We start from the raw sequence: 54,495 nt of genomic DNA, 5'->3' as shown, positions 1-54,495 counted from the left end.
AGAAAAAAAATGCCTTCAGCCCCATTGTTTCCACTTTGCTCCAAAGTATCAAACCGCCTCATAGCACTAAACTGCCCTCTTTTTTTTAAATTACGAGGTATGTATGCAGACGTGCAGTGTATACATCGCTGCAGTAAAACGCTTGTCTTTCATAGTTCGAGAGGCGACCTTGTCCAATGCGATCGCAAAGCAAACGTTTCTGCTTGACAATGCCTGTAATATGAACTGGCTAGCGTGATAGTGATTGACCAAGTAAACTTTCATTTCATCGGTGTATAAAACAGATATGGAATGCCTCCATTTAGGGCATTGTTGTTATCATTGTCTGACCTCAAGTCAATGCGACCCTCGGAACTATAGCATTATGAAGAGGGGCATTGTATAGAGTATAGATTTTTCATAGGGTTTTTCCTTTAGAGGAACGACCTGTAGACGATAAATATTCTTGAGTTAATAACATTGGTAAGGAATGGAATCAATGGTGTGAAGCATTGTTACACTAGTTATAAATCCTTGATGCCATCTTGAAATTATGTTCTTATTGTTTAAATCATTTCACCGTAATAACCAACCTGAAAAAGCAAACACATAATAGATTACACTTACACTTATACTTTCAGGAACAAAACCGAAAGAAAAGATGTGATATGAACAGTCAATTCCCATATCTTTAAACGTGAGAAATTGAAGAATATTTTGTTAAGATGCTTGCGTATGTACACTTTTTTTTTCTTCAATTCTTTATTCGAATTTCGTTCAATACCACAAAATTAACATTCACATTTACAAAAACAAAACATTATGCAAAGACAAAATCCATTGTACACAAACACTGTACAAATAATTTCAATCTTACATTATGACTTTTTTTTAACCAAAGAAACGAAATCCGGTTGTTGTTTTTTTCTTTTTTAACACACGTATATTCTTGCAAAATGCTCGCAAAACGGGGACATGGTAGTTTGCTCAAGGCATTTGGGCACGTTCCATTACTTGTTTCTCGGGGAAAAAAAAGAAAGAATATATGAATATACATTTTTCCTTCTCTGTAGATAAGCCGCCCGATTAAAGCTACAAAAAAAAAAGCATTAAAAAAATAGAGTCAGAATCTAAATTCAGTCTGAAATACTATTTACCCACATGCAGATCACAAGTTTGCCCACATATTTATGCGTCGAAAGCGCCCCCTAATTTTGACTCAAACACTCTGAGCAAACGGGCATGGCCGGCAAACGGGTACACGACACGCAAAGACACACACACACACACACACACACACACACACACACACACACACACACACACACACATACACACACACACACAAACACGTATACGCTTAACGTATATGAACAGTGTGTCTGTGCATGTGTTTGTACCTGGATGCACGTATATACAAAGATAGCTGTTTACATGTATTTTTACTATCTAACACTAACGATTCTTCAATTCTGACTTAAGTGTGTGGAAACGAACGTTTAATGTCTTTTGGTATAATAGGGCATTCTAAGGTTCGAAATTCCGTGATTGAAATAAAGGTCGCTGCTTCGAAGGCTCGTTAATCCGACAATGAAAAAAAAAATCATTATTCAAGATTCGTTGATATGAAAACGAAATAAGTTTCTGAAAGGAATTCAACGTTTATTTGATGGAAATTGGGTTTGAAATGGCTGAGATATCCAAAAACAAAGGGGTCCAAATAAAAGGTGGGACCCATCTTTTATTATAGGACAATTACTTAAACTTTGTTTTTGGATATCTCAGCCGTTTCAAAACCGATTTTCAGCAAATAAACTTTGAATTCCTCTTAGAATTGTAAGTTCTTTAACATTTCATAAGGGGTTTCGAATTATCTCACAAAAAGTTAAATCTGAATCCCCATCTCAACCAAAAGTATAACACCATCCCTTTAACGATAGGTTCAGTTCAGTTCAGTTCAAATTTATTTCATAGTTTTACGATAAAATAATATATAAACATAAATCCCACTTTTTCAGTGACCAAAATGATGCATGTAAATATATACACTGTACATAGAAAACAATAGTTAGAAACTTAGGTAAGGACACATTACAATGGTTGCTAAAGTAACGAAAGTGAAATAATTGTCAATAATCATTGTGTGAAAAAAAGTGTACGAAATATATTCGTTTCGGAATAACAAATCGAATTCCTATAACGAATATTGCTTTACAATTTTAGGTATGCAATATGTAAACTGTACATTGGTGAGCCCATGCATCTCGTTCCTCGAGTGCGTGGATAAGTTTTGACCCTTCAGCTCCTTTTCATTCGCCCTTTTCCCTTGTCAACTTCAGTCTCTTCCTGTCATATCTTGCACGCTTATCCTTTTTTACTTATTTTTTCCTTACATTATTTTGTTAGTTCAGAAAATAGTTATGGCATAGGGAGAGACTGCTAACTACAAGCCCTGCTTTCTAGCAGTCCCCTCCATTTTCAACATTTTGATTCATAAAAATGACATCATTTATTATGTTTCAGTTCACAGTTTTTTCCTTGATAACATGGTTATACTGATTTTGTGTCATTTTTCATATTTAGTATATTTTATTGCAATTGCAATTCCGTTGGAAATGGAAAGAATAAAATTCATGAATGAAAGATTCTTCTCGCTTTGAAACAAACATTCATTCATCAATATAATTAACACAGGTGTTTGTTACTTTGACTTGTAATGCCGTAAGCATCGGTAATAAAAATGAATGTAACGTACACCCACCACCGCAGTTGCCAAGTTGACACATAGTTATAAATTCTTGTATAATCATTCGACCCTTTTAACACCTATATAATGAGTCTGTTGTTGTTTAAAGGGTCCGGGGTAATTGCCCTAGACCCATTTTAACACCATCTTTCGTTGGTCAGAACATAGCTTTAATTCTGCCGTTCTCACACTGGCCAGAACATTTCCCAACACGTATTCATTATACCAACCGATCGCGAGTCCTGAAATCAGGACCACAGTGGTGTGTGATTTGTGTGCTTGTCATTCCACTTTTCGTTTCCATGCTTTTATGTCAGTCTCGGGTACATGTGCCAGACATGGTTATATTCAGGATTTTTTTTTTATTAGGTGATACGCTATCAGCGTATCACCTATTGTGATTGTCAAAATCTCTCTTTATTTCTTTTTATTAGGTGATACGCTATCAGCGTATCACCTATTGTGATTGTCAAAATCTCTCTTTATTTCTTTTTATTCTTCTTTCTTTCTGGACAATTTTGTGTCATCAATATCTCAAGAATGACATTACGGAATAACATGACATTTTCAGGGAACATGTCTCATGACAAAATCTAGCCACAATAAGGTTTTCATGACAGTAACATATCTATGACGTCATCTAGGCGCCATTTTGTGATTTTCGGACCATGTTACATGATCGATCATAACTTCATATCTAAAGGTCATGTCTGTATCATTTTCGGCGGACATTAAGTTCAGGTCACGCTCTATCATACATTTTAATGCTAATTACCTAAGACATTATTACGCGCGCGTACGCGCGCGTCAAACTTTTAAAAGGCTCAAAACAACTTACCAATGGGAAATCTCGAAGTTTCAGACAATTTTAAGCGTTTCGCGCGTTCGCGTCCGTCCGCACATTTTCGCGCGTAGTGCGCGTAAGCAAACTGAAAATGCACATTTTTTGACAGATTTGGATTCCTGATACATTAAGTAACAATATCCATTGATTTCCGATCAATTTTGACCTATAACAAAGGAATGCGCTGGCGTCAAAGTTGAAATTTCGTGTGCGCGTCTATGTGGAAATATAGCGAAAAACATGTCTTTGTTTATTTCGCCATAGCTCTTTAAAACGTCAGGTGACCCTATGTTTTTATTGCATATTACAAAAGCATATGAATTGAAAATAACGTTTCAAGTATCAATATTTCCCTAAATACATTATGACGTCATCATATCATCATCTGAAATCAAAAAAGTGGAATTAATTTTTTTGAGGTACTGTTTCTGACATTCATTTGCTCGTATCTCTGTTGTTTAAGCTCAATATTATCCCAAATTCAGATATGTTGTACTTTGAACATTTGCCTTTTAAGTCCATGTCATGGTTTTGAAATTTGATGACGTCATCATACCTTAAATTGTGATTAAAGGTAAAGATGCAAAATCGGACAAGTTTACGTGTTATGTCTATGGGAGGTGATTTTTTAAAAAACCATGCATTGACTTGACAACGTTTAAGCACCTTTATCTCAGCTGATTTTGCTTCATTTCCTCTGAAACTTAAGTATGTTGTAGCTGAAACAATAAGCTTTAGTAATCATGCATTTTATTTTTTGAAATCTCATCATCAGGTTGACAATTTTGCAGTTTAAAACTGAAAATGAGAATGGAATGTGGACAAAACGATTCCCGATTCAGCTTTCACATACATAAGTTTACGTTCCTCATATTTTCTCGCCGAGACGTATGGCCGATTGGTTAAAGGCGACGTCTCAGAGATGTGAGGTTGCGGGTTCGAACCCCACAAGATCACGAAACAAAATACTTAGCTATTTTACTTTTTTTCTTCAATTTTGTATTACATATTCGTCCATGTAGAAATCACGTTCGTATATAAACGCACCTATACACACACACAGACACACAGACACACACCATATCCCTCTTTTTTGTGTTGGAGACCACATTGCTTCGACTGCTGCAAAATTTTGCAGGCTGACTTTGTCAAACCGATCATAGTATGTAATGACGACGACGAAGGTGTTGTACTTTGAACAATTGTCTTTCAAGACTATGTCATTGTTTTGTACTTTGATGACGTCATCACACTGAAAATTGTGATTAAAGGCAAGGTATCAAAACCAGCCGATTATAGGCTTTATGTCTACGGCGCGTATTTTTCCCAAGTTGCCAGAAATGGCATAGCGACATCAGTCGTTACAAGGCCACATTTCCGTCTAGCAATGCAATACATATTCACGCGGCCATGATTGTTGAGTGGGCATTGACTTTTTCCCCCTGTAATATCTATACATTTCTTTTTTGCCTTACCATTTCCGGGGATGTCCCGTGGCCGAGTGGTTAGAGAAACGGTTTTGCATGCACGCTAAATATAACTTCAAGGTGCCTATATCACATTCTTTTCTTTGTCGATCACAGATGACCGACACCTGATGACCCCAAGCGTATCACCTAACTCGTCAGCGTGACGAGTTTCATATCTCGTTCTTCTTTCTTTCTGGACAATTTTGTGTCATCAATATCTCAAGAATGACATTACGGAATAACATGACATTTTCAGGGAACATGTCTCATGACAATATCTAGCCACAATAAGGTTTTCATGACAGTAACATATCTATGACGTCGTCTAGGCGCCATTTTGTGATTTTTGGACCATGTTACATGATCGATCATAACTTCATAACTAAAGGTCATTTCTGTATCATTTTTTGTGGACATAAAGTTCAGGTCACGTTCTATCTTACTTCTTTTGATGCTAATTACCTAGGACATCATTAAGTGCGCGTAAGCGCGCGTCAAAATTTTAAAAGGCTCAAAACAACTTTCCAATGGGAAATCTCGAAGTTTCAGACAATTTTATGCGTTTCAAACAATTTTGCGCGTGCGCGTCCGTCCGCGCATTTTCGCGCGCACAGCGCGTCAGCAACATGAAAATACACTTTTTTTGACAGATTTGGATTCCTGATACTTTGAGCAACAATATCCATTGATTTCTAATCGATTCCTACAAATAACAAAGCAATGCACTTGCGTCAAAGTTCAAATTTCGCGTGCGCGTCTATGTGCAAATATAGTGAAAAAACATGTCTTTGTTTATTTCGCCATAGCTCTTTAAAACGTCAGGTGACCCTATGTTTTTATTGCATATTACAAAAGCATATAAATTGGACATGACGTTTCAAGTATCATTATTTCCATAATTACATTATGACGTCATCATATCGTCATCTGAAATCAAAAAAGTGGAATTAATTTTTTTGAGGTACTGTTTCTGACATTCATTTGCTCGTATCTCTGTTGTTTAAGCTCAATATTATCCCAAATTCAGATATGTTGTACTTTGAACATTTGCCTTTCAAGTCCATGTCATGGTTTTGAAATTTGATGACGTCATCATGCTTTAAATTGTGTTTAAAGGTAAAGACGCAAAATCGGACAAGTTTACGTGTTATGTCTATGGGAGGTGATTTTTTTAGAAACCATGCATTGACTTGACAACGTTTAAGCACCTTTATCTCAGCTGATTTTGCTTCATTTCCTCTGAAACTTATTTATGTTGTAGCTGTGACAATAAGCTGCAGTAATCATGCATTTTATTCTTTGAAATCTCCTCATGAGGTTGACAATTTTGCAATTTAAAACTGAAAATGAGAATGGAATGCGGACCAAACGATTCCTGATTCATCTTTCACGTACATAAGCTTACGTTCCTCTAATTTTCTCGTCGAGACGTATGGTCGAGTGGTTAGAGGCGTCGTCTTAGAAACGTGAGGTTGCACACGTACGGGTTCGATCCTCACAAGAGCACGAAAGAAAATAATATATTTTTTTTACTTTTTTTCTGCAATAGAGTACTACACCTTCGTCCATGTAGAAATCACGTTTGCATGTAAACACACCTATACGCACACACTCACACAGTATACCTTTGTTTTGCGTTGGAGACTGCATTACTTCGACTGCTGCAAAATTATAGTTTTGCAGGTTGGGCTTTTCAAACTGATATAGTATACTGTCACAACATGAAATTTGTTCATATTAATTCAGTAACACAATGTAGTCGTGGTTACTTTGTGCTGATTTATACATGTAACAAGCTATACATTGTAAAAAAGGTATTCAGTCTTCTGTATTGATGATTATTTGTCAATTAGTGGTTTTTGTGGAGTTTCAGATAGTGATAAAAAGTATGGATGATAAGTGCAGCGATAATTCCTATAGTTAGTTCAAAGCTGTGTTACAGATGTTTGATACATACATTTAGCATTGTGTGTGTGTATATACGTGTGTATACAGGTTGGCCATATGACACATGCTAGACAATTACTCTTAATTGATTAGCAAACGTGATCAGCTATGGAACTGAATATGGTACTAATGTATGATGTTAATGATTCTGATTAAACTGTGACGAGTTTAAAGGGATAGCGTAACTGTGTGTAAAAATAAGGCAATTATAAGGATATTTTAGGGCAATTTGATAACCATGCCTATAATAATTTCATACAGGTACTAATGCCTGCCTCATATTCAAATGATAGATCGTCATGTCAATAGCAAACTGACAACGTACGATGAATGTGTTATATATTGAACAACTGTCTTTCAAGTCCATAACGTTCCCCATATTTTCCCGTCGAGACGTGTCGCCGAGTGGTTAAAGGCGACGTCTCAGAGACGTGAGGTTGCGGGTTCGAACCCCACAAGATCACGAAACAAAATAATTAGCTACTTTACTGTTTTTTTTTTCTTCAATTTTGTATTACATATTCGTCCATGTAGAAATCACGTTCGTATATAAACGCACCTATACACACACACAGACACACACACACGCCATATCCCTCTTTTTTGTGTGTTGGAGACCACATTGCTTCGACTGCAGCAACATTTTGCAGGTTGACTTTGTCAAACCGATCATAGTATGTAATGACGACGACTGAGGTGTTGTACTTTGAACAATTTTCTTTCAAGACCATGTCATTGTTTTGTAATTTGATGACGTCATTACACTGAAAATTGTGATTAAAGGCAAGGTATCAAAACCAGCCGATTATAGGTTTTATGTCTGCGGGACGTATTTTTCCCAAGTTGCCAGAAATGGCATAGCGACCTCAGTCGTTACAAGGCCGCTTTTCCGTCTAGCAATGCAATAGATGTTCACACGGCCACGTTAGTTGAGTGGGCATTGACTTTCCCCCCGTTATATCTATACATTGTTGTTGTTTTTTTGTCTTACCATTTCCGTGGATGACCCGTGGTCGAGTGGTTACAGGTACGGTTTCGCATGCACGCTCAATATAACTTCAAGGTGCCTATATCACATTCTTTTCTTTGTCGATCACAGATGACTGTCATCTCATGACCACAAGCGTATCACCTAACTCGTCCTCAATGTGACGAGTTTTCATGTCTCGTTCATTCATTCTTTTTCAAGGAAAATTGGCGGAACACGCAAGCGAGGGAGCGCAGCGACCGAGCTTGGGATGGCGTGTGTGTGTGTGTGTGGGGGGGGGGGGGTCCCTCCCAAACGAGGTAGCTTTTGCTTTCTCGGAATTGAAATTTAACGATCTGGCGCACATTTTTGGTGACATACTTGTACGCGGAAAATATATCAGTCTATGAAGTAAAACGAAAAGAAGGTTAATTATTTCAGTTGAAAAAACAACAACAAAACACCGACCACCTGAATTCTGTAATTGCTGATTTCTTTTTTTACTGATCAAATTATTTGAAAATTTGATATCTGAGCAGAACAACCAAGGAGGGGGGGGGGTAGGGGAGGGTGTGGCTGGGGTATCCACTATACCCCTCGTGAGAACTATTTCATTTTTCGAATCAAACTTTTACGATCTGTTGCACACTCTTGTTGGAAATTGTTAATCAAGAAAGGAGGAAAAATGAAGATTCATAGAAATGTAAATGGCCAAACCGTGGTGTCTGTCTTGCTATATCTTGCTCCCAGTGTGTATCTTCAGTGTGTACTACTCTAGACTGTGGAGGTGCATGACGCTTACCATCAATTATTAGTACAAAACAAAGGGTAATAAATCAAACTGAATTCTGTATAATTTGTATGTAATTTCCTTCATTGATCACATTAACTGAAATGGTAACATCCAAATCTAAAGAAAAAGGGAGGTTAAAAATTCAGGGAGGGGACAACTATCAGATTTTCACCAGTTAAGTGGCGAATACTTTTAGAGACTTCAATGTTGATATAACTAATATCGCATGATGAGCGCATTTTATGGACAACATTGATAGAAAATATAATTATCAGAATATATATCAGAACCCCATCGATTACTCGAGGAATTTTACGTTCCATTAAAAAACGTAATAAACTCTATGAATTAGATATTGATTAATGTAAACGAAATCTTATTAGATACAAAAAGTATAATCCTGATAAAGTTGAAAGTGCAATAAGATCATTATGAAGTTCTAAAGAATGAGTCTTTAGTGCTGAAGGAAATCTAAATGCAACATGAAATATTTTAAACAAAATGATAAAGACAAGGAAAGAATATGATAATTCAGATAATCTTAAAGCTGATATGAAAAAAAAAAATTACTAACCCGACCGAAATCAGATGAGCTTTTTATTCTGTTGCTTTGTTTTGGTTTTTTGTTTTGTGTTTGTACTAATATTGGTCCTCTAAATTAACTTCCCAAATAACTTGCTAAAATAAACATTCTATACACAGTATTTATCCAAACCTAATCAGAATACAATGTGTTTTACTCCAACAGACGAAAATGAAATATCTGAAGTAGTCAAAACATTAAGATTTAAAACAAAGTTTGCAGGAAGTGATGTCATTACGAATCTTTTAGAGCGTATAATTTCTAGTACACTTTTACCATTAGAACACAATTTTAACTTATCATGCTCTATTGAATGGGTCTAGGAACAGTACCCCCTGGAAAACCACCCTCCGGATAACTACCACCCGGATAATTACCCCCCCCGGACAATTCCCCCCTAGGGCAACTACCCCCCGGACAACTACCCTCCAAGGGCAATTACCCTCCAGGGTAATTACCCCCTAGGACAACTACCCCCCGGACAACTACCCTCCTAGGGCAATCACCCCCCAGGGCAATCCCCCCTTAGGAAAACTACCCCCTGGATAACTACCCCTCGGATAACTACCCCTCGATAACTACCCCCGCGGATAACTACCCCCTGGATAATTACCCCCCGGAAAACTACCCCCTGGATAACTGCCCCCCCGGAGAACTACCCCCTGGGTAACTACCCCAAGGAGAACTACCCCCTGGGTAACTACCCCCAGGATAACTACCCCCCGGATAACTACCCCTCGGATAACTACCCCCCGGATAATTACCCCCCGGATAATTACCCCCCGGATAATTACCCTCCGGATAACTACCCCCCCCCCCCCGATAATTACCACCAGGATAATTGTCCCCAGGTTAATTACCCCCTCCTCCGATAACTAGACCCCAGATAACTTCCACCCAATAACTACCCCCTCCGATAACTCCCCATGGATGATTACTTCGGATAAGTAGGCCTACAACTCCCCCTCCCCTATAACTATCAAGAGGAAAATTACCCCTAGGACAGTGCACCACGTCAATTACCCCCTGGGTAACTACCTCCCGGGTCATTGCCCCCCACCACCCTCCCCCCCCCCCCGACTCTTACTGTTAATAAAAAGGATATCATTACTACAGGAAACGAAGTTCTTTGTATTATTTGACAGGAATCACGGAGATGCCATACTGATACATCATCTTATGAAAACAACATCTTAAGGATTTACGATTTGTATCGTTTGCATTTAGGACGATTTATGTACAAGCTTAATTTCTCCCTCTGTATTCTGACTCTATGTTCATAAAACACGAAGCTGTCCCTTCATATCCTACCCGGTAATCCAGTGAAATGTCAATGCCTTTAACCAAAACTATTTTCGCTAAATCTGTATTTTCTTTTACTGCTCCGAAATTTCGGATTTCTCTTGATAGTATAGTATAAAAGAAGTTTTAAGTTTGAATGCCTTTACCATTGCATTAAAGACATTTTGAAGAAATGTTACACTTCAGAATGAGTTATACTTTTTGCAATATTTTTTTTAACCACAATCGTCTGTCGTTTACCACAACTTCATGTAACACTTCTTCATTTTGAGGAGCTTATATCTCATGCCTAACGTGCCCTGGTTTTGACCCATCATCTTCCTCTTCCCTCTCGCTTTTCTCTGTCCACCGTGAAGGTAGTCTATTCCTGTCATTCATTACTCACCTTTCCTCTTTCTCTCGTTACAAGGGATTTATCTCGTGTGTGTTCATGTGCAATGCACTCCCGTTAAAACGAAATGCTCAGGACCGGCAGTTTTTTTTTTTCGTTTTAACGAAATTTCGTTATAACCGAACAAATATAATATGCAATGTATAACGAAAAGAAGGAAACCACGCATAAAAAATTATATTTGTTGAATCCTCATCATACGCTGGAAGGCTATGTGAGATGGGAGAATACCTTTTTAATTTCGTTTAAATATTACATTTTAAAAAAAGCATAAAGTTGTTTGTGTTGTCACACATGTGTAGAAAATGACGGTGTAGGATTTGGTTACAGTTCCCTATTCCAAAGGTTCTTTTCTTACTAAAGTACGTTACTCCGAAGGCTCCTTATTCCAAAGTTTCGCCATTCCCGGGATTCCGATGGTTTGTTTATTTGAAGGTTTGCATTTCTGAAGAATCATTATTCCGAAAGTTCATAATTTAGATCAAAATGATATATTGTTCATTTTCCGAAGGTTCGTTGATCTGAAAATGAAATGAGGTTCGTCATTTTGAAGGTTTATAAATCAAAAAGTGAGAAAGGTTCACTATTCAGAAAGCCCGTTGTTCCGAAGGCTTTTTCATCTGAAAATGAAATAAAGTTCGTTATTCCGAAGAAATTTTGTTAATGAAAAAAAAATGAGAAAGGTTAGTTATTTCGAAGATTTATTTATCTTAAGACGATTATAAGGATTGCAGTTCTTAAGTTTTGTTAGTGTACTCTCCTTTTTCCACCATGGATTAACGATACTTTTTGTAAATGTTCCGATTAACGAACGTTTTGAATTCCTATCATTTTCGGACTAACGAACCGTATAAGAATGAGAATAAGGACCATATTTTATTATCGGATTAACGAACCTTTGGAATAACGCCAAAATGTGCTCAATAACAAACCCTATTTCATTTCCGAACTAACGGACATTTAGTTGTATCAGAATCTGTGTGTTTTGTATTAAAGGACTTCGGAACAATGAAACAAACCTTATCTGAATTCAGATTATTGTATTACAATAACGCAAATTCCCCTCGGAAACTGTGCGTGATACACGGAGTGAACATTCAATGATGCGTTCGCTCATGCAGAGACGCTTTAAAAATGCTTGTTCCGCTACGCATTTTCGAATGCGATCCGCATTTCGTAATAACGGAGCACATTTCCTTTGTTTTTCTTTGTCAGTGGTGCTCAGAAAAGACTTCGTGATGACGAACATTTTGTCATAACCGTCTTCGTCATAAGCGAATTTTGTACCATAGACTTTAATGGCGATACTTTTGGGACCAGACGTTTTGCTTCGTTATAACGAAATTTCGTTATAACCGTGTTCGTTGTAACGGGAGTGCACTGTATCTTTATTTGTGTACTTTGTCTCTGTCTTAATTTGCTTTCTTTGCATTGTTTCATCAATTTTGTAACTATTTTACTGTTATACCGTTAACGCTCATTTCAGAATTGCCCTACTGCATCATTGGGCATTAACAACTAGTATATCAAGAATGTGGGAAGAGATTGTCACCTCCTTGGTATGATCACCGCAGAGCATTACCTCCCTTGACAATTACTCCTTATTAAAATTAGGCTCCAAACAGTCACCCCTCTTACAATAACTCTCCCCCAGAAAATTACGTCTCTCATTTTTATTTTCGAACAACGTTTGCTATGGAATTGAAAAAAAAAAATCATTTTTTTCATATCGTCTGATTTTGGTCGAGACCTAACTTCAGGTTTTAAACATCCTTTGGGTGAGAAAATTAGAAACCCCTTACGAAATATTAAAGAGCATGTTATTCCAAGAAGGATTCAAGTTTTTGTGAAAAAAAATACTCTTGAAATGGCCGGGATAAAACAGAGCAGCCCTATAATGTAAAAAGGATTCTGTCAACTACAACTCTCTATAGATCTATTAAAAAAGAGGGTGCAGGACAAAAGACTTCGTTAACAACTAGGGGTGTTTTGTAAAAAAAAAAAAAAAAAATACCGTTAAACTCGTAATATTTTACTCTTTCTAATCAGACTAACTTATATTTGAACTGGATTTCCCCATAAAGTGTCGAGAACATTTGATTTGAAAACTAGCACAATTCTACTTGTATGTAAAACAAGCTGTAATTTTACTCTTATGACAAATTAGGGCACCGTTTGATAAAAGTTGCCAGTTACGACATCTTGTTAGTCTCTAATAATTTCAATAAAACCATGGGTTCTGCTTGATTTATAAGCTCGAGTCACCGACTTGTTACCATGGACCTGCTTTGATCGACCTACAACGATTGGTAATTGTGTGGAACTGACAGCTTGTCAGGACTGACTTCATAAAACCGTGCCCGGATCCTATCAGAAATTATGGCTTTATATCGAAGGGTCCCTCGCTAATGTTAAGGGAATATGAATTGCAGTGAAATCAACTCTCCTTTTCTTATGTTTATCTTCTAATGGTGTTATAACGGTAGAAAATGACAAGCCAAAAGAGTAAATGATGACAGTGTAAGAGAAAGGTGCATCTTCTGATATGGTGTTATGATCTTCTGGAAAAATTACAAAGGGTGGGAACTTTCGGAGGGCGGGGAGGGAGGGTTGTCCAGTAGGTAAGTATCAGGAGGGGTGGGGGTGGGGGGGGGGGGGGGGTCGGGGTATGGTTATGGGGGGGGTAGTAATCCGGGTGGTAGTTATCCGGGTGGTAGTTATCCGGGGGGTAGTTATCCTGGGGGTAGTTATCCGGGGGGTAGTTACCCAGGGGGTAGTTCTCCGGGGGTAGTTATCCAGGGGGTAGTTATCCGGGGGGTAGTTATCCAGGGGGTAGTTATCCGGGTGGTAGTTATCTGGGGGGTAGTTATCCGGGGGGTAGTCATCCAGGGGGTAGTTAACCAGGGGGTAGTTATCCGGGGGGTAGATGTCCTAAGGGTAATTGCCCTTGGGGGTACTTGCCCTAGGAGGGTAGATGACCGGGTGGTAGTTGGCCTAGGGGGTAATGGCCCTGGAGGGTGATTGCCCTAGGAGGGTAGTTGTCCGGGGGGTAGTTGCCCTAAGGGGGAATAGACCTGGGGGGTAATTATCCGGGTGGTAGTTATCCGGAGGGTAGTTGCCCAGGGGGTAAGTGCCCGGATACGCTATTGAATGTTTGATTTATAAAAGTTAGCAAAAGTAATTCCAATCTAGGAAAAAGATGGTCCTACTCAAGTTACAAATTTCCTTTTTATTTCTGTTTTGTCGTGCATGTCAAAAAAATACTGAACTAAAATTGTTTGACTAAATTGGTTTGGATTATTTTGTCATTAAACGAGATTCTCACCCCATTTCAATTTGGCTTCAAAAATTTTCTGTACGATTTTTTGCAATAACTGAACTATTAGATAAAATCATAAATTCTTTATTAAAAAATCACATACTAATGTATTGCTTTATTCATGGAACTAAGTAGAGCTTTCGATACGATTGATCATAATCCTTGACTTCATTATAATGTACAATAAAGGGATACGGGTCATATTTTGGTCAAGGAATAATGGTTACCTCTTAAATCGGCAACAATATGATTTTATTGAAGATTCAATCTCCAATGTCCTATAATGATCGTGGTGTTCCATGAAGGTTATGTTCTTGGACCACTGCTGGTATACATAAATGATATTATATAATTAATGATTTTGTAAACTCTTCTATTCTGTCGTTCATTTCATTCGCCGATAACACGAGCATTATGCTTTCTCACAAAAATCTAAGAGAATCAGTCAATGTCATGAATTCAGAATTGAAAAATGTTTTCATTATGGTTCAAAATATATGTAATAAATTATCTTTAAACAGACGTAAAACTCTGTTATGTCTCTCCAAACTGCTCGTAGAAATGTGAAAATATTGCAAATGTTATCACTGATGTAAAAGAATATGTCAATTTCTTGGTATTATTACAATAGAAAGATTACATAGCGCCAACAAGCATGCAAACAATGTGTTCTCTTCTACGTAGCGAGAAAGGAATAGAAATATTGTTTAAGTTTAGTTATTCATTGTCAGAACATTCACCTTTTATGGCATTTACTGGCATTTAAATTCAAACCCAAAGAGCAATGTGGAGTGAGTGAAAGCAGTAACATTAGTAGAACACATCAGTGAAAGTTTGGGGAAAATCGGACAATCGATGCAAAGTTATGAATTTTTAAAGTTTTGGTGTTGGAACTGCTGGGTAAGGAGACTACTGGAGGTTATGACGTATGAGTGGACTGCAATATAAAGAAAATATAAAGGGAATTCAATGAAAATCCACTTTCCATGAAAATTATACATTCAATCAACTTGATAGTGACATATGTTAGGGGTAACACTTATTCCCCCTGCTTTCTGAAAGCGGTTACTCAAGTACTCTTTCATTGTGCTGGAAAAGTGAATTTCCTTTCCTTGTTGGCGCTATGTAATCTTTCTATTGTAATAATACCAAGAAATTGACATATTCTTTTACATCAGTGATAACATTTGCAATATTTTCACATTTCTACGAGTAGTTTGGAAAGACATAACAGAGTTTTACGTCTGTTTAAAGATAATTTATTACATATATTTTGAACCATAATGAAAACATTTTTCAATTCTGAATTCATAACATTGACTGATTGTCTTAGATTTTTACTGATAGGGAACTGTAGTAAAATCAAACCGGATCATACAATACAAAAGAAAACGGTTAGGATTTGTACAAAATGGTCATATCTCACACACGGATCAATACTATTCAATCGCTTAAAATTTTCAAGATATGCTGGAAATCCTCTACAAATACTTCTGTATAAACGTCATTGCAAAATGCTTCCCTCAGTACTCTCTAAATTTCTTTTCATACAATAGCAATTTGCATTCATACCCATAAAAGGTGTGTGTAACGTGCAACAATATTAATTTGAATAATACTTAGACATATTAAGCACATAAAGCTTCCAGACATCATGGACCTGATATGTGGAATTCAACTCCCTCAGAGAGATAACTTTAAATGAAGTGTAAACAAGGGTCAGAAATCTCCCGCCCTGTCCCCAGTCTCCCCCTCCCTGCACCTGCACCTCTTGTATTATGAGAGGTTAGGGATTTCTTTCAGGCTTGTGACGCTTTCAAACTCTGCTTTTTGTGTCAAATCCTGCAACCCCATCAAACATTCTGCACGAGAAAATACAAGTTACATTGCTCATTGATTTTGATAAGCCTGTGTTGCGTTACACCACGGCGTCAAAATTTTACCCTTAGTTTCATTATTATGTTGAATAAGTGTTTTCTTTGTAAAATTTTGTTAATGATAAAGTTGAAGAAACCGATAATGGAAAAGGAAAAAAAAGGAGAAAGAACATGTACACACGAACGTTGGTGTGATTCCTAAATCTTCACAGGGGTGCTAGGCACCCTCATCCACAACGTAATGGGTGCTGAAGCACCCCAGCATCCAGGCTCGGAGGGGCCTGAATTATGCCAGGTCACATAACCGGAAAGTTCGAAGATAAGATCGGAGCTCTATACAGAGCTGCGACAACATGAAAACTTGAAAATTTTCTATGAGTGAACGTTTCAAGCCACAAAATCTCGGGTTGGATTCGAATCCACGATCTCCTAAATGGTCGACAGGCGTCGTATCCAGCCCAGGTATGAATGGACATGTGTTTCTATTATGGCTACTAAAACAATGAATGATTGGTGCTTATTTACGTCGATGAAGGACAATTTGCCAATCATGCAGTTACGATAAAAACGATACGACCCAAGAATTGATTAATTTGCGTCAAATACCAGTAGCTAATGACTAAGGCATCTAAACAAATTGAACCTTTAATTGGTTATCACACATCAGACAAATCTAGTTTTAACCAATTAGTCTAAACCCATTTGCCGAGTAGATAAGCTCCCCTTTACCAAAATGGAAATTGTACTTTTTTAACAATAATTATAGGAAAATGATTATGACATATTATCAATGTATCTGTGCTCACACGCTGACTGGGTAACAGCTTATAAGTACCAATTTTCCTAACGACGTAAAAATGCAGCTTGATAGATGGTTCGTTTCTGTTGAAACCTATTCTGAAATTTTATTTAAAAAAAAAACTTAAATCAAAATTTTGAGGGAGATTTCTACAGTGTTAAGGAAAAAACAGTACAGAGTGCTACTATGTATTATGATCTTCTGTGCCCTGTATTTAACTTTGGTACCATTATATTTTGATAATTACTATATGATTATAATATAAAGCATTCATCTTATGCATAGAGCTAGCTTGCGAAATTTCCACTTGTTTTAATTTTATGCCTGTATATTATCCTTTCTGAGTATAGCGTTTAGTACTACTTATTATAACTTGTTGTTTTAGGCGTCAGATTCCAATCATCGTATTAATGTGTGTATTTGACATAGGTTTGCTCCAAATATTTTCAAACAGATGTAAAATATGCATACAATCATGCTCTCCGACGAGACTACAGCTAGCAAGCACTCCTCCAACACTCTTTTTTTTTTCAAAGCGAGTCTTGTTTGTCTGTGATGCAACCTAACGGCATCCCCTCTGCAGATTCATCATGAGCTTAACTTTTTATATTCATACCAATTTCTTTTCGAGTTCCTGAGCAAAATTATTCGCCAACCTATGCTATTCTAATTTACAATGGATCGAAAGTTATGCAGCGTCGTCTGCATACTCAGGAATTACTTCATATTTTTGCATATTTACCGTTTTTCGATGTGTTGATTATATAATCTGAAAATGAAGTGGGGTACATAATGTAGCCTGAGAACGAATTCTCTGATCAAGTACTCTTCTTTGACGATCAATGCGTTCTCTTTTCAATTGCTTAAAGTATGAGGCAACGGCCGTTTTTACACAATCCGGGACGCAACAAAATACCCTGCGTGTTGCATGAAAGATAGAATGGTCCGCAGTGTCAAGTGCACGCCGTAAGTCAATAATGCTATTCCCTTAAACTATACCCCAGTCTGTTTATACCTAGCCCATTCGTCTGTCATACATAATGGAGTTTTCAGCAAGAACTAAAAGTGGTTTGGGTAGATTTTTTCGTTGTCATTTGTACGTATGGACAGGCTCGCATGAATCGCTTGTATCGATTATCCCCGAAGCCATAGAAAGACTTGATATAGGTCAGCAATATCCAGGATAATATTAGTCTCATTACTGCAATTTTACACACATCCATATATTTTCCTGTATTGAATTAAAGAATGACTTGAGGTAATATACCTAGTGTTGGCAGCAGTTGGAGCTTTTCTTTTAATTTCAGCAGTTTCTGTTTGACGAGAGAAGTCATTCTGTTCAGGAGCTTTCTAGGAAGACATCTCATTTGTTGTGTTTATAAACATACGTCACTTGAAATGGTAGAAAGGGCGGCCAACTCTCCGCCCCAGCTCACCCCTCACAATAGCCTATAATATAATCCATGCGGAGGATGCAGCTAATATAGTTGTCTTTGCTCTTACGCTAAATTTCTGATACGGCGAGACTACTAGTATACACATTATTTCCTTTAAAAAAAATAGAAGGTCTAAGCAATACGTCTGATGCTTCGCCCGTATCCACTATTTGTAGTCTCGCCGCACAGACGTATCGCTCAGCAAAGACAATAGTCTCGCCGCATCAGACGTTTAGCGTGACAGTAAAGACCATAGCTGCATCCTCCGCCTAGATTATAGGCCACCCTCACAGCTGCAGTTATACATGTACAGTAAGTTTTAAGTATAGACCACAGAACTCTAGCGCAGTTCTGTGGTATAGACAGCCGACGCCAACCTGGTGGTCACAACGCCATCTACTGGCCAAAGCACTAAATTTGACTTCTCAACCCTATCATATCTTCTTGACAAAATTAGCCCCATGTCAATGGCACTTCCTTTACTACCACTCAGCAAAAAAAAAAAAGAAATGGCTCGGTCACAAATACCTACAAGAACTGGTACGAACGCCGTACGAACGATTTTTAGACAATTTCGTAAGATCTTCTTAAGAAGGCCGTACGAAACCAACGTTCTTAGACCCCGTTTACAAAAACAAAAACAGAAACAAAGTGGGACACTAAAGGCCTGGGGGAAAATGAGAGTTATCTGTGAACTCAAACTTTAAATGACATAGGGAGTAACATGCATTAACATGATTTACAGAACAAAATTGTCTTATTTCATTCTTTTTGATTTAGTGATTTAAGAATTCATAAGATAAATTCAAGAACCAAATATTATTTACAATTTCCTAATATGAAAAAAAACCTAAAATTTCTACCATTTTTGATAATAATTGCTTCTTCTCTCATTTCATTTGAATCTCGATTTGACCGAACATTCTTCATTTTCCTCCATCATTTTTAGCCTTCCTTGATCTTTTGAGCTTTAAAGATATCATAGAGATCATAGGTTCATTTTACAGCTTAATTCGTGTTTTGTTTTGTGTGAAATTTGTTGTTTGTTCTTATTGTTATATGGAAGAGCACCTATGCATGAATGACAACTTGCTCAGTTTTGCAATTTTTACTTTTGTGCCCTGGAAGAGAAAAACAAAGGTGTTCACTCATGTGTAAAGTTTTCCTTTTTGTTGACATACCAGGTTGATAGCCAATTGAATTATCTTTGATATGGTACATAATATATTATCTTTGATATGGTACATAATATATCAACTTTTAGCCAAATAATCTGTGAGAAATATAATCTTGAAAAAGTATTTACTTTCTTGCTTTCTTTCTTTTTTGCTGAGTGTTGTGAGTATAGATGGACACAGAACACCCCTTCTTCCAACACGGATCATACTTAACAACCTTAATCTATAGTGCACCTTTAACCCTTTCATAACTATCTCTATACATTACGAAACATAGAATTGGAGTAGTATCCCGGATGCACCAATGCCCGTTTACCTGGGTTTACGCCAAAACAAAGTGGCAATAGCCCGACTAATTCAGATATACGCTGCCTGGAATCAATATGGAACTTCAGAAGAGAACTCTTGGAACAATATTTCAATACATATTCCCTTGACCACTTTGAGCACTACGCACACAGTACACATTGTAGATAGTAATAACACTGGTATTGGCATTGTGATAGTGTCTTTTTCCTCCCTCCTTCCACAGTACTGTACCTTCCATTGCCCGTTGATTTCACATGTTATATCCATTATTTTCTTATTTACCTGTCAAATTATATCAAAGTCTAACATCCTAGTCAATGGCCGGCGCCACGTTTTTAAAAGTGGGGGACCCACTTTATACATTTGTTGCCACCTCCGGGTTTCATCAGCTAACTAACAAGGCCTTACCGCGCTCCCACACTAAGGTTTCATCTTTTTCTAGTGCCACTTCCGGGTAAAAATGTGGGGGGGGGGGGCAAAGTGGTGACACCCCATGCATTCCTATGCATGGTGCAAAAAAAAAAGGGGGAGGTGGGGGAGCCTCTACAGACAAAGCGGGTTTGGAAAACCCTTCCTCCAAGTATCCTACGGTCATGGTCGACTTTGGGTCCACATGCTCTCCACTCAAGATATCTCGCTCAGAGTGAAGCCTCTCAACCAGAACCGCCAACGAAACGGGAGTGGGAGGGGTTACGACCTGCCAAAGTTATTTGTATGGATTTAGATTTTTTTAACGTAAAATAAAACAAAGAACATAAACAAGCACACCTCTATTAGATTTGGGGCGTTTGGAGCTATAAGGAAGAAGTTTTCATTTTTTCCCCCAAGCGGACCTCCATTCCATACTCACCAGCCATGGGAGCGTTTGTTTAAACTAAATGTATAACCTAACCTCCTTACTTGCCTGCACTTGAAAACTCGACCCATACTCTGTCGAGCTGCGAGGATTCGGGTTGTCCCACCTGACAATGACAATGACAATGACAATGACAATGACAATGACAATGACAATGACAATGACAATGACAATGACAATGACATTGACAATGACAATGACAATGACAATGACAATGACAATGACAATGACAATGAATTCTATTTCTTAAAACGGCCCCTCCCGGGGCATGGAAGAAATACAATGAGTACAAAACACACAATAAAAAGATTAAATCTGTGGCAGTCACAACACATAAATACATGTAATATAATTTTGGCAGGATTTAACAACAAATAGAGCACACTGTGTCAACTGACACACTTCACAGTTTTGGCACTACTAAAAATGATTCTAATCAAACTTCGACATTATTATCTTACAAAATCTGGACAAATTCTTTTTAAATACAAAACGTTTTAATACTCCTACTACTAAATAATTGATGAAATTTAATAACTTTAGGACGGCATGAGAAATACCTCTTAATATAATGCCTACGCTGTTTTCACTGAAGCCAGGACAAACCAACAAGTAATGAAATTCATCCCCTTGAACCTGCAAATTACATAAAGTATCACATAATTCTGGTGCTTGATTAGGTAAATATCGACAATTAGCAATACGCAGCTTGTGGTTCCCACAACAAAATTTACACAAAGTTATTCTATCCACTACATCCAACTTTAATAAATAATTTTTTCAAGCCAACCTCCTGTTTAAAGATTTTAGAATTAAAACATAAACGGTTTCTATTAACTTCAGCAATCCAATTTTGCTTATCCATATCGTCCAACCTGAGATTCAAAGATGATTTCACCCATTTTAGATTCAATGGGTTATCCTCTAACCATAAATTTGACATACCACACTTATCTAAAACACCTCTAACTTTCTTGATCCACTCTGATTCAAACTCACCACAATCATGTAGCTGGCGTAACAATTTATGAATAATGTATGAAAGCTTAGACTTTTTCCTTGACTAATCCTCGCCCAAAAATTTACCAAACGTTTCTCTACTGTACTTGTTAAAGAGAACCTGCCCAATTCTCCATACACCATACAATTTGCAGTACCACGCTAAGGCCGAGTTGTCCAGGATCCTCTCGTGGTTTATGTACGAGATCTGTATCCCCGAGACGAGAACCAGTTCAGTGGGGTAATGATGGGAAGCACAACGCCAGTGTATAACGTTACGTTACGTTACAAGCACGTTTCCGATGCTTCTCCGGAGATGGCTTTGTAAGTGCTGCAGAATTGCAGGTTGCAGGAATTTGTTGTGCAGTTTGTCTTTGATCTTTCACCTGCATGCGTCCCTCGTGGCCAGACAGACTGCGAAATGTCGGACACGAACAGGTAACTTCCATTATTATTATCGTACAGTCTCGCAATGGTACATGTACATAAACTCAAATTTAATAAGCAACATATTGAAACTAACGACTAACGACCTACGACTCGTGTAACACTAAGGAACCTTTAACGTTAACATGTAACATTGTTAACGTTTTGGGCTTTGACTGGAGCCGCAACTGAACTTTGGCGTTTTGATATAGGAACCCTACATTCTGGTGTGCATGTTGTGTGTGTTTTCTCATTCGGCAGATTCGATGTCGATGTCGACTCCCGAGTCGCTACATTTGTGCACATCTGCATTGTGTCATGGCTTCAAATTTTCGTTCGGTCCCACATACTGTGATCTAAGCTGGCCCAGAGCTCCTATTCATTTCCTAGAACGGAGTAGAAGGAGGAATCTACAATTGTACATTTAACGCGCTGATGATCCATGCCCAACAAATGCACATTAATTAGGCTATACAGCATAGGGGATTTTTTTTTTCCTGAAGCCCTAAGGACAACAGGGCTAGACAAGTTTTGCATTGATCAATGTTGATCAAGCATGTTAGACAGTAACTGCACCACCAGCGACCCTAACTAGCGTCTACAGCAGACTACAGCTACGATTGTATACAGCTAACTACACAGCCCTGTTGCTGTACACAAGTGCAAGTCGTGACAGGGCTGTACCGACTGGAGGTAATGTAATCTTTAAATTCTGGGGCGCCGACACTATTCTGAATTTATTACACAATATTTGTTACTCAGATTATGTAAAATGAAAACTTTATCTAGAGTAAAACCCCTAATTTTCGGACGCTTAAGCATTTTTGCAATATTTTTTCAACTGAAATAATACATGTACTCTACAAAATTATATCTATAATAATGTATGTTAAATATATATCAACCTACTTTTTCCCAATATTGATTTTGTTAAATACATCATAAAATTTTACAGAATCCCCAAATATTATCACCTTGTCAATTCCCCAAAATTTGGACACGTGCGCAATATCAATACGCATACAAGGCCGCTGAAAAATGAGCGCGCGCCATGCTTTGTTGGCACAAGGTTGCATTGGCGACGTTGCGGCACCCATTCGTGTCCGAATTTTGGTGACTCTGCACTTACATTCAGTCCCTGTACATTTATTCACTGCATCGGCACATACGGAGATTTTGTTTTTCTTTTGTTTTTGAGGATACCATCACACTGAGCTTGCGATAAGCGAAAAATCTCGCAACAGAACGGTGTAATTTTTCGATTTTTAGCGCTTTTTTTGGCGACCCTGATTCTTTACACGGGACCTAATTGGCGTGCGCTTTGGAAAAGTTGTGGCGATTCTGCATTTTTTGACGGCAAAATTTTGGATTTGAGACAGGTTTTGAGAGGTGATTCAGGCACGTTCCTGTGGTGAACCAGTGTGCCAGTATGTGAAATGATGTGATATGGGTGTGTTGTGACAGTAGAATTTGCTGTCTTGTGACAGTAGAATTTGCTGTCTTGTGATAAGTGACAAGTGTCCGGATTTTGGAGGCTGGCCGAAAATTGGGGCTCTTACTCTATTTAGATTCCGTCTTTAGCTATCGATATTGACATACAGATCACAACTTACTGAAAAATGAAGCCTTTTTTAATTGTATACGCCGCAGAAATTGTAGAAATCGCAGAAATGATTCGAAATGTCGGCGCAGCACTGCAAAATGGTGGGCAAAGGGGGCACTGTCAACCGTGTGGGCGTACAAACTCTAGCAGCGCAATTTGCATCGTTCAAAGCTGGGAAAGATTTTTTTTTGAAGCGCCCAGCGATGATCACAGCATTCCGGGTTAAGATTGGACTTTTTGCTCAGTGTACAGTATGTTGTGTGAGGGCTCACTATGGACTGATATACCACGCTCATAGTCCAAGCATTTCAATTCATGTGAGTGATTCGCAAAATTTGTGATACAAATGTAGAAATTATCAGCAGTTTTGTTGTTGTGTGGCCGTGTTCGAGGGTCTTTAGTAGATTGGTGTATCACAGTCCGTCTGACGCCGTCTTCGCAGGGCGTCTGGTCAGAATGTAGAAGTTGGGAGTTGGGTCATTGGAGAGTGCTGAGACTTTGGCCTTTTCTGTGATTAGTCTGTAATTTTGTGTACAGGGAATGGGCAAATTCTGTACACAGGTCATACTTAAACCAGCAGTGTATTGCTGAGAATCTTTCTCAAATTATTTTTTCTCACCAACTCCTAGCCCCAAATATGACATGATTAAATGACAAGATTTCAGAGAATGTTAATGCATTTTGTGTTTGCTTGTTTTTACATTTGTACATGTATGTATTGTCATATTCCCCTATAAATCACCATGCATCTGAATAATATGAAGGATATTTCTTTACATCCATTTACTAAAATATGTTTCCTACATATTTGTATTGCATTATACCAGTGACAGTGAAAGCTCCAGCAATAGTGGGTCTTCCACACCATCTTCAACTTCTAGCAGTGGATCTAGCAGTGGATCCAGCTCACCCTCTCCCAAAAAAATGAGACGGGACAAGCCTCAACAACGTGGAAGAAGACAAGTGGAAGAAATAGATGATGGCAGCTCTAGCAATGAGAATAAATCTCCATCCCAGCCGAAGAGAAAGAGAAAGGACAGATTGCCCATGGGAAGTGAAGAGATTATTGAAAAGGGGATCAAGGAGGGGCGAAGAGACAAAGGAAAAGCACATCGTGATGAACAGGAAGTAGAAAAAATTGATGAGAGTGGCAGGGAGTCATCTCCACGTAGTAAAAAAAGACTTGAAGAGAGGGAAGACAGTGATAATAGGGAGTCATATAAAGAGGAAAGCATGCCAGAAAAAATGCATGCAAGGAGGAAAGTTATGGAAAAAAGTGACAAAACAGATCTTAACTATCACCACAAGTCAGAAGATGAGCTGTCTGTTGGTGCAGATGAAGATTCAGACTTTGAGACGTTCAAGGAAAGGTAAGTAGTCTCTAAAATTAACCATTTGGTTGATTCAAGGAGGTTTATTTAAAGAGAATGGAGTCACAACCATCTTATTTCCTTTGCTAGATATTCGATGCTGCCAGTCGAAAATATTTGAAGCATGTACCAAACTGGATCTGCTGTGCAGATAGACAATTGACTTGTGTCTCACTGCATAATCACCAGCCACTTTCTATAGAAGATATGTCTTTGTGATGGTAACTACCTTTTGCCATCCCTTCTTCTAAAAGATGGGTGATATATAATGGAAAAGGACACGGGGATGCGCGAATAGAAATTGGGCAAAAAATGGTGAAATAAAGATGAAAATTACTTGAAAAAGATGAAAATTACTAAATTTGATATATACAATTGATCAATGAGGAACTGACTTATAGATTATTCCATATCAGTTTTATTTGTTGAAATTAAATGGAAAAGTGATAAAACTGGATTTCCGGTGTGGGACAGTTTCCAATGCTTTCACATGATACAGCTCTGATTTACACTTTTGCACAAATTTCTGGACGGGATTGACTTTTGTTTTATATGCTTTATCATGAAGTGAAATATCATTTCGTTTGTTAAATAAACACGCAAATTATAGTCAGCATTATGTTTACGATAAAAATGAATCTTCAGATTGCTCAACAAGACGGCAGCATCGAACATCAATCATGAAAGGCACAAATGCACCTGTGGAATTCTTTTGTACATCAATAGAAAACTGACAACTGTTTGAATCATTACAGCCACTTGGAATTCCGGCTATGAAGCCTCCTTGGTTAATTCCATTTGGAGCATACATGTATATGATCATGTAGAATCAATTGTATCAATTTTGTATTATGATTGTTTGCCTTTGGGATATATGTGTAGGGAATGGAAGATTAACTAAGTGGATTTTGAGATATGATGAGGTTTCACAGTCAGATTCAATAGCCAAGATGTACCATTTCAAGCAACTGGTGTTTGCACACCTTTCCATTGCCAATACATTTGATTGGTATGAGGCATTCCCAAATTTTACTTAAAATCATCTTGTAATGTGGCAATGAAAAAGGAAAGTGGAACTGATCTTCCAGTAGTGTATTCTAGATAGTGTCAGGTGGTGTAGAAGGAAATACAAACATTACTGTTTATTTGAAACCTTACATGGCAATCAGTCCATGCTTTAAGCCTGTTTTTGTTCGATAGCCTTCAGTATACATGTACATTACGCAAAAGAAAATTGATGCATGTCAGATAATGCCATATCTGATACTTGTCTTTTGATTCTACCAAGCAGTACATCAGAGCCAAACAGCAAGCAGCAGCAAAAGAGAAGTCGCTTGCAGGAGGATGAGGGGGGCAGTGATGGCAGTGAAGATAGTGATGACTGGAGGCAGCACCGGGTCAAAAGCATTCTACAGAGTCAAGTGAAGCAGATGAAGGACAGTGAAGACTGGTGAGTGACAGATTTTTCCTATTTTGAAAGGAGCCATTCCCAGGGGCAGGGAAAATGGTATTCAAATGGTTTAACTGGCCCAGTTGAGGCCCAGGGGCAGCTCTAAAGGCCAATTCTGTGTGAATTTCAAACATCATCCTTTTCCTGATCCAAAGGATGAACAGCCAAATCTTGAAAGTCGTTTTATACCGGGAATGTAATTTAGAACGATAACAAGAAATTAATTTGGGACTTTTTTATGGGTGAAAAGAAGATTAAGGGTCGATCCTCAAGATCACTGGCCAAGATCAATGGACTTTGTTTAAAAAATAATAATAATAGTAAAGCCCACCGTTACAATTGCACTTACAGTGGTTGTGCAAGAAGGGGCAACATCCCTGTTGACTGCACTCTGCAGTTAGTTGTGGAATTGCTGTAGTTATTATGTAACTATGTCAGTGTACCTTCAAATCTTGTGTGAGAAGCACATCTCCACCTTGTGCCCATAAGCACCCTGCTCATTCCAAAACAGGTGATCTTGCTGAGGAAAATAAAACAAAACAAAACACAAGATTTGATGCTGGGTAGTGATATGAATGCATTTTTTTTTCCATTGCTAACAGTGAACATTTTATACATATTGAAAAAAAAAATCAGAAAAATTCATGCAGTTTTCGTCTTGTCTTTGTGTTGTATCTGACAGGATATTACTACAATTTATCATGATAAATAAATTTCATTGCAAATCTTGTACAAAGCTACTATCTTTATCTGACTTTCTAGGGATTATGTGTCAGATGGTGATGATGGAAAACCAAACAAGATGCAGAGCATGGTTGGTAGCAATATCATCCATGGTAGGCAAGACAAGGATGATCAAAAAAACAAAGACAACAAAGAGGCTGAGGAGGACAGATCAGAGGATGACACAGATGGGAAAAAGAGGAAGAGGAGGAGAAGAGAGGTAGACTCAAGGCAGAAGCAAAGAGATGAGGATGAACGAAGAGATGGGTATGGAGAACACAGACGAAGTGGTAGTAGAATGGATCGATCACATCAAAGGTGCAGTATAGCAGTCTTATTTTAGTGTCTACACTCTAGTATTCTCAGTGTCTGTCTGAATCTGCATTATTTCCTTGCTTTTTAGATGTTTCAGAACAAACATTTACAGAGCTTGCTTGAAACTTTTGATGTCATATGCTACTTTGTCCTGTTCATTGCACCAATACTTATGTTGTATTGGCAGCACTCATGCAAAAGCAACTGAATTCCTCATGGTAATTTCATTCATCCCTCCACCCCTGTAAAACAAGAAGAAGAAGAAGAAGAAAAAAAAGAAAAGAACAATGCATACATTGTACACACCCCGTGAGCAGGCTAGCTCTACGTGTCTCAAGTGCTTGACACTTGACATGTGTATTAAAGGGACATAATACAGTGTATACAAATCATGCATACAGATATATGGATCTGGGTAGTGGAAAGAGATAAATCATTACTTCATTGAAATTATGTTATTCACTGAAATACATAAATCAGTTGTAACAATAGGTTAACCGTATTGTAATTCAGCATTTGTTGTTTTCTCTTTTATCCTCATGTGTTCTGATGTCGATGGTTTCCATTCAAATCAAACAATAATTTTACACATGTCCAGCATGTTATCGAATCTTGGCAAAACATGTTATTTTCCAGCCCTTTGATGTAGCTAGGAATGTCCAGTGATGACATACACTGTAATTTGTTACCTAAGAAGATTATGGGGTGGGAGGTCAAATGTCTTGCTAGTCTTGCTAGCAGAATAGCAAGGAATGCTTAAAGGACAAGTTCACCTTCAGAGACATGTGGGTTGAGTGAATGCAGCAATATTAATAGAACACATCAATGAGAGTTTGAGGAAAATCGGACAATCCGTTCAAAAGTTATGAATTTTTTTAGCTTCTGCTCAGTCACGACTGGATGAGAAGACTACTATGGCTTGTGATGTCATATGAGTACAACTATATAAAGAAAGTATAAAGAAAATTCAAGATATTCTCACTTTTCTCACATAATAAAACAACACTCGACTTCTCTCTTTCAGATGTCAGGGGGAATAATATTACCCCTAACATAAGTTAGTAACAAGTCAAAGAAATGTGCACTTTATTCAGAAAGCCAAGTTTTGTGAAATTCTCTTTTTATTTTCCTTGTATCGTTGTACGCATGTGACATCATACACTGTAATAGTCTTCTCCTCCAGCAGTGATTGCACAGATATTTTAAAAATTCATATCTTTTGAACGGATTGTCGGATTTTCCCCAAACTTTCACCGATGTGTTCTACTAATATTGTTGCCTTCACTCAATCCACATGTATATGAAGGTGAACTTGTCCTTTAAAATGCAAATCCACACAATATTCAATATGCCTCTAAATGGCTTTAAGAGATTAAGTAACAAAAGGTAAAGTAGAATGGTAGAAGTTTCATAAAAATTGAACCATTAAGGATAGATGACATGTACATTTGTATAGATATTGTATGGTAAGGAATAATGCATTGTTTATTGTTTCATATAGGGTCCTCTGTTGAGGTACAGTGTAGGTGCTGTACAATGTAGTCAAAAATATACCATCAAAGAAGCATGTCAAGGAGTTTGCATCAAGGTCGGCATGTTACTTGTGAATGCTGAGTAGTTGTTTTTTTTTCCTTCCATGATGCATAATCAGCCACTAGCCAATTTGAAACTAAGTAATTGAAGTGCTTCTGTATCTTTTGAACTTCCTTGGTTGTAATACAACAGAGCATATCACTGAAAATGAGCTGCAGATTGTTCTTGATTTTCATTTGGTCTCATGTTATATGTGTAATCTCTGGATTAGTGGTTTTACTGTGTACAGTATATTTTAAGATACTGCACGTTAGTTTTGGAAATACCGTCAGCAACAGAATTCAGAATTTTATTGTGTTTACATAGGAGGGAAGAGAGAGGTCGTCGTCAAAGCTCTCGATCACCAGATGACTACAGCAGGATGCACAACAAATACGAGGAGAGATTTCGTCAAAATCGCAGCTCCAGACAGGATAGGGGAAAAGGGGATGAAAAAGACATGGAGGAGGGATACGAGGATGCACGGAGGAGATTTAGAGAGAGAAGGTTTGCTGGACGTGATGCAGACAGAAGAGAGAAGAGAGTAGCAGAGAATGAAGAAGATGGCTGGAAATCAGGCAGAAGGTAAAGTGAAATCTGTTAGTACCATCATAAGGATCCTTTTTATAACATTGTTTTACTGTAAAAGTGGAAATTTTCGTGTGAGTAATTTCCCCCTCTTTGTTGGGTAAAATTAATTTTGCTTATTTTTAATGTCACAGAATCAAAGAGATAGAATGTTACTACATGTTGCAAGCAAAAATATTTGCACGTTTCTATTTTTGTGCCCTACTGTCATGTCACACGAAATGAGCACAAATTTCCACACTGCCAAAATTTTCGCTTTTACTCTACAGTGCACTCCCGTTATAATGAACACTGTTATAACGAAGTAAAAATTTGGGTTGCAATGTCATCCACTCTATGTATTTCTATTGTTTATTTGTTCGGTTATAACGAAATTCTGATATAACGAAAGAAAACTGCCGGTCCCGAGGACTTCGTTATAACGGGAGTCCACTGTATTTGTAAAGCTGTGGCACTAATAACATAGAATAAAGCCATACAGTTAACAACAGCATATACTGTGAAGGGCACTATGGAGATTGCTTTGTCCTGAAAATAAATGAGGAATGCTTTGTCTTTGTGTAATATCCAATATACAGTATGAAGCTGCAGGGTTACCATTAGGCAGCCTATATGTGATTTATTTATAGGGTCATGTTAGTGAAGGCAATGAATCATGAAGATATTCATCTCTCTTTTGAATTACCAAAATGAATTTGCCATATTGCATGAATAAATTATTCTGTGCTGATTTCAGTCGTACACTTGGACATCTGTGTAACTTTGTTGCAGGCGGGACCGAAGTGGAGATGAAGAAGAGACCAAGGAGAATGCTCCACCACCTGTCAAGAAGAAGAAAGCAGAGCCAGACCCTATCCTGACCAAGACAGGTGGGGCCTACATCCCACCAGCCAAGCTTCGCATGATGCAAGCCCAGATTACAGATAAGACAAGGTAGTGCTGATGATCTAGTTGTAGTGATGTGTAGATTAAATATTTTTGTAAGCAACCCCTTTTTTCATAAGAATGCAGACTTCCAAAGTGCAGGTTCATCTTTGAAAAATTTTACTATTTATCAAAGGCATTTCTGATGGTATGACTGTCCAGAAACACACCATGATTGCCACTTCTGTGTTTAATACTTGTATACCCCACATGGCTCGTATACCCCACATGGTTTCAGTATACAATTAGAGTGTCTTTTGGTACAGTGTTATATTCTAGTTCTTCTCTCCAACATTCGGAGATAATTTAATAAAAAAAAGAAAGATTCTTCCATGTCAGTCATGTACATTGTAGAAAAATAAAATTCTTACAAAGTGTGTGGTTGGAGAGAGTGAAACTGTCCTCTTGTTCTATAATTCCATGAACAGAAATTTGTTTGATGGTTCAAAAGAATTGTTCTTTAGTGCTAGGTGATTCCACCTCATTCCTTTGCACTGATGTATTACCTTTCATTCTGATCTCAGTGTTGCTTACCAGAGAATCTCCTGGGAAGCTCTGAAGAAGAGCATCAATGGTTTGGTGAACAAGGCTAATGTCTCCAATCTACCCATGATTGTGCAAGAAATGCTTCAGCTCAACATCGTTAGAGGACGGTAAGTCCAGCAAATATGATATTAATCCTGCAGTGATTTTGTTCAATAAAATGGAAAAGGTATTCCAGTTCCATGTGTCCATAGTATGCCTGTTGTATTCCAGATACCTAATGCTGAATGAAGTAGGTGTTCTTATCCATCAAAAAAAATTAAGATTGTTACAAGTCAGGTACAATGTTAGCAAATGAAAGAGTAACATATTGAAGTTTTTACTACACAGAGCTGTGGTTGTTTAAGACTGCACACGTAGGTGTGATATTCATCCATGGTACCTTTAATTTGATTTGCCATTTAAATCTGTCATGTTTCATCTCTTCTGTACTGTATAGAAAGTGATGATTGATTGCAGCTTCTGATATCAAATAACTTTTGTATTTGATTGTGTTGCACCGTGGCAGGCAAGCAGGCAAGCAGCAAACATTCTCCATCCTTGCAAGCACAGTTTGCAGCATCCCTGTATTTTCATAAAGGTTATGCCCCTTTGCAACACATTTAGCCCTTGCACTTGGTTCAAACTGATTCAGCTGGCAAAGTCAGCACAGCGGCCTGAATTGTTACTGAAAACATGTAAGTCACAGTATTTTCCAGTATTGTAGTCGCACTCGCTATTGTTTTCAAACTTGACATGCAGACAGCATGCCATCCCAGTTAGTATATTTGCATTTGATCCAACTTGATTACAATTATAATTCAAATTTCTGTGCAACATGACAGTTAGTTCCCCTCTTTTTTTCTCTACAGAGGCTGGCTTGCCAAGGCTGTCATAGAGGCACAAGCAGCATCCCTTACTTTCACACATGTCTATGCTGCACTAGTGGCCATCATCAACACAAAGGTTAGTCACTGTTTTAGTCATGAGATTGACATTTATAGTCAGTGTTGGGGAGAACTTGAAACAAAATTGGTACATTGGAACTACAAAAGAAGAGGCTGACATTACAATAATGTGATCATGTTCATTTTGTTCATTTTATAGAAGAGATTATATCTTCATGTTAAGCAAATGGAAGTACAAATGTAAGACTGTAACTTAGGATAGCACAGTGTATGGCATAGAATGTCATCATTGGTATATTTTGTGTAGTTTAGAAAGACTTTCTGTCCCAACTAAATAAGACTGACTTTTATGTGATGAGAAAAAATATGATGTACTCCTTTTTATGTGATCATATTTATTATTATATCATGACACTTTGGGATGTTGGATATTATTTTTTGAAGGTATTGAAAAGAAATGAAATTTCATTGAGGTTACAGTAGTTTAATAATTTCTCCTCCCAAGAATGAAAGATTACTTGCTGGTTTTTTTTTCAAGTGATGTTTTTTTAAACTTTCATAATTATCTGTTTCTGGACATGTATGATTGTAATTTGCATGTTTTTGTGTATGTTTGTGTGCTTATTTGTATTATTTATGTGTGGCATGCCTCTCACAACAGTTTCCTCAAAATGGAGAACTTATCCTGAGAAGATCCATCATCAACTTCAAGAAAGGGTATCGGCGTAATGACAAGAAGCTCTGTCTGTCTTCCACAAGGTTCATTGCCCATCTTGTCAATCAGCAAGTGGTAAGTTGACTTTACTCACTCCAGGATGGCAGACAAAAAAAAAAAAAAAAAATGACTATTGCAAATACTCCACCTTGACATGTATTGAATAACATTGATTCTAATAAAGGCATGATTCACATTGGCTATCATCAAACTTTGATTCCATAATCTATAATACCTTTACATGTATAATGATAATAATAATTAATATAATATTTTCATCAACATCCATAAGTTTTTAGCATCCGCATTTCCTCTTAGGCCAACTTGCAAATCATTCATATGGGCAGAAATTACAAAAATTGCTCATATTTCTTAGGCAGGCCCCCAAAGTGACCGGGGAATGATAAAAAACAACCCTATCCTTTCCAGACCAAGAATTTCCCCAGCCATATTACATTGCATTGAGATACTTTAGCCCTTAATAGGCCAAACAAGGTTTCTTTGCTAAGGCTGTGAATTGGGTGAAAAGGGGTGGCTCTTCATCCATGAAAATTTATGCATGTTAGCTTGATAACAGAAGACAAGGGGTGTGACAGTTTTAGCTCACCTGCAAAGGGTTCAAGGGCGTTATTGCAATCAATCAACATCCGGCATGCTTCATCCATTGTGCATTGGTTGTTGTGCATCTTACATAAACTTTGTGCATTTTCAGCTTCTTCTTGAAAACCTCAGAGTGGTTTTTCACCAACCATAGCACCCCTAAAGTGATGGCATCTCAGGAGGCTCCAAAGCCTCAAAATTAAGGAATCTTTAAAAAAATCTTCAAAATAGCATTTCTCTCAGGGGAATTTAGGTAACTGCATAAAGCAGGTGGCTGCCAAGACAAGTTTGACTCTGTACTTGAAACAAAATTGGATGAACATTTGCTAGAATTCGAAGTAAAATTTAGTTTACACTGCTTGAATGGAAGTGCCTTTGGTGAACTTTGTCTCAGTACCGCTCATATCACTTGTTGTACCATATTTTGTCTGAACAGGCCCATGAGGTACTATCCCTAGAGATCCTGACTCTCCTTCTGGAACAAGCTACTGATGACAGCGTTGAGGTGGCTGTTGGTTTCCTCAAAGAAGTGGGACAAAAACTGACAGAATTATCTCCCAGGGGTATCCATGGTAAGACCAGTGGCAAGCTTCTTTTACAATGTAGAACTGCTAGAGTCCTTGGCAAGTGGAAACCATCATACCAGATTTTTGATGCTGTACATGATTTATTCTTTTATCTCTTTTTTTTTTGGGGGGGGGGGGGTGATGGGAGAAATAATTTTGTCATTAAAGCTTTTGGATAATGTAACGTTTATCACAGTTCCATTGCTGGCAAGCTTGGTGCATGTGGATAGGTTTGAGAAGGGATGCGTGTGAGCCAGATCTATTGAATTGGCTTTTCCTTTGCTCAGGGAGCCATGATTGGTGCGCTTTGTCTGAGATTCTTTGCAGTGTACACTCTACAATTGTACAAATAATTGTACAAATAACTATGATAGTACACTAAGTTACAATAATGATGATAATACTGTATGCACATGCTTGCACACACACACACACACATTGATATAGTGATGTGCCCTTAAACATGGCCAGTATTTACAAAAAAAAAAAGAATTTATACTTTGCCTGGTGTTAAGTGTCTGATAACTATTAATGTATGACCTGACTGGTCTGTATCACTTCTATTTTCTTCAGCCATATTTGAGCGACTTCGTAACATCCTGCATGAAGCTAGCATTGAGACTAGGGTACAGTACATGGTGGAGGTTCTCTTTGCCAACAGAAAGGATGGTTTCAAGGATTTCCCCTCAGTTATGGAGGAGCTGGACCTTGTTGAGGAAGATGACCAGTACACCCACCTCCTCACCCTGGAGGATGACTACAATACTGAAGATGGACTGAGTAAGACATTTAGTTATTAGCCATGACATATCTTCCACTTTTTAAGACTCACTTATGTTGTTGGTTTGTAAAGTTTTGATCTGAATTCAAAGATTTTGTTTTTTCCAGTAAACTGTTTTAAGTGAAGATATTCTTAATTAGTGTGTCAATCGAATATTATTTTTTCTGGTGTTACATTCTACAAAGTCATCAGTCATCACAAATGGAGTGAGAAGTCAAAAAGATAAACACCCGTAATGTTTTTCGGATATCCTTGCGAAAGTATCTGTTATCAATATAATAATGATCCCCTATGAAAACATGTAAATAATTATGTACATATAACAATTCTTCTGTAAATATTGTAAATACATTATATTATAATCTATATCATTGAAAGGACTGGCCTCGACTAGCCTGCACGCTATTGCCAGTTCTTTTTTGCCAAACTATATCTTAACTATTAATTATTGTGACTTTGTTGACGATGTTTGTTTGGTAAATAAATTTCATTTCAAAATCTCATTTCAAGTATATATGTACAAATATTAGTTTTGTGAGACGAAGAGGGGGATCATCATGACCCCCTCTATGTTTCAAAATGCAAAAAGACCTTTCAATGTCCATTCAGGGCTCTCGAGTCTTGTGTATGCTTTGGTTCCAAATTTGGGTTTGTGATGTTAGGTTATTTTTTTAAGATCGAATGTTCCTGAAAGTTTACATATTTCTTATTCATCTGTGAACTAAAGGCATACGTGAACATGGAGAATCCATATTTTGCTTTTATAGACAACTCTGTTCCACTAAGTTGTGCTATGATATGATAGAAATAAGTTATAGAAACCATCAGCTTTATAACAACAATAAAACACAAGAAAAATCATGTCTGTTATATGAGGCACAGTTCTGATTGTGTATGCAATAAATCAATTGAAGTGTATGAAATTTAGAGTTTTGTAGCATGATTTTACTGTGCACTAGAATCAGTTGTCATACCTTGATGCATGCAAAGTGTGGTAGCGATCAGGGGGATCTTGGGTTACCCCGGTGCCCTCCCCCCCCCCCCCCCCCCCCATTCTTTGTATGGTCAGTGTCAATTTATTTTTTGAATGCCACGCTAACAGGAGAAATGCTTCTTTCATTTTATGTCTTTTTGGTGTCATTTTTGTAGATGTTTTCAAGCATGACCCGGAGTATGTGGAGAATGAGGAAAAATACAAGGCCATTCGTAAAGAGATCCTGGATGAGGGAAGTGAGGACTCTGAGTCTGGCAGTGGAAGTGGTTCTAGTGAAGAGAATCAGATGAAGAGGAGGCTGAAGGTAGGAATGAAGAAGAAGATTGATTTTCAGAAATATAAACAGATTTATGAGTTGGGTACAGGAAACATCATGCAAACTGATGAAACTCAAGATCTGCATAATTATGAATTTGAGAAAAGTGCTTAGAAATCTTAATATTGTATACAGAGGCTCTTTAGCTCACCAGGGCCAAGGGCTTAAGAGAGCTGTGGGCGATCAGTTTTTGTCTGTTATCAGTCATTTGTCCCTTTTATCTTTGAATAGTAATGTCCATGTTTCATTGTTGAAACCATAACCAGATTTTAATCAAAGTTGGCAAGAATCTTTCTCTAGTGTTGGGGGCACAAAGTGGTCGTGGTAGCCCAATACTGTGTATTTCGTGGAACCAAGAGTCAACAAGTAGTACAGCCACATTACATCGTGTTTAGTTATTCTCAGAAGCAAAGAATGTAAAATGTTAATGACAGTAACAGCTAAATGTGTGTTTTGATGCCTTTATATTAAAGTGAATAATAACACATTGTGAATATATATAGGGCCTCTGAAAAGGTAATTTGAATGTAGTCAATGATATACCAGCAAGGGCCCCCGCTAATGCCCCTCTCTCACCCTGGCTCAATTCCGTTCTGTTTGTATGTTTGTGATATTATTATTATCTATTTGAAAGAAGATTTAAAGGGATGGATAGGAAGCAGCATTTCAGCTCTCACCGTTATCCTTCCCAGCCAAACCAGCACTGTCAGTGAGCAGCAAAGTACTCGGTCACCAACCAATATTACATATCAACCAAGTTGCCTCTGGAATTTCTATAATAAAAAAAAAGAATAAAAGAATTAAGAAAAATGAAAAAAATGAAAAACTAGAAATGTCGCTGCGGCGACTGGTATGCCTCCGCCATAATGCATGGTTCTCATAATAGGTCTATAGTACAATGTCTTGACAATGAGTGATGACAGTTTCACACAATTGGCAAGATATTAAAATGACAGGTTTGACACAAATGTGCTGAATGTTCACTTTCCTAGAACTAGGTTCAATTGGATGAATGATTAAAATGTCAGAGTGCAGGTATTTGGGGAACTGATGATTTTGACTTGACTTTTGACCCTTTTATAAGTTTACGCATAGAGTAATTTTCAAGGTATTGAGAAAAAGTATAATTTCAGTATCAAATGGTAAAATAGTATTATCTAAACCTGGCCTTGACCTTTGACCTCACAGTTCCAAAGAGAATCACTGTTAGGTAGAATATGCATAAATATGTAAGTTTCATGATGATACCTTGAGTTACTTTCGAGATCTGGAGGAAAAAGTGCAATTTAGCACTTTCACTTGACCTTTGACCTTTTGGCAAGAAACTTCCCACAGAATATATATTGGGTAATACATGCATACATCAAGTTTTAAAAAAGATCCTTCAGGCATTGCATAAATACATGTATAAGGAAAGTAGTGATATTTTGAGGAGTTGACCTTGACCTTTGACCCCTGACCTTTGACCCCCAACTTCCCTAGGTAATCACTGCCCATCAGTACATGCATATATACTAAGTTCCATGAAGATACCTTGAACCATTTGCAAAATATAGAGAAAAACATGAAATTTCAACCTTTTTTTCACAAAAATAACCTGTGACCTTTGACCTTTGACCCCGTGACCCTAAAATCCAAACAAAGTATTATCCCCCCAGGATATACCCTCATACCAAGTTTGATGTAAAACCACCACACGGTTCTTGAGATATCGACAAAAACAAAACGGGACGGACGGACGGGCGTACGGACGGACGTACGTACGTACAGACGGACGGATGGACGGACGACGCGAAAACATAATGCCTCCAGCCACTTCGTTGGCGGAGGCATAAAAATAAAAATCACATGCTTATCCATTAGTCCAGAAACCTGTTAGCAGAATTGATATTGTTCCATGGCTACAGAAACTCTTAAAATATCATTTTCATTCATGAACACAATTCATACGGACATCTTCATATGGACATCATCTGAATCCAGTTGGAGGAAAATAATGTAATCTAGGGCATTTTCCTTGAAATCTTCCTGTTTATTTTTTTTTCTTTTCATGTCCTGTAAAACAGAGCAAGAGAAAGTAGATATTCAAGATAACACAGAGACCAACCTAATAGCCTTGAGACGGACCATCTACCTTACTATCCAGTCGAGTCTGGACTTTGAAGAGTGTGCCCACAAGATGCTGAGAATGGATTTCAAACCAGGCCAGGAGGTGAGTCTCGTGTATCTTCTCATAATTTACCCATTTCAACTTTCTGTTTTTGAATGATTTCATATTAGGCATAATTTAGAGGCCCTTCAAAGTTCTGTACAATTTGGAGGCATCCAAGCCAACTGAAGTCAAACCTTAGGAGAAATTCATTTTATCCATGTATCAATTGCTTATGGACCCATGAAAATATGAAAACAAATATTGATGTTGCAAAGGCATTGATTCCAAAGTCATAAATAGAGTATACAACATTATAATCAGTCTAAATAAATTGCAGGACTGGACTAGTTTGCTTCTATTCCAAATTCGCATCAACATGATTATAAACTTCTTCTTTGTTAGTGCGATTCAAACTCCCTGGACATAAAAAATTAATTACAAAAAGACTGCCCAGTGAAATTAAACTAAATGGGTACAAGTTTTAAACTTTGTCTTTTGCAATTCTACCTTACATTTATTAAGATGAATGTATTGGTAGTAAAGGCCATATTCTTAATTAACACATTTTCTCAGAAAAAAAAAAAGAAGTACATTCTCAGGAGACAAAACAGAAAAAAAAGAAAAATCAAATTGAAATCAGTTTAAAGGGATGGTGCAGTATTGGTGGAGATGAGAATTGGGCTTTTCACTTTTTGCGAGATATCAAGAAAACACTTATGATATAGTACAGAACATACCATTTTAAGAGGAATTCAAAGTTTATTTGATGAAAATCGGGTTTTGAATTACTGAAACATCCAAAAACAAAGTAAAACAAAGCGTTCGTAATAAAGTGTGGGTCCCGCACTGTGTAAGAATCGCTCTTTTTTTGGATATCTCAGCCATTTCAAAACCAATTTTCATCAAATAAACGTTGAATTCCTCATAGAATTACATGCTCTTTCATATTTCATAAGAGGTTTCTCATTATTTCACCAAAAAATGTTGGAAACCTGAAATTAGGCCTCAACCAAAATTGTTATTGTGCTAGATACAAAGGTTAAAGATGTCAACGAATTTTAGCATTTCAGTCTTCTTGTGCCAAACGGGAGAATGGACTTTAGGTGTTCAATGAAGGAAAGTACCCAACAAACAGGTGAAACAGATCAATTCAGGAGACAAATGAGAAGCTTGGAGCATTCACCAATGTTATGATGATGATGATGATGAAACAGCATTTATATAGTGTCATTTTTCTGTAGAAACATTCACAGGATCTGGGCTCCGAGGATGTGGCACACATAATTCACAGTGATGTCAGATTTTTTTTTTTTTTTTGGTATTATGCTTGTCTTTTTTTGACATAGTTCTAATCCTCAAGAATATGATAACAATGAGAGTACACTTACATTACATTTTAGGGATTATCAGAATGTAGAAGATAATCAGTATGGTGGTGTGATTAAAAGGATAATAAGAGGACTGATTTTTACTTTTTAATCACAGAAAGAGGTGTGTCTGATGATTCTTGACTGCTGTGCTCAACAGAGGACATATGAGAAGTTTTTTGGATTACTAGGGCAGGTAGGTGGTCTCAGATCTAAACTGTGAAAGAAATAAAATACATATTTCATGAAGCTTAATTGTGAGCAGTAAATCAAGCCTCAATATAGAGAAGTAATGTTTGAATAGAAAATAAGTCTATTTCATGGTTTGGAATTGCGTGTTAAATGGACAATTTCATCATTAAATGAATATATCAGCTGACTCTTGAAGGTTTATATCAAATTCAGCTCAATATTTATTGACAAGTAATGATGAACATTATTTAAATGCTTGAATTCTAGATTCATTTTGAGTCATGTACCTTTCTATTATAATAGTACATGTGTTATACATGTTTAAAATTGTATGCATACACATAGTATGAAGTGTATATATTTATTATTTCCTGATAAATGTTTGTGCCTTTCTAGCAGGATATATACTGTTTCGATCAATCCCCTCACCCTTGTTATCTCTATGAAGGCATACCCTTAGCTTATTCCAGCCCAGGGGAATGGGCACGAAGTATTTACTTCATAATGAGACATAATTGGCATTGTTCTCTCATTTTACAGCGATTTTGTCAGCTGAAACGGGAATATGTCCAGCAGTATGAAGCCATCTTTGCAGAACAGTATGAGACCTGTCATCGACTGGATACCAACAAGCTAAGGAATGTGGCGAAATTCTTTTCACACATTCTATACACAGATGCCATCTCTTGGACGGTAAATATTACATCCTCATTATTTCGGATGTGTGTGGAAAGTCACAAAAAATATTATCAGATTGACTGGTTTCTTTAAGAAATGCTGCTGTCACATATTATTTCATGGAAATAATTGCAACGGTATTATGTTTGCTTATATGAATTAAATGCCACAGTTTTTTATTGTTACATATGATCTCTTGCACCTCTCTTGTGTGTGGAGTGTGTCAGATGTAACCAATGCTTTACAGTCACCATCAACATGCTGTAACATGATTACGCATGCACATACATGTACACTGATGCATGCATCCAAGGCGCGACGTTTCATGACTTTTTTCTTTCGAGTCTCCTGCATCTTTTGACACCAAATTTGCGATGCCCGGGCACGCGGTTCTGAAGTTACGCATAAATACGTACATGCATGTCAGACCAAAAATTGCTCAAAAACATAGATTCGTGTACAATTTCAATGCAAACTGTGCTTACAGGCAAATTACATAAAAGCGTGATCATGTGAGGGTTTTATTGATTAGAATCAATTAATAACATATTTTCTTGTTCGGAGTAATGTCGCAGACAAATTTCATAGAAAAAACAGTGAAAAACATACATAAGAAATTTAAAAAACAATAAAATACTTAAGAAATTTTTTCTGATGGTACAATTTTTTCTCTTGCATTTGCTAAGGACACTAAAAAGAATATTTACACAAAAAATGTGCCTGTTTTGAACTTTATTAAGTGATTTATACCAAATTGTCTGATTTCATGCATCATTATACATAAATTAGCATAATCATTATGCACAATTTAGCATAATTTAGCGTAAATGATAATTTCTTTAAAAATTAACTTTATGGTACTTTAGATTACATCATAGGCAATGTGTGTGCCGATTTTCGTCGCTATCGTGCGGTCGACGGCCGAGATCTGGAGGGGGGGTGGGCCTGGAGGCCCCCCCCCCCGCTCTGTCATCTATCTAAATAGCCCGGCCTAGTTAGCCTGAGGCGCGACATTTCATGACGTTTCATGACTTTTTTCTTTCGAGTCTCCTGCATCTTTTGACACCAAATTTGCGATGCCCGGGCACGCGGTTCCAAAGTTACGCATAAATACGTACATGCATGTCAGACCAAAAATTGCTCAAAAACGTAGATTTGTGTACACTTTCAATGCAAACTGTGCATACAGGCAAAATTTATACCAAATTGTCTGATTTCATGCATCATTATACATAAATAAGCATAATCATTATGCATAAATTAGCATAATTTAGCATAAAGTGATCATTTCTTTTAAAATTAACTTTATGGTACTTTATGGTACAATGTGTGTGCCAATTTTCGTCGCGATCGCGCGGTCGACGACCGAGATCTGGAGGGGGGGGCCCTGGGAGGCCCCCCCCTGCTTTGTCATCTACCTAAATAGCCCGGCCTAGTTAGGGTTCATGCACTTCATACTTCTTCATCAGAAGTTCCACATATTTCAGACTTTTTTGGGCCAGTACTGTCACACCTCTGTAATCTACTTTGTATTCCTCGTCTCCAAGCAATGACACCAGTTAATTTGGCTTTCTTAGAATGGATAGCATTCATTTCTCAATCAGTCGCTATGATTTTCTGTTGTGATATTATCCACATGTGAACTAGTCATATGTGTGTACATTTGACCAAAAAAATAAGGCCTGTGAAATATATGTAGTAAACAGTGCTTGATACAGTGATCCTATAAAGCAGTTAATTGAAGCTATTGTTAGGATGGTGGAAGGATTAAGAGCTGATGGTAAAGGCAAGGATCCTGCTTTAGATGATGACTGTGATTAACAATTGGATGTTATTGATGATGATAGTTTCATAGATTCTGATAGATACCAATGTACAACACATTGAGACAATTTTTATGCACATTATATCAGGTATGACAGCAACCTGTTCGCATCCTTTTCCTCCAGGTGATGGCTAACATTTGTGTCAATGAAGATGACACGACATCTTCAAGCCGCATCTTCATCAAAATCCTCTTTCAGGAGCTGTCAGAGTACATGGGACTACCAAAGCTGAATGAACGACTAAAGGACCCGTAAGCGCCACTGGCAAATCTTCACGTGATATATTTATGACACGAATTACAAATTGACATTGATGTTTCATAGTATTGTATGTTCCCAGTCCCCTCCCCCCCCCCCCTTTTTTTTTCCATCCTATCTCAAATGACTTTATTTGACTGCAGTTTGCATTATTTTCCTACTGTGGAGATTTGAACCTGTTCCTTACAGGAACCTGGTTTGCCAGGTTCCCATAGCGTCAACTCATCTACAGCAACCTGGTATACCAGGTTCCTGAAATGTAGACAAAGAGTTTCTGCATTGGTGGCCTTTATTCATGTTTATTTTTGCCATACTGATTAGAAAAATGACTTTGATCAAAAGATTAGCATCTCTTCATCCATATTTATTTTTTCTATATCAAAACTGTATATAATTTTGTGTAATTTACCTTTTACCAACATAGTAGTATGCTATTTTGAAGATGTATGTCGCCACCAAAGCTGATCTCACTAGATTTTGACTTTCACTGACCAGTTTCTGGTGCCCTTATAGTGTATAACTAAAGAGTTTGCAAGTCCATCAGCGCACACTCTATTCATACCTCATGTTTGATTGGTGTTTTCCATCATTTGATGGCACATGCAGTAGACTGTGGAAAAGTGCATTGCCACTGTCTGTCAATGGGCAAAAAGAATCTTGTTTGGGGGCATTGAAAGCTCCTGGAGAATTGCGGGAGGAACTGGTTAAATACATGCACAGTGATATTTTTGTATGGTAATTTGATTTGATTTGGAAATTCAAATGATATCCTTTCAACAGAACTCTTCAGCCATTCTTTGAAGGACTCCTACCAAGAGACAACCCAGCTCACACCAGATTTGCCATCAACTTCTTCACTACTATCGGCCTTGGTGGACTTACGTACGTTTTGCTTCCATTTGTTTCCTTCGTGTGGATTTTTGTTCCCTTTCTCTTTCAAACTCTGTGTGTAGCCTTATGTCCTGATTGCTTTTCCTCATTTAACCACTCTTTTATGTATTGAGCTAGTCTGTATCATCTTTTCTTCTTTTGTCATATCAAGGTCATCTGAGCCAAGAGCTCAAGTAAACTACAGGGTGTATAAAAAAAAAGTTACACTTTTTAAAATTGAGGATATTTTGATTATAGCAAGCCGAGAGTGTGATGATATCAAAGGTCGTATGAGTGTACGATCTTTGATGGTATCCACAAAAGCGCAAAAGACAAACAAAATTTACGTACCACCAAGGCAATTACCCCTATGATTAGTGTCTACGGGAATTATTCAATGCAAGGGTTGAATGCAAATGTCTACTGCACCAGCATTCGGTCACTAACGAGCGCCGCAACGTCCCCGATGCAATTTTGCACCAACAGTGTAGAGCGCGATGCATTGTCAGCGGCCTTGCACACGCATTGACATTGAGCGCGCATATCGTGCAGTGTGACTGCGACCGAGCAAAATGCTCCTCCAACGAAAAAAACAATCAATGTTAATTTGAAAAATCATCAAAATACGGGCCAGTTTGTGACGACGGAGAACGAACTTTCATAAATCTAGAAGGACATAGTCCCTCAAATAGGCCTAAACGTAAATTTCGGAATTCTTACGAACATTTGAGCAGCGAAGTCGGATCGTTTGGGAGTTTATGTTTTCGTATGGTAGCGGAAAATCGCAAAGTGAGAAACGGAAAATTTTCGGAGTGGTCACTACCATGGGGTCAAAACTTCAAGGTCACACAGAATTTGCAAGGGTCAACCGATTATCACCAAAATCTAATCGATTCTTTCCTGCCATTATCCAAACATCCCCTGAACATTTCGTGCAAATCCGTTTACCCGTTCTCTTGTTATCTTGTACACAAACAAACAAACAAACAAACAAACAAACAAACAAACAAACAAACAAACAAACAAACAAACAAACAAACATACGGAACCCTTTACATAACCCCCTGCCGATTTTCATCGGCGTGGGTAAAAAATATGCGCTTGTCGGGAGGGGTTGCCAGACCGCGACCTCCCCCCCCCCCCCCCCCTGCTGCTGCTGAATTATTGAGATTCTGGTAAGTATATAGCACACAAAGAACTGATCACCAGTCGTACTTAAGTCCTACTTAACTTTAAGAACGGCTTTGTGAAGTACGCCCCCCTACCCCTAACGGCGGATACTAGTATACTACATTATAGTACATTGTAATTTACTCCATGGAGCCCATGGACCAAACTTGGTCGATCAGAAGTAAACGTGTAGGCCTATATATATTGACCCTGCGTAATGAAATATAAAACTAGAGAGGGGCCGTCAAAGGCGGCAGACCCACGCCTAAGTACAAAGTCGGGGTAAACATAATGTGCATTCGGTCATCTACCAGAATTCGGCCACTTAATTGCCAGTGTGCTTTATCACCAGCCAGTGAGTTCTACCAAAGATCGTACACTGAAGTGTACGATCTTTGGTTCTACAGTCACATCACACGCAAATCACATAATTACACATACGGTATTAACACTCATTCACGTACAGGAAAGTCCTTAAGTCTCCTCCAAAAATCCATCGAAAATCCCAAATTCCACCGTCAAAAGTGCAGAATCGGAACTTTTCCAAGCGCGCGCGAATTAAGTCCAGTTTTAAGAGTATTGTCTACGCGACGGGTCGCGGAAAAAGCGCTAAAAATCGAGAAATATGCCGTTTTCTTGCGGGATATTTTGATTATAGCAAGCCGAGAGTGTGATGATATCAAAGGTCGTATGAGTGTACGATCTTTGATGGTATCCACAAAAGCAAAAAAGAAAAACAAAATTTACGTACCCCCTAGGCAATTACCCCTATGATTAGTGTCTACGGGAATTATTCAATGCAAGGGTTGAATGCAAATGTCTACTGCACCAGTATTCGGCCACCAACGAGCGCCGCAACGTCCCCGGTGCAATTTTGCACCAACAGTGTAGAGCGCGATGCATTTTCAGCGGCCTTGCACACGCATTGACATTGAGCACGCATATCGTGCAGTGTGACTGCGACCGAGCAAAATGCTCCTCCAACGAAAAAAACAATCAATGTTAATTTGAAAAATCATCAAATATCAAAGGTCGTATGAGTGTACGATCTTTGATGGTATCCACAAAAGCAAAAAAGAAAAACAAAATTTACGTACCCCCTAGGCAATTACCCCTATGATTAGTGTCTACGGGAATTATTCAATGCAAGGGTTGAATGCAAATGTCTACTGCACCAGTATTCGGCCACCAACGAGCGCCGCAACGTCCCCGGTGCAATTTTGCACCAACAGTGTAGAGCGCGATGCATTTTCAGCGGCCTTGCACACGCATTGACATTGAGCACGCATATCGTGCAGTGTGACTGCGACCGAGCAAAATGCTCCTCCAACGAAAAAAACAATCAATGTTAATTTGAAAACTCATCAAAATACGGGCCAGTTTGTGATGACGGAGAACGAACTTTCATAAATCTAGAAGGATATAGTCCCTCAAATAGGCCTAAACGTAAATTTCGGAATTCTTACGAACATTTGAGCAGCGAAGTCGGATCGTTGGGGAGTTTATGTCTTCGTATGGTAGCGGAAAATCGCAAAGTGAGAAACGGGAAATTTTCGGAATGGTCACTATACCATGGGGTCAAAACTTCAAGGTCACACAGAATTTGCAAGGGTCAACCGATTATCACCAAAATCTAATCGATTCTTTCCTGTCATTATCCAAACATTCCCTGAACATTTCGTGCAAATCCGTTTACCCGTTCTCTTGTTATCTTGTACACAAACAAACAAACAAACAAACAAACAAACAAACAAACATACAAACAAACAAACAAACAAACAAACAAACAAAAAAACAAACAAGCAAACAAGCAAACAAACAAACAAACAAACATACGGAACCCTTTACATAACCCCCTGCCGATTTTCATCGGCGTGGGTAAAAATTGTCTAAATTCCATTTCAAAATAGTTGAAAGATTTTTTCGTATTAGTGGATGCCCAATAGTCTAATCTATCAAGTGCAATCAACAAAACAAATTGAGAAATTGAGAAATTGAGATAATGAGAAACCTCTTATGAAATATGAAAGAGCATGTAATTCTGTGAGGAATTCAACGTTCATTTGATGAAATTGGTTTTGAAATGACTGAGATATCCCAAAAAGAGCGATTCTAATAAAGTGTGGGACCCACACTTTATTACGATCGCTTTGTTTTACTTTGTTTTTGGATGTTTCAGTCATTCAAAACCTGATTTTCATCAAATAAACTTTGAATTCCTCTTAAAATGGTATGCTCTGTACTATATCATGAGTGTTTTCTTGGTATCTTGCAAAAAGATAAAAGCCCAATTCTCATCTCCACCAATACTGTACCCTCCCTTTAATGCATGGTCATATATAAATGTAAATGAAGGCTCGATACTTCTGACAAATGATTATTAAAATTGAATTCACAAAAATGTGCAGGCATCCCAATAAATTGCACAATTTTTCTACATAAAAAGAATCTTCAAAGGCGTAATTGTGGATTTGCTTCTGATCAGACTATGCAATGACTCATTTACCCCACTTACAGTGATGAACTCAGGGATCATCTAAAAAACTTTCAGCGCCAAATCATGCAGCAACAACAGCCATTGCTAGCCAGCGACAGTGATGATAGTGATGACAGCAGCGATAGTGACTCGGAGGAAAAGGAAAGCAGCAGTGAAGAGAGTAATGAAGAAGAGGAAAGGAAGAAGAGAAAGAGGAATGAAAGAAAGATATCGGAGAAGAAAAGGAAGAAGAAGAGAAGAGATTCTTCCAGTAGTGATCAAGAGGATTCATCAGAAGAAGAAAGCCAAGAAGAAAGCTCCTGTAAGTAAATATGTATCCTCGACTACTCGACTAACAATGTGTTTAAGAAAATAAAAAGTAATATATGCTTTCATTAAATAAACTGCAAGAACACTCTTATAAAGATTTCCAGCAAAGTAACTTACTCAGGCTTATTGCTTTCACCAGTGGAAAGCCTGTTCACAATGACTGGAAATGACATGACTAAATATTGAACTTTAAAGAACAAGTCCCTTTTATGATTATATTTAAAAAGAATATATTCCTGGCACAATTGCGGATGATTCTGTCAAGTAAAGGAGCATACCAAATAAACTTGTTGCTGCAAAGTTTCAGTCTTGAACTTACACTTCTGATAATGGATGGTAGATGCCAAAATGAAAGTGAAATACAAAATGTCAGTTGACTTCTGAAATATTTTGACCACCAGTCAAAAAAAAAGTCTGTATGGCAAACGCAGGAAGGTCCTTTGATAATTCTGAACAATATTTTCCCAACCACAGTGCAATTTCATTGTAGAATTTCAAACTTGAGGCAAACCATTTTTTCCTCAGTTGTTTGTCAGCTGTATCATATTTATTGTAATATTCTGGTCATATATGTTTCAGGATTATGAGTAAATACAGACCATCTGTTAGTATAGCAAATTCTTGTTGGGAAGCATTCATGTGTAACATAGTTTGAATTTTTTGTTTTATGTTTTAGATACCAGCGAAGATGACAGCAGTAAGAGGAGAAGAAGGAAGGAAAAAACAAAGGCAGGGCGAGGTTCAAAGGACTCCAAACATCAGGGGAGCAAAAGTCAAAAGAGAAGTGAAAAACTGCCCAGGGAGCAGCAGCAAGCAAAGAGGAATCCACGTAGACATAGGGAAGAAGAAGACAGTGGAAGTCCAGATAGTGATGTTGAAGAACGAGTTCAAGAAAAGTTAACAAGAGGAAGAGATCAGAGAAGACAAAGAGACAGAAGAGAAGACATGGATGGAAGGGATGAGAGGCAGCAGTGGAAGGACACTGAAAGGGAGAGAAGATCACATTATGATCAGAGCTGGAGAAAGGAAGACAGCAGTGATTATGGCAGAAGAGATCATCGGCAGAAAGGTAGAACCAATGTTGATCAGAGAAATGAAGATGACTACACTGAGGAAAAGAAAAATAGTGATGCACGTAAGGACAGAGACAGACGTGCAAAAAGACAAAGTTATGATAGTCATGAAGATTTAATGATGAGATCGAGAGACAAGATGAGGAGAGAGGATGAGAGGGAAGAAAGGTCTTCTAGAAAGAGGGGCAGGGATGTAGAGAGAGAACAAGATATGAAGAGAAGAGAAAAAGGCTTCAGAGAAGGAGATCGAAACAGGTATGAAGAAGATGACAACCAGCAGGAAAGAGATGCAGAAAAACGAAGGAACAGAGATAGGGAGTACAGACAGAAGGAAAGTCATGATAGAAGGAGCAGAGAGGAGGAATCACGGAAAAGGGGAAGAAGGAATGAAGAATATAGTGAAGATGATGTAAGGGTGGAAAAAGAGAGGATGAGACGAAGGAGAGTGAATGATCATGAAGAGACAAGGAGAGAGCAAGAGAGTCGGAGTGATAGTGATGCTGCAGATTACAGGACAGACGAGTATAGGAGCAGAAAAAGGAGAGACAGTGGTGATGCCCAAAAGGACCGTAAAAATATGAGGGGGAGAGAGAAAGATAACGAAGCATATAAAAGATCTGAAAGAGACAGAGATGAGAGCATCAGGGGCAGGAGAGTAGACCGAGATCAGTTAGAGAGACAGAAATCTGATGAGCGTAGGTATCAGAAGAAAAGGGATGAAGAGAGGGAGAGAAGGGAGGAGATTAGAAGGCAAGCACAGCGAGGAGGGAGGGCCAACCAGAAAGATTCTGGTAGTGAAAGTGAAGATGAGTCTGGTAGTAGTGAGGATACTAGCAGTGAAGATGAAGAAAGGAGGAATAAGAAACAGCGGGAAATGAGACAAAAGAAGGAACTACACAGACACAGAGAAACCCGTCAAGATAGCAGTGATGAGACAAACTCCAGTAGTAGCAGTGAGGATGACAGTGAGAGTGAAGAGAGTGTGAGGGAACAGAAATCCAATAGTAGATCTCAACTGAAAAGAAATAGGAAGGAAAGATCAGAAAGCAGCAGTAGTGACGATAGTGAAAGTGAAGATAGCAGCAGTTAGGATGATGTATGAGATAAAATGTATGCAGTATGCTGTGAAAACAAATACAGAGATTGGTCAACCAGAAATTAAAAGTGGTGATGGGATGAATTCAAAGCAAATAATAAGAAAGAAATAGAAAGTGAGACATTGCAATTATGAAGAAGATGTAAACCTGTTGAAGACGAGTCCCAAAAATACTCGGGCAGGTGTCTGTGGGAAATGCATGCTAAAGCAAAATCAGTCTGTCCTCAACAGATTATTAAAAAAAAAAGCATGGTTACAAGAAATAATGATTATATTCTCTTGAAAGGACCAAAGCTAGAAATGACACAGAAGTGAACATGTGAAAAAGTTGACCCGCAAAACTGACAGCAGGAAAGAGTGAATAATGATTAGTAAGAAATGTGTGAGAATGATCTTTGTTAGGGGATTCTGATGATTGATCAATGCCAAGTCCCTTCCAGATCTAAACCGAGCTTCTCTGAAATTGCAGATGTTGGAGCACAGTATACAGAGTAAGAGCAAGGCGGTACATATGCATTTTGTATTTCATTCATGAAAATGTCCTCAGTGCAAATTTTCTGCAATGTATATACATGTAATATAAAGTTTGAATTATGCCTTTTGGTTGCCTTGTATCTGAATCATAGGCACTCAGCCATTCCTCAGCTGTTTCTTTAGAAATCGTAATTGACAAATTTTCCTCTTTAGATGTAAAATCCTTTTCTCAATTAGAAAAAAATGAATAAAAAGGAAAGACAAATAATTACAAGAAAATGGATACTGAATTAACTAATGATTTGTTTGTGTGTCAAGGCACTTCACTTGTCAAGCTTTTACATCAGCATTTAACAATGCAGTCAAACTTGACCTAGTGGTAAAATAATTGCAATCCCACTAAAGTGTAGCAATATGTCTAAGTCCAACAGGAAGGCAATGGTGATGCACAATAGGGATTTTGGGGATTAGGTAATCTCTGTTCATCATTAGAAATTAGTTTGTAGACATATGTGCCAATATGCAGAGAAAGCATACATGCACATTTAGAAGCAGAAAAGAAAAGTTTTCCATAGGACAGCATTTTGTGATGCCAGCTGGAAGTTCCCTAGAATCGCAACTGTAACAATGGAAAATGATGAATATTGCAGGCACTGGGCCCTTTTGTTGGCATGGTCACATTTATCATAGTGAATTTGCTGGTAGGCTGGTGTTTGCTGATAGTGGACAATCATGTGACAAGCCAACAAAAATAATGGTGTCCATTTCAGCTGACCACATTCAGCACCAGGCCCAACACTAGCTACCAGAACTACATGTCATAATTTTTAGGTCAACCTGAACCTGCTATCATGTTCTGGTTTCAAGGTAAGATTATCACTAATACTTGTGTTGAGAGAGCACTGACAGCAGCACAAGCACTGAAATTGAATCACTACTGTTGCAGTCATTTACCTCAAGATATCGGAAGTTACGTGTAAGTAGGTTTGCATTTGAAATCAAGAATTGTACATAAACTTCTGCTTCACAGTCAAAAGGGAGGTTGGTTTGCTGATGTGTATTTACCTTGGTACAACAAAAATGTAATGATGTTCATTTTGTATATTACTTTAAATAATGAATATATTATGTAATCAGTTATTGCGCTGGGCCAAATCGGGCAAACTGGTTGATAACCTGTGTTGATGAGTGTGTTCGTTTGTTTGTTTGTTTTTTTACACAATATATCCAAGAAGATGATCATGTTACTATTACAGTGGACTCCCGTTATAACGAAGTCCTCGGGACCGGCAGTTTTCTTTCGTTTTCTCGAAATTTCGTTATAACAGAACAAATAAACAATAAAAATACATAAAATGGATAATGTTGCGGCTTGGATTTTTACTTTGTTGTAACCGGAATTTTGTTATAACCGTATTCGTTATAATGAGAGTGCACTGTATCCATGTTCGTTCAGTGGACTGTGAAAGACATTGTCACTTTTGTAATGTCTGATTAATGTCGGCCTGTTTACCTCTCATAAACCCTCTGTGTGCTCTGAGTGCTGATTAGCAGAGAAGACCCCATAGCATTGTGTACTCTGGTCAAATTCTTTGGCACAGAAAAGGTTGATATGCTCATAGACCTCAGAGCTACTTTATGTCGTAATGTTAATAGCTCTCAGAATTCCTGAGAAAGAGCTATTTTTTTCACTACAAAGATAGATATTCAATCACTCTAGTACTTTTGATACAGTGAAATATGTTTTCTTCATTTTAAACACTGCTTCTTTCATCTGACTCTTTGTATGTGAAATAAGTTCTAGTTCAGTGAAGAAAAAATTCAGGCGCACATTGAAAAACTTCACTCACTCTTGTGCATACTTGTATACAGTGCAATGAATGTGACCTTGTTTGGGTATAGATTACACATGTACACTGTACACTTGTCTATTCGACAATCAAATTCAGGCATAGTTACATGTACGTGTATATGCATGAATATGTGTGTATATGAACATATAATAATGTGTGGGCCGGTGCACTAAAAGTGTGGGGGCCCACTTCCGGGTTTCATATAACAAGCAAAAAAAAAAAAAAAGAAAAAAAAAAGGTCCTCAGCTCATTCTCTCCCCTCCCATCATTTTAGTGCCACTTACGTACTTCCGGGTTCAAAAAAGTGTGGGGGCCCAAAGTGATGACACCTTATGTATTCCTTTGTATGGTGCACAAAAAGTGTGGGGGCCCGAGCCCCCACGGCCCCCAAGTGTACAAGTGTACGTGTATACAACTGTACATACAGCCAACCCAGTTATAAGTCAAATGTAGGCCAACTGTGAGTTGAGAATAGCTTCAACACTGATGAATGTTAATTCCACACACTTCACACATTTTGGAATGAAAATATCAACCTCTATACAATACAAGGTACTGTGTAACTTGGTACAAACATGTTCACTTGCACTAATGTTTGAAATGAGGGCAGTGATGTGCTTTGTATTTCCATGGTTGTAACATGTAATTGCATTTTTGCAAACATATAGCGTACTATGGGAAGGGCTGTTAGCATTTATACATGTGGCTTGCCCTTGACTATACAGTACATGTATAAACAGGTTGTTCATCAGTCCAAATTGTTTTTATTTTGTTTTGTTTGTTTTTCTGTTATTTTTTTCGATCATTGAATATAAATGCCAATTAATTTGTTAAAAAACACATTTTTGTGAATGTGTAGGAACTGCATCTATACATTTACTGTACGTTGTATCAGTTTTTAATATTTCATGTATGATACCATGTTGTGCTATGAGGCACAGGTTTGATGAGTTTGTACATGTTTGTGGCATCCTCTGCAGCATTTGTTTCCACATGGACAGAAATTAAGTGCATGTATGTACTGCATGTACCTCTGTACATGTCACTGTCCTTATCTCAATCTACATACCCAACTTGTGAAAAAGACAAAGCTAGGGGAAGAGATATTCAAATTCCTAATACATGTACAGTTTTGTACTGTATCTGTACAATGTATCATTCAAGTTTGCTAGCAGTAAACTTGAAATAAAGAAATAAATGTGAGATGGTTTCAAGTTTACATCTAATCACATCGTTTCATGAAGTTTTATATTTGGGTTGTTGCTATTTTTGCATATCTGACATGATACAGAAGGGTATTTTTTTACTGTTTTTTTTTTTTTTTTTTTTTCCGGCGGTAAACCCAGATCATATGAGAACAAATTACGAAAACCCCCATGGATTCCTGTCCCAGCTTTGCTATGTGAAGTGTAGATAACTACAGTATGTTGATTATGTCTTTGGCAGCATCCCTCAAGTTCTAAGGTAACATGTCAAGTACAGAGGACCAGAAAATGTTATCCTATAGCAACTGATAAAAAAACACTTCACAATAAAGTAAATGAATAATGGGGATTACGTATCAAAGGTAGCTGGTCAGTGAACTTCAGGTGTAAGAAAAACGAACGTTCCCTTCTGCCGCTTGAAAATCCAGCAGAAATGCGATTGCACAATAGAAAACCATCTAATTCTGGACTGCATTATTCTTTTCTTTTTTTTTTGGGGGGGGGATATTTTCCTGCAGGAAACTGGATTTCAATGAAACCTCAACCATATTGAGTGAACCTTTCGGCCTCGGAAAATGTGTGACCAGCTGTAGTGCTTTTACCTATAAAGTATCAAACTAATGTGATGTCTTTCCATTATTTCTCTGTAAATTTACATCATTTCACCAAACATACCCCCTTTTACCTGATGCACATTCTGGCACGTTTATTCCAACCATATGCAATGTTTTCTGGCTGTTTTTCGTACATTTTGAATTTTCAAGTAGTCGCCATCTTGTAACAATTGCCGCAACTCTTAATCCTGTTACTTTAATTTTTACCATGCATGTGGACTTCACTGCTAAACGTTCATGCCCTTGTGCTGGAAATACCTGTACATGCATTATCATAGCTTTTTTTTCCATTTTACGTTCTTTTTGATAATAATTATTATTGGTCTTTCCAGTTTAGTTCAGTGTCCATAAGCTTAATCAGTCTACTCATGTCTTGATAGCGTTACGTTTTTCGCGGGTTTACACGAACGTTTCACATTTCTCTGAATCGTGTCTGTGTTACACCCTTTTTCGTTGTTTCCAGGGGTGAGGGTGTTGGAGGGGCACTCAACCCCCTCCCCGACCATTCGAAACATATATTGGTCGAATGCGTGTTTCATCAGAGCATTGGATGGTTTCAGTAGTAATGTGAAACAATTGTCCTTACTCCCTATGCAAACAGGCTGGTCAACACAAAGGTCGTAATGTCTCTATCCGACCACATCTTACATGTTTTGAAATTGATTTACGATCCTAATCTGATTGCGTGTCAATA

The 54,495-nt window shown here is 37.8% G+C and overlaps 1 pseudogene; it reads left to right on the top strand.

Annotated features, from left to right (window-relative positions):
- The first annotated feature begins 22,108 nt into the window (after window positions 1-22,108).
- LOC139716874 (uncharacterized) lies at window positions 22,109-50,436 on the top strand (annotated as a pseudogene).
- Window positions 50,437-54,495: the final 4,059 nt, after the last annotated feature.

This window comes from Diadema antillarum, unplaced genomic scaffold (genome assembly GCF_040938485.1).
Source record: "Diadema antillarum isolate AM-2024a unplaced genomic scaffold, OU_Dant_1.0 scf00000071, whole genome shotgun sequence".
Lineage (NCBI taxonomy): Eukaryota > Metazoa > Echinodermata > Echinoidea > Diadematoida > Diadematidae > Diadema > Diadema antillarum.
The sequence above is the reverse complement of the archived record's forward strand: the minus strand, read 5'-3'. Positions and strand labels throughout refer to the sequence as shown.